This window comes from Cheilinus undulatus, linkage group 2 (genome assembly GCF_018320785.1).
Source record: "Cheilinus undulatus linkage group 2, ASM1832078v1, whole genome shotgun sequence".
NCBI classification, from domain to species: domain Eukaryota; kingdom Metazoa; phylum Chordata; class Actinopteri; order Labriformes; family Labridae; genus Cheilinus; species Cheilinus undulatus.
This window is the reverse complement of record NC_054866.1, coordinates 5,340,584-5,412,672: the sequence shown is the minus strand read 5'-3', so window position 1 is coordinate 5,412,672 and position 72,089 is coordinate 5,340,584. Positions and strand designations below refer to the sequence as shown.

General features: G+C 38.8%; 1 protein-coding gene across 1 annotated transcript; it reads right to left on the bottom strand.

Annotated features, from left to right (window-relative positions):
* Window positions 1–32,874: 32,874 nt before the first annotated feature.
* scn4ba (sodium channel, voltage-gated, type IV, beta a) lies at window positions 32,875–67,555 on the bottom strand. Its single transcript, XM_041806146.1, has 5 exons — window positions 67,417–67,555; window positions 39,225–39,388; window positions 38,902–39,115; window positions 38,596–38,725; window positions 32,875–34,803 (listed from the first exon to the last, which is right to left on the bottom strand). Exons 1-5 carry the CDS (start codon window positions 67,508–67,510, stop codon window positions 34,710–34,712), a joined length of 696 nt encoding a protein of 231 aa, XP_041662080.1. The 5' UTR covers window positions 67,511–67,555; the 3' UTR covers window positions 32,875–34,709.
* Between the last annotated feature and the right edge of the window lie 4,534 nt (window positions 67,556–72,089).

Genomic DNA, 72,089 nt, shown 5'->3' with positions numbered 1-72,089 from the left:
GTTTATGTAATTTCTTTGAATAAATTCTGTGTGATTCAAATATGTTGATGTACCCAAACCATGGGTGAGACTGTCAGTGCATCTGTTGGCACCAGCAGGCAACGTTTCTACATGACTCTACACGTGATGAAGCCAATGCTTTGACACACCGTGTCTTCCCCCACCAAGGAGGGAGTAATTCCGGACTTAGACTTAGCCGTTATCTGCCACTTTTTCTTATTGCAGCTAGCCAGCCATACCATTTCTGCCAGCCTGAATAAAAATGCAGTTTTTTTGTTGATTGTTTCTATACCTACAACAGTATTCTCAAACATTTTAAAGCCTTAATTCATATGCATTGTAGAAGCTCATTTAGAAGATTTAGTCTAACATTACAAGTTGGACAGACGCCATTAACGTTGCCCAGTACCACCTCCCAACAGACCACTCCATCATTACAACAGTTAAATATTTCACCTTATGTCAAAAGAATTTCTTTATTCAACTTTTCACAATGTTACGTAGTTGAGCAACTAATATAGACTACAATTCTTACCTCTCCAAGTATCGGCTTTGCTAGAGCAAAGCTTGCAGCAGCAGCAGCAGCCAACGGCTTTTTTCCCCCAGAACTTGACGCTCTATTATACTATTAGGGGCAGCGGTTGACACGTAACGTCACTGGTGACGATCTCAGTTCATGCATGCTTTGGCGGCGATTGACACATTCGTCTGCTCAGTGAGGCTAGGGTTGGCACAATCCACCCCCCATAGACGCTCATGTATCTTCCCGCGGGTGCAATGTTCGTATTCAGTTCGTATTCTTCTTCTTCTTGTTTTTCGACGGTTGGCATCCAGCAATAGGTGCATTATCGCCCCCCTAGCAGAAGGGGGCGATAATGCTTTTGTTTTGTTTTTGTTTTGTGAATTATCAGACTCTGTTAACACAGATGAGGCAGGATTCTTTCAACTACAGTAACGTCACTGTGTATTGAAACATAGAGATATAAATGCCTCATTCAACAGCGCGACCACCTAGCTATGATACCTAGCTACACCTAGCTAATACATGTATGTCTACTGAGGCAGAACGTATATTCCTTATTAAAATTATTGCAACTAGCTGTATATATCTGGTTATGAATCTCATAAACTTCAGACCCTTCAGAAAGGGCAAAACATACGGGTGTCTCAAAGAATAATTGTGAAATTGTTCAACACAAAACACACGTCTTTGTAACCACATTGAAACTCTGGTATTCATTCAGTGGTGATGAGTTAAAATCAAGCACCTAAGCCTAGCTGTATTTTTTCTCGATAATTTATATTTCATGCTTCTGCATAGTTAATTATTAGATTATGTAAATTATACATCATGATATTTTTATGAGTTAGTAATACAAACCAGCTAACATTACATTTACATTAAAGTGGTCAAACTGATCATCTACGATCAATACTTTTGCTACCTGAAGACTATAATGTTAATAATTATTTTGTAGTTTGACATAAGATTCGAAATTGTGGAACTTAACAGTGCAGTAGCCTAGTATTAATAAAACAGCTCTATACTATTTCTGATACCAGTCATTGCTATGATTGTTAAATGACCCTGGTCTCCCTGTTTCCCCCTCTTTAGCAAACAGAAAATGCATTTTCAGGTCAGGATATCAATTTTATCCAATTAAGAGAGAGAATTCATGCAGGATAAAGAATAATTAAGTGAAACTGGAAGTGATAAGAGAAACTTTATGTATCCCTTTGTTTGGTACAAAGGAATTCACTCTTCTGATGCTCTATAATGTTCATGTTTCATTGTGGGGTTGTAATGGTGCATGTTTTGTTTGTTGGTTCATGTTTTTGGGGGAGGGTGTTCTTTTAAAGTGTCACACCATAAGTGAGGGGGTTAATGGTGCAGACTACTCTGCCTGTATGTGTCTGTGAAGAAAAGTCATGAGTCCTGCTCATGCTCATAGTAAAAGGGCTTGTCAAACGCAATTAACATGTCACAATATCTCTTAAGAAAAAGTGTAAATTAATGTTAAAAAACTGCTAATCTTTTTAATGGTATTTACCTGTTAAGATTTAAAATAGCTTTTTGTTGAATTTATAAAGAACAGTAACTGTAAATTTCAGCTACAGCAGCATACCATTAATTTTACAGTAACTACCTGGCAACCCTACTGCCAGTTGTTTCCCGTTTTTTAATGGGGAAATTTTAAGAGTGTATGGGAATTTTTTGGGTTAAATGCCTGAAATAAGGCCTGTGGTGAACACAAGTTAAGGAGAGTTTAACGTTTTATCCTAAGACACAAAATACATCTGAAACGTGCCCCACCTTTGAATTGTGAATCTTTTCACGTCTTAGTAAAGGTGGTTGCTAAAAGATAGCTAACAAGGACTACACAGGTCATCAGCTGAAGCGGCAACTGAGCCGTTCAGTTTGTATCCGCGTGTGATGACGTAAATTCAGTCAACAGTGTTGAAGTTCAACAACATGACATTAGCTTTTTACTTTAGACAGTTAGATTAACGAACTGGATATGATGCTTATATAATCAATTTATGAAGATTATCTTTATGAACAAAACGTGTAAGTTATATAAACTTTCACTGGAAACAGAGCCAGGGCCGGTTCTAGGCATGCATACATGAGGGGGCAGGCAGAAATGTGAAGGGGGCAGCATGCGTACACATCATGCTCCAGCATATTTTTTGTTGTTTTTGTCTGTGAGGTACCAGCAGCATCACTGCTACTGGTTCAGGCAGGAGCAGCACTTTTAAAAGCTCTGAAAAATGGATGCATCGTGCAGAACTGAAGGAAACTTTAAGTCCAATGGCAAAATTGTGTTTCACGCTTCGCTGTCATGATCAGTTTGAGTTTGTAGAAAATGGATGCAGAAACGCACATGAAGCTCTTTATGAGCTGCTGAAAGCAGTGGGAATGGATGAGAGTAAAAGTTTTGTAAAAATTACTATTATTATTATTATTACTATTATTATTATTATCATCATCATCAAACCACCTCAAACCAGCATGCAGAACTAGAGACTGGGTGGGGCTTTCTGTAGCAGGCATGAAAACGGGTCAGGGGTGAAAAAGGTGAGAAGGATATGACCCCTATAGGGGGTCCGGGGGAATTCTCCCCCGTAAGAAAATTTTGAATATTTCATATTTAAAAGTGTCAATCTGGTGCATTTTGAGAGAAAAATCAAGTAGAATTACAAGACAGTATGAATGTATAATAAAGTATCTATCTATACTGTGGTGTTTTATGTTGTTTAGTTCATCTTATTTTGGTTAACTTCCGGTTTCCGGAGGCTGTGACTGGCTGCTAACTTTCTCTGCTCTTCCTGGGGCATCCACCCTGCCCCCCTGGTGCTGTGGAGAGTTCACACCTGCAGCGAATCACTCATTGAAGATCACTATTTAAGACCTGCTGCAGCTCTCTACAGCGCCTGAGTCTCGCCAACCTTACCTTACGGTAAACGTCAGCTCCAGGCTCCTTCTCTCGAGATCCTTCAGAGAAGTTTTTCAGTGCTCTTTTGATGACCATTTTGAGTAACCTCCAGTGCTTGTGTTTTTTGTACTCGTTGTTAACGTGCCTCTCCTTCTTCTTTCCAGTGCCTCCTGCCCTGATCACCGCAGCCAGCTCCAGCACACTCTCACTCTCCCTTGGACTCTTGAGATCCCCCCTCCCTGCTCCACTTACCTTCACAATAAAATCTGTTAAAACTGCTCCATCGTCTCCGCATCCTGGGTCCAACCATTACACATACACAACATATACATGGTCACATTAGGGTTAAACACACACTCCACTTTCAGAGAGATAAATACACTTATCACAGGTATTATAATTTACAGGAGACAGACATGACTGTATTATCTCACCTTTAGATGCTGGGGGTTGCTCCTTTAACACTGATGAAGAGCACAAACATCTGATCATAACATGTCTACATCAGCGTATGTGGCAGCTGGGTGTGCAGTTCAATAACATGAGGATAATTCATAACTCCTCTCACCAGAATGTTTTGCTAGCTATAATGTATAAAACTGCAGCGTTCGACTTTTTGTTTACTTTGTCAGGAGCCACTCAGCCTGTACAACAGGACGTTTTCCAGCTTTGTATAAGCTTTTGCTAATTCAGTGCAGGCTACTGTGGGCCGTAGCCAACAACAACAATATTTGCCGTCTTTATCGGTCTCCGAGAGTTTAGCTCTCTTGCAGACACGCACACACACACATGAAAACACGCACAGCACGACATGCGCAACCATCTCTCGTTTGCGCGCGCTCTCTCCCAATCACATCACTGCTCCCTCCATTGAACTCTACAGGACACTCAGAGTGACTGACAGGTTACAGAAGCGCTGGGTGTTTCCTGGGAGAAGGGTCTATGCTGACTGCAGACAGTAGATCCCATTCAGCCATCCGTGCCGGGCGGCTGTGTGCCACAGCATGGAGCGGAGTGAAGAGAGCGATGAGGAAGCTTGTGCCCTTTTTGGCGGATTTGGTTTGAGGGGGTAAGGCATTTGTTTGAGGGGGCGTTGCCCCCTCTTGCTCTTGCATATAGCCGGCCCTGCACAGAGCTTATTTTCAGCAATAATCCAGAAACCCATTGAAAAACCCCATACACTGTGTCAGATTTTGTCGTCCCCAGCATGGGTCATTCTTTCTCTGCGTGATTACAGGCAATTAGAGGCCATTGTAAACTATAAATGAACCTCAAGCACTCACCACTGTGTAATAGAGGCCCTAATGGCTCCTTTCTTACTTACTTCTCTCAACGGCTTGCTGGGCTTCCATTGTTTGTGTGTGTGAGAGAGAGAAAGAGAGGGAGAGGCTGGACTGTTTCATGAAGGAGGGGCTCAGAGATTAGAGGAGTGCAGGTAGACCTGCTCAAAATTTTCAGGGCTCAAGACTGCCCCCCTCCCCCTCACCGTGGCGCCCTGAGACGAACGCCTCTATCGCCCATGCCCAGAACCGACCCTGGAGGGAGCATCTAACATCCACACAGGTAGGACATCAATGACATCCTCACATAGATTTCACAGCCATCCCTGATCAATGAAGTGTCTGCTCCTCTCTCCTCATACTCGCTGCACACAAACTTTGATCACGTCTGTCCCGTAAATTCAGCCGTTATTCTGCGACCTCTCTGGTCAAAGGTCAGCTTCTGTCATTGTTTACTTTGTGAATTTATGATCAGACTGTGAAGTTGTTGATCAGGAATGAAGTGACGTCAAACCTCCTCGCGGAGATCAGCTGATTTAAAATCAGATCGCGGGTGAAAACAAATAAAAACAACGTTTATTTTCAGGTGATTTAAAAAAGATGAAAACACTGAAGCAGAAACAGAGAGAGGGAAGGGGAGATGTTCAGGGGTGAGAAGACCCCAATAAAACAGAGAGCTAATAAAGTGGGATAAATGTTCAGATGAAAATAATTCACCCATAGTCACCACTTTTTTAGACAGATGGAAATTAAAAATATGATTGCAACAAGGAACCTGATCATTAAAATCAATGATAGTTTTACTAAGAACTGTGTCTTTTATATGAGACTAACTCGGACTAAATTGCAGACTTATTATTATTTTAGTCATTTCCTTCAGTTATTCTCAGAGACTTTTGAGTACTGTTCAGGGAGGATGTTGGGGCGATAGTGGAGCCTCATATCAGAGTCTGCTCAGAGCCTCTCCTTGGCCAGGGCTGGTCCTGGATCAAACTGTCCTTCAGTGACCAGAGGATCTGAGAATCCCTGAATACACTAGAGTCCTGTTTGTTTCTGGTGCTGTGGAAATGGCCCCCCTATCTACAGGACATCTCTGCAAGGAGCAAATCCAGTTCAACAGTGGTCGGTATAGACGTTGTTTCAGCGTCTTACACGGACTTATTTTAGACATCATTTATGTCCACAATACAGCCTTATTTACAGCTTTATTACAAGGAGATCCTCACTGTATTTTTAAATTTTGCCTAGTATCATTAAACACAGACCATCTCAAACATTCAGTAAATGTAGTCCCACACAGCATCAAAATTCACTTTTATTACAAATAAAAACTTTCAAGCATTTTATACATGTTGCATGCAGTGTATGTAATATTCAGAGTTAGCAAAAAGACTAGTATAAATGTGCTGTCCTGGTCCAGATGTTAAAATAGGCTCCCTAAAACAGACAGGATTAAACAAGTAAAGACAGAAAAAGCAAACTAGAAAACAGTAACAATGAATCATTACTACAACAGGGTATGTAGAGGAAATCTGACATTAGATTTAATACTCTTAAGACCCTCTGCATACATTTTTATACCCATCGCATCTTTAACTTGTAATCAGTTACATTAAAGACCGTTACTTGTGTTTTGTGCTGATAGTAAGGTGAAAATGTAACAAAAAGAAAAGAAATGTCAGTACTTGTATTTTAGTTTGCAAATATATTTGTGGAGCTTTTGAGGTAAGACAGTAAGAAAAAAGAACCTCATACCACAGACAGCTGAATTGAAGGTCTTATTTTTTTACTGAGGTGGGCTAAAAGTAGTTCTATTACAATCTAAAAGTATCTATTTACAAGAACTGCATTTAAAACCAAAAAGATTAACAATCTACAAAAAGGTTTTAGGTAGTGCTGTGCAATTATGTGATGTGTGATTATAATTAAAGTGGGCTCTACTGCAATTTGTGATTACAGTATAAAACTAATGGTATCATGAATCTGCCTGATTGGTTATGAAGGAAAGTCACAGAATAATGATGGAGAAGGAGTGTGTATTTCTCAATTTTAAAAAATCTTATACTAAGAAGCATACAAAATACACAGAACAAGTTTACAGCCCTGATTTGAAAAGAACCTATTTTCCCTCAAATGGAGGTTCTTCCCTCAGTGAGAATAAAGGAACTTTCCTTTATGCTTATACTTATCCTTTATCTTTGACTATCACTCCCATTTTTGTTAAAAGAACAACATCACGGTTACTTGGTAGGGGAAGCACTGAAAATACAAAACTTGAATAAAAATAATATACCTCCATTATAATCTCTTCCATTAAAATAAAATGCAATGGTAATCTGTGGATTAACAAATCTCAGCTAAAATCTCTCTGTTCCTACTGCAGAGCAGGGGCTGAGAGTCCCAAACTACTGACCAAACATTATATTTCAGAGATAGCTGATGCTTTTTAAACCATTAATATTGTTCTGAAATAAATACAGACTGTAGGCTTTTTTTTTTTTTTTACAATTTTATATTCTTTAATAATAAATCTGTATTTTTTAACTTTATAGAAACTATGTTTGAAGGTTGAGCAAACCTAACCATTTTAAATTTTCCTAAACTAAACGTAAAGGTTTCATTTATCACCCAATATAAATATTTCACTCATTTGAACTTAAAATGGACACCTTGCACGCTCACACTCACACCTACGGCTAATTTAGAGTCACCGGTAACCTAATGCTCATGTTTTTGGAGGTGGGAGGAAGCCGGAGTACCTGGAGAGAACCCATGGGAGAATGTGCAAACTCCACACAGAAAGGTCCTGAACAGGAAGCAAACCAGTGACCTTCTTGGTGTGAGGCAACAGCGCTAACCCCTGTGCCACATTTTACGTTTTTTTCAGCTGAAGGAGACTGTTCATCTTTACAAATGTAAAACGATGTTAAGTCGTGGAACGAAAAAGATAAAACGTGTGTTTTATTTTTTTTTTGTTCCACGACTTAACATGTTGTGAACTTTTTTGGTGAATTTAGGAGAAATCTACAGATGCAAACAGGCAGAGGGCTGTCAAAATAAGCACCATCCAAATGTGCATTTGATACATTTTTTCCTTTAAGAGTGAAAGAATGAATGCAAAAACAACCAAAATCTCTAAACTGACCAGAGCATGAAAACACAGTGTTTTTACCTGTAGAAACAGCTACTGTATCATTTTAACTGTAGGCTCCTCGTCTAACAACTATTCATTCTACTAGATATTTAATATTTAACACCTGACTCACAGACAGCCCTCCTCCAGATGTGAAAGGTTCACTGAAACTAAGATCATGAGTGACTGTTTACCCATGTGGAGAGGGAACAAAAATAATGATAATAATAATAAGCCTTATCATTGCAACTTATCATTGGCCTAATTGTAGTTTGGATGGATAGTTGGTTTGCATTTTTTTGTTTAAAACAGTTGTTTTCACTTTAGTGTGAAGATTATGTATGCTTATTTGAAGTATTATTTATTTCAATTACATCCAAAAAAAAAAAAATCAAAGAATTTATTATGAGTTACTTTTGTTATTACTCATTTTATAAACCCAGTGAATACTAAAGAAGACATTGTCTTTGTGGGATCAGATTATTTTAGAGAAATCTGTTCAATATTCAACGGGAATGCAAGTAACTTTAATCTTTAAAAGCCTCCCATGGACAGGTGCTGAAAATTAGCACTTTGCCATAAAGACTTACAGCAGAGCATCTGGGACCTGTGTATGATTAAATGTCAGCATCAATGTGACTGTGTCCATGTCAAATAAATGCTAAATAATATAATGAGAGGGTATTAAAATAGATATGTTATTAAGTCTAGATTTATAGTAGATTTATAGACCAGTACTTTTACTTCTACTTAAGTTCATTTTAACCAGAGTAACTGTACTTTTACTTGGGTACAATAGTCTGGTACTTTTCCACCTCTGTAATGGGGCCACAGTCCTCTCTGGAGTCCCCTCTAGAACATATATGCTGGTCTATCTGGATGAGAGACAAAAAACATGGTGTACACATTATTAAAGTTATCAGCAAAACATAAAGATGGCAGTATTGATTCAGTGCACGAGTTAGTGCATATGGCTAAAAAAGCCAAACAAGCATCATGGTCATTAACCTCACCATAATCATACTGGTGCCTTGTAAGGGTTCCTGAGGCCGTTCTGCCAGTTGCCCTCCTGTTTTGCCCTGGGTGTCATCATCATTTCTGCTTTGAGGCCTCCTGCTATCCACCACGTCTGGATCATCTTCAGTCTAAGAGATTGGTGTTGTTAATCATGCTAGTTAATCAGAGCAACAACATGCAGTAAACATTAGGTTAGTTTAATATCAGTACGTACATGAGATGAGGTAAGGATATAACACTTTATTAAGGCTTGCACATACACACCAGGACAGCACAAACTATTTGTTTCTTTCTTTTTTATTTTTTATTTTGAAATATTTGTTCATCATCTTCATCCCAATATTAACTTGCCAAGACAGCCTGAACCAAGATAAATAAAGTTCATTGAAATGTGTTAACAAATTATATCTTGTTATGCCTTAATTACTTGAATTTTTAATGAAACAGGATTACTGCACATTGTAGTTTTTCCTCATTTCAGCCAGGCCTAAAACATGGTGGTTAATTTCAAACAGACAGTAACATTATCTACAGGCACATTGACAAATACAGGAAACACTGAATAGTGCTAATTTTGGACTCTGTAAAAGCTAATATTTGGCTGGCTAACACTTCCTCATTAAGGTCATTAAAAAGCAAACTACAGTTAGCCAAATGAGCATTTTCACGTAAAGCATCACCAAGTCCCGACCATAACTTACCATTACGTCGCTGGTTCTTTGACTCAGCTGTAGAAACCTCTTTGATACCTTCTCTGCCGTCTCAGACTCTGGGTCAGACTCATCATTGCTGGACTCAGGTGCGTGTCTGGAAGTTTCCAGCTGTTGAGGCTCACTGCTGCTAACGCTGCTGAAGCTGGCAAAAGCAACATCAGATCCTTGTCTGCTGGTATTGGCTGAGCCTGAACGACCACCAAACAAGTCGGTAATTTTTTCGCTAGTTGCTGCACCTTCCTCGAGCATTTTATTCTTACTCATTTTATTCCTTTCTCTCTCACGCTGTCTCGCTCATGTCACTGCTGTGTGAGTGACAAGTGACAGATGCAACAGCCTGAGGAAACTGGCGGGACACACCCACAGGGACCAAAGGTGATTGGTTATCATCATAGGCAGTGATAGGTGAAATTCCTAAACTTCCTTACAAAACACAGGTGTAGTGTATCACAATAGCTCAGCCCAGCACCCCTCCCCCCACAACAATTCCTTGAGAGGGCCTGTGTGCACAACACTGTGGGCCATACTAGCGCTTTCCTTTTTCCCCCTTTACTTTTTTTCCCTTCTATCTGGCCAACTGGCCCATCAGCCCCTCGGCCCGCCGGGGAAATCCCCGGCTTCCTTGTATGTCAGTCCGCCTCTGTTTTCTAGGGATGTGCTCATACTGCAGACATTTCATTCCTAACTTTTCCATGCTTGAACGTCCACCTCGTGACATCACTCATGCTAAAGGCCTCGCATCCTCCCACCATGTGGACCGCAGAGGCTGAAGAATCATTCCTCAACTTGAGAAAGGCTTTACAAAGTCCTTCTGTTTTGGGTGTGCCTGATCCAAACAGACCTTTTGTTCAGTGTGTTGATGAAAAAGATGGCTGCATGACCAGTGTTTCACTACAAAAACATGGTACTGATTTGAGATCAGTAGTTCATGCACTTTGGATCCTGTTGCTGGGGCTCTTCCTCACTGCTTAGGGCACAGGTGTCAAACTCAAGGCCCGGGGGCCAAATCCAGTCTGTGGAACGATTATATTCGGCCCGCAAGATCATATCATATTTGTATTATAACTGTCCCACCAGTATGAGGTCTGCAGATTTCTTCTAGTATAAAAATGTAAACTTCAACTTGATTATTTAGAATATCCTTTTTAAGCCACAAAAATCTGAAAAAGTAAAGAGTAAGAAAGATTTCATAAAAAGTCAAGAATGTGGGGAAAGAAATTGTTTTTGTTTCATATTTTCGATTTTGCATCTCAAGATTACAACTCAAACTTATGATTCTGACTTTTCATTTCATGCTTTGACCTTTTCAACTCAAAATTTGGACTTTATGTCACATTTTAATCTTTTAGATTCCCAATTTTATATTTTAAGTAATATCTTGACATTTTTAACTCCTTACTTTGGCTTTTTAATCCCAAATTTTGACTTTTAAAAACACGGTTTAAATTTTTTTTCTTATATTTTGACATTTAAATGCATAATTTTTACTTTTTACATCATATGTTGACCTTTAACACTCCCAATTTTGAATTTTAAGTCATATTTTTACCTTTTTAAGTCATCATATTGAATTCTAGCTCATATTTTGACATTTTCAACTCCTAATTTTTGGCTTTTTAATACCATATTTTGAACTATCAGACTCACAATTTAAAATTTAAAGTCATATTTTTACTCTTAAACTCATGATTTAAAATTTGATCTCATATTTTCACCTTTCAAACTTGTGAGTTAATTTTTCTCCTCATATATTTGACCTTTACAATTTTTTTTTTTTTGTTATTTTTAATACAGTGTTCTGATCTTTTGAACTAATAAACTGGAATTTATTGAGTTTTAATGACTTTGACTTTTTTGAATTTCCAAATGATTTATCATCAGTGCTGTGAAAATGAGGTTGACAGTTTTGGTTAAGTATTGACCCTTTTAGGCCCTCAGGTTTAACCTGAATCCCTAATCCGGCCCCTGCTGTGATTGAGTTTGACACCCCTGGCTTAGGGGCTGTCGCTGCAGCAGAAAAAGCAGTGCTCGCTTCAAGGGACTTTGTTGGTTTTAGTGATCTCACTCTTTTAGTCATAACAGAGGTCACAGCAGCTGACAGGCCATCGGTAATAATTAGATCTAAAATGTGACCTGTGTTATGAGTGGGCTGTGTTACATGTTGGATAAAATTCATACTGTTAAGAAGATTTAAAAATTTGCACTAAAAGAGTCTGATTGATTGTCTACATGCAGATTAAAATCACCTGAAATAACAACTCTGTCATATTTTGAATGGATAAAAGAGAGAAATTCTGAAAATTCAGTAACAAAACAGGCGCAATGTTTAGGTGGTCTGTATACAGTTAAAAATAGTATAGGAGGACTGCTAAAAACAGGAATGATATTCAAAAGATGTGTAATCGTCAAACAAAATTTCTTTAAAACCATGCTGTGCTAAAAGAGTTGTGGCTGTCCCCCCTCCTCTTTTTCCTTGCCTAAAAGAATAAGAAAATTGGTAATTAGGAGGAGAGGCTTCAGTAAGGGTTGCAGGTGCATCACTGCTGAGCCAAGTTTTAGTTAAAAACACAAAATCAATATTTTTGTCTAAAATCAGGTTGTAAATAAGAAAGTCTTGTTAAAAAGGGATCTAACATTTAAAAGAACCATGTTTAGTGTAGTCTGTGATGGGGGATCAGATGGGGATGTGTATGAGATTATGGGTTTGAGATTATGTAGATTATGTAATAATATTATTATTATTATCTTTTTAAAACAGTAATGTGTTTAACAAGCAGCAGAGATAATGCAGATAAACACCAGGCAGCAAAGTGAGTACAAGTTGAAGAAAAAATAAGATCAAAAGATGTTAAGTTCAAATAAAACAGTTGAAACTCAAATAAAATCAGAAAAGGATTAATAAAGAATGTCTCGAGAAGAGACTTTAAAGAAGTCACTGGCTTGGCCAATCAGATTTCTTCATACAGGATGTCCAGAGCCTTGGGGCCTGAACTAAAAATACCCTGTCCCCTTTAGTTTTCAGCTGGGCCCTTAGGATGGTTAAGAGACCCCTGCCTGAAGACCTCATAAGGGGTTAAAAGGTCAAATATGTGGGTGGGAGTCAGGCCATTGAGAGCTTTTAAAGTTATCAGTAAAATCTTATAGTCAGTGCTTAAACACTCTGGGAGCGAGTGTTGAGCAGATAAGTTAGTGACAAGCCTGGCCGCTGAGTTCTGAACCGACTGCAGGCGGTAAATATTTTTTTTGGCTCAGGCAAATAAAAAGGTTGTTACAGTAATCTAGGCAGGAGATTCTGATGGCATATTTAAGTGTTTCTGTGTCTTTGAAATTTAAAACTGATCGTATTTTTGAGATATTACTTGTATGATTAGAAACAAGATTATCCAAGTTTAGTAATATGTTGTTCAAAAGTTAAATTACAATCAACCACATTTCTAGATTTTTGCAGCAGGCCTTGTGCTATTAAAAAGGGAACCAGCAGATGGCAGCACTTCTGTCTGTGATGAGCTGGGACCCGATGACAAGTTTGTACATTTTGTCATAATCTAGTTGGAGAAAGTTACTCAACGTCCACCTCTTCTCATCGTCCAAACACATTTTCTAAGTGCTCAGCTGACCCAGGTCTGATGGATTTACTGGTATGTATAGCTGAGTATCATCAGCATAGAAGTGAAAAAAATACCATGCCTTTCAATAATGTTTCCCAGGGGCAGCATATACAATATTGGTGCCAAAACTAAACCCTGAGGCTCATCGTACCTGAAAGTGGAAAATGGCGAGGTTTGGTTGTTTGAAGAGGCGTAGAACCTCCTGTCAGATAAATAAGAATTAAACCACTTTAAAAAGGTGCCAGGTAACCCTGTTGTTGTGTCTGCCACTTGGTGGCATAGTGACAACAGAAACAGACTCTTGAGGGACAGGTGAAGAAGAAGAGATAGGGAGAGAGAATTACACTGAGACCTGTGAAAGAGGAACTACTAATGTTGATGGCTAACAATAAAGCCGGTGGAACTAAGTTACTGCCTCCGTCACTTCTTCTAGACAACTACAAGAAATACAAAACCCATCAATTCCTCAGTCTACCTAGAAAAGTGGGGGGCCACATGTGGCCCTCCACCTCACTCAATGCGGCCCTCAAGTTGATTTCAAATACCAGTAAATAATAAACTTTAGGGAACATAACAACATCTGCCATAGAGCATGAAAACAGTGAAATTTATTATCTAAGCTTTCACCTCTGGTACATGGTTTGTTTTTTAAATTTTATTTAAACAATTTCAAAATCATTTTCAATGTCTTTTATTACTTTCGTTTTATTATATACTTTTATTTTATTAATTTTTATTTATTTATTTTAAATATGATCATTTTTAGTTTTGTCATTATTAAAACAATCTGAAACTCATTTTCAATGTTGTTTTATGTGCATGTTTTTTGAAATTTTATATCTATTGATTTTTATTTCTTATTTATTTTTAATATAAGAATTCTAAGTTTTTTGACTTAATTAAAAAATATTAAATTACTTATTTCATTTATATCACATAAATGTTTACATTTTTTTCATTGAAATGTTATTTTTAATCCATTTAATTTAACTATTGTAGCTTTTTTATTTGATTGATAAATATAAATTAATTTCATGACTGCTTTATTTTTTAATTTTTTTATTCCATTTTAATTTTTATTTGAATTTTAATTAACTTTACATTAACTATTTTTGATTTTACTCTTTATTTTCAAAATTATTTCTAGGATATTTTGATGCCTTTTTTGTCTTTTTATATTTAATTAGCTTGGAGTGTTTCTGTAAAACGTCTAAATTACTAAATGTATTTGTAAAAATAAAGTAAAATACCAAGTAACTATCACTACATTGAAAAAGCAGCTTGAAATTGATTTAAATTTGTTTTTCTCACCCCTGACAAGAATACCATATTGCTGGAAAAATTTGACTGATCAAATTGAATGACAATGAAGCTTTTGTAAAATGAAGCTTTTGAAAAAACTAAACTGACAAACCAGCAGAAAAAACCTAATAACAATAAAATCTAAAACAAAAGGTAAAAACTGCATAAGAATAAAACAAATTAAACATCCAAAACTATTTTAATCTTGGAACTTACTTCACTTTTTTGTCTCTTCCAACATTCTTTTTAAATAAAACACTGATTTGCCCTTAAAATCATCATCTACTGTACAATTTCTTTTTATGATAGCAACTAAAAAATAGATGTATTTTGTAAACAGGCTGCTTATAAATTTGAAATCCATCTTTTTTCTGAATTCTGACTTTAATCTCACATCCCCTCTGTACATTTCAACACGTCAAGACACAAAGCAAACCCATCATTTGATTAAAAAGAAACAGTTCTTTCCTGTAGGCTGAGGATAGATGTTAGGGATGATAAAATGTGATGCATGAATCAGAATGAATTACATCTTTATCTACTTTGATCACAGTTGAAATTGGTTGATTTGTTAAACTTAAAGCCTTGCAGGAAGCATGAGAACTAGGGCAGAACAATTATGAAAATATATCTGTGATTAGTCGGACTCATATTGAAGATGCAATGTCAACTGTTGTATTGAAGGGAATGATCTTTGTGTCATTTTGCAGGAGGACATACTGCTAGTTAACCTAAATTTTGATTGATTGCCCAGCCTTAGCAGTGTCTGAGGAGCTGTGCAGTAAAATACCATCTTTCCTTATTGGAAAGAAAATCAGTTCTGGTCATTTGCAGCCAACAGCTGTGTTGTATGAACGGAAATAAAGCAACAAAGAGAAAAACCTTCATGGTGCACGTCCCAAAAATCTCCACAAGAGGGCAGTATGAAGCAGGATAACATTTTTCCACTGGCAGGAATGCTGCATATGAAGACATTGATGTTTCTGGATCGACATCACTGGTTTTATAGGTATTTTTCAGCGGTGGGTAGAGTACACAGTTACAGTACTCAGAAGCACTGTTACTTAACAATAATAATTACTCAAGTAGAAGTAAAAGTACTCATAAAATAAGTACTTGAGTAAGAGTAAATAAGTACTTTATTAAAAGACTACTCAAGAAGTGAGTAACTTCATTTTGTGCAGTTGCATTATGACATTATTTAGGGGTAGTAATGTAAACTGCACACTGTCATAAATAAAGTAGCATAACTTGCCAAAAGTAAAACAAATAAAAAAACTAAACTTAATACATATAATTATGAGATAACATTTTAATTTAATGAGAAAAAAACAGACTCTTTCTCTCATAATACTTATCTTATTTCTACATGATGGTTTTAATCTCACATACATGAATTTGTACCTTGCAGTTCTTACTTTTATTAATCACATGTTTATTTTATCATGTGTTAATTATTTTTGGCTCAGATTTATGAAATTAATCTTATGAACTCGCCTCATTTCTTACTTACGCCTGTTTTTATATTATTTTTACTTTTTAGTTCCAATTTATGAATTTTTATCCTGATTTTCACTCAACAGATTTGGCTAAACTGAAACTTACTAAAACCAAAGACAACTTTGGTCCACTAGCCCCACGTTATAACCATGTTAGGTATGATCACTGAAATAAGAGATATACCACACGCACATGATAATAGTATCATCTACGGTGTAACGTTAAATAATGGCGTGTAAAATCACATTTGTGGCAGAGTTTCAGAGGTGGTTGGACACGTGACGTCATTTATCACTGACACAACTGTGTCTTTGCAGTCTGCAGGTTAAAACACAGATTTGAACTTATACGTTAGCTAACTAGCAGTGCAGTCGTTAGCTTATTTAGCTGTCTTAGATTTGATATGCTATTTTTGAAGCTTGAGATTTCCACTGTTTTAGGTAGACACAGTAGGCAGCTCATTATGTGGCTGTTGTTCCTCGTGGTTTGGAAAGCAAAGAGTCTTCATGTTGGACCAGGGATGAACATGATCCTCTGAAGGAGATGCAGGTATTACATCTTCAGCCATTATCTCCAACTGTTGATAGTTAAGGGGGAGGGGTCACTCCTCCATTTACTCTGTGGTGCTGAGGATTTCACCACAAACTGCTGTGAGAGCTCAGCTGAATGTAAAACCATAATTAATGAAAATAAATTATAGACAAGTAAAAGTAGTGACCAGTGTAATTCCCAATGTAACAGAGTAGAAGTAAAAAGTACTCTACTCAATAACTACTCTCAGAAGTAGGATTAAAAAAAAAAAATATTCAAGAACACGTAACGGAGTAAATGATACGCGTTACTAGCCACCTCTGGTATTTTTTCACCGTCTTGCATCTTAAGTTCCTGACATGTTTAAAGCCTCTGGTCCACCTTGCATTATTTCTAAAAATGTCAGTGAAAAATAGAAAATAACACAAATGTAACACGTTTTCAAAATGTCTTTATTGATATTTATTAACGTTAAACAATCTGATTGAATCATGTCAACACGTCTAGGTTGTACTAATATGCAGCAGCAGAGAACGTACCTTTAGGGGCAAGGAGTAATTTCTGCATAGAGAAACTCTACCACAAAGGCTAAGTTTTGAGCTGTTTGTGACAATGCCAAACATTTAAAGTGTGATAAAAAACATTATAATTCTTAAACTGATTCTAAGGCCTTGGGTGTCACACAATCCTCATGTTTGGTCCATTTCCAAAAAGTGGTCCAGTTTAGTTCGGTCCAGTTTTGTCATGGTTTAGCCCGATAAACTCTGATCTTACCTGTGTTTCCTCAGCTGATGTCAGTCCAGTCTCTCTCGTTGTGATGGGAAATCTGTCACTTTAGGAGATCAAGATCAGGTGGGTCTAGCATTTGGCTCAGCATTTGGTACCATTTTGGCTTTTTGAATATGGACTGAATAACAACAAATGATGGAGGAAAGGAAACTGGCACTCAAACAGGAGCTAGCTACTTAAGTGCTGACTTTTCTTTAGTTCCCATTTATTCCTAATGACTTTCCATGACTTCTTGACCCCATTAGACATTCTGGATCAAGCCTGCTGGAGCTCAGTCAGAGTGACCATCAGTTTCTTGGTCACCTCTCTTACTAAGGCCCTTCTTCCCCAGATGCTAAGTTTGGCTGGGCGACCAGATCTTGGAAGAGTCCTGGTTGCGCCAGACTTCTTCCACTTGAGAATAATGGAGGCCACTGTGCTCTTGGGAACCTTCGGTGCAGCAGAAACTTTAGTAGTCTTCTCCAGATTTGAGTCTGTCAACAATCCTGTCTCTGAGCTCTACAGGAAGTTCCTTTGACCTCATGGCTTGGCTTTTGCACTGACAGGCATTGTCAGCAGTGAGGCCTTCTATAGAGGTACCAGTCAAGGTGTAGAAAGATCTCAGCAAAGATCCAGAGAAATGGGAGGAACCGGAGCCACCAGGGAAGACCACCTCAGCTTTAAAACTGCTGTTAAACACTTTTAAAGGATTTGAGGTTCTACTCATACACCCTACAGGAGCCTTGTCTTTATTCTACCACTAAGGACAAGTCTATTAGAAGATCTAATCAATAACACAGGTCTTTTAGGTTCTTTTAAATATGAAGGGGTCCAGAAACAAGAGATTAGTCTAAACTGGCGTTCCCCAAAGTCTGGGCTAAAGCCTGCGGTCCCACAGGAGAGCCATGAGAGGTCAATAATAATCAATAAAAACAATAAACATTGTTTAAGATATCCCAATCATGTTTAAAATGATCATAGCATACTATATTTGCTCAGCCAACAGAGACACATCATGAAAAAAGAAATCACAGAGAGTTGAGAGGGTGTTTTCAATCAACATTTTATTTCTGGTACGTTTTTTTTAACAAGTCAAAAGTTTGAGGTGCATAGTCATGAAGGGAGCATGAGCAACATGTTCACAAACACAGACAAACAGCTGAACATTCAGTAGACGCTTGGTTGAGGAATCCTGCGTGGTGTTTGTGTTGACCTGACAGTGAGGATGGAGATTTTAGCAGACTATAAAATGCTGTAGTGACTTTAATGTCTGTGGAGACCATAGGATAAAACCTGTTATTTTGACTAATATAGAATTACATCTACAGCCAGGATACCTTTACAATAATAAAAAAACTCTAAAATGCAGCGAGAGCGAGGAGAGGTCGGTGTCAGTCTGTGCTTGTACTGGAATTAAATCTCTCCCCTGCCATTAAAACCCCACATATCCAGACATACCAGCCCCATTAGATCAACAATTATGTCTTTTAGAAGGTGTGGTACAAAGAAAGGCATCAAAAAGTGGATTCACATATGCTTCCAATGTTGTGCAGTGAACTCTGGGTAATGAAGTCGTCCTTCCTCCTTAGGAGTGTCATTTTGAAAGACATCATCCAAGGTCACCGTGACCCAAGGATGAACTGATTCAACTTTGGAGGTCAAGGTCAAAGTGTAATTTTAACTCTATCCTGAGGGACATGACCGTGTTAGAGTTATTAGATGGTGTTGATCCAACTCTGTAAAAAGTTGATTCATCTAAGCTCCGCCCACTGAAATATCAACTGTGGGGGGCCAGAGGTTCCCATCATGCCCTTGGGCAGTGTGTTTAGATGTATGAAGATGCTGCCTGTTGCACAGTGGTCACAGCTGGAATTGTTTCCGGTGGATTGTTGTTTTTTATGTTAAACACTTATGCACCATGAGTGAAGTTACCCAGTGAGCTGGTCACTCTCTGCCTACGGTAGGGGATGGTTACACCAAATGGGTGTAACTTAGAGTATCCTCTAGCCCTGCTAAGATAACTAAATTTGCTAAAGTTCAATGCGAGGTGAAGTATGAGAAGTGCTTTGATCAGTGTAAATCAAGGATGGGTAACTTTGGTTACAGAGAGAGACAAATTGCTTTTGTTCTCACTACCAGTGGACCAAATTGTTAAAAATTGTGAAAAATTATCAATAAATCAATTACTTTAAATTAAAAAAGGAACAAATACATAGCTTTCATTATGTAAATAGTAATGCTTAATTTATTAAGCTTGACACAGAATTTTAACCAGTATAAAGTGTTTTCATAGTGCGGTAAACAGAAATGTTGATTATTCTAGTATTTTCACTTGCATATCTAAGTTATTCTAAGAATGGATTTGATGGTACATACCATTTTTAAAGACAGTTAAGGCCAATTAAAAATCTAATTTTACTAACATTTTTCAGTACTAGAAGACTATTAAAGAAAGGTGTAAATTTTTCATGTTTTCATGGCATATTGTATCGTGTTTTCCTGACTTTTACAATTTCCAGACATGTGAAATTTAACTTGAGGGCCACCCTGAGTAGGGGGAGGGCTGCATGTGGCCACCAGTTGACCTGTCACTGATGTAAATATTTAAAATTAGAAATACTTCAAATTTATTTATTTAGAATGATATAAACTTGGAGAAAGTGTCAAATTGAATCCTATAAAAGTTGTATAACACTGATGATTTTTCTGTGTGCAATAAGTCTGTTTCATTATCAAAAATGAACACTTTGAAAAGTGTCAAATAAACACTCAAAAGAGTAGACACTTTTTTAAAGAGTGTTAGATTTCATACTCTGTGTTAATAAAACACTAGTGATTTTGCTGTTTATGTGTGAAGTGGGAAAACATTTTAATGTTGATAATATGAGATGTTCTGATCACGATCAGGAGCTGTAACATGACTGAAGAGTAAACTAACTAATGTTGTATTAATGAGAGCAAAGCTCTCCAGTGACCACGCTTCCATTTTGGTGAAAACAAGCCATAAGACTGAAAGGTCGATTAGAAAACAATGGTAGCAACATGATAAACTGCTATTCCATTGTACGTCAAATAATTAAAAAGCCATCATTTACAACATATTTTTTGGGAAAAGCAGAGCTTTGCATCTTTGGGACAAAACTAGAGAGAACTTTAGTGGTAAAAAACTGGGGTATTAAATGCTGTAAACTAGCGTGTGTTTTTTTAACAGATTGTCCACACATTCACTAATGTACAAGTGATGTTTTAACAGGATATAATCATCACATTTAACATGGTTTAAAAACACATGTTCAGAATGTAATGTTGGTTTATAACATCTCTGGTCACATGGTGAGGCTGTTTTGTCTTTGTATTTTATGGCCGATGGATTTTTAATTTAAAGTAGGAAATCTAAAATCAACAAACAAGCTGTTTCTCAATTACTTTAAACATAGGGGTGGGTGGGAGTGGCCTAGGCAGTTTATGTTTAATTTAAAACAAACAAACAAAAAAAAACATTTTCTGTTTCTCATTGTTTCTCTCTTTTTGGTTTTCTAAAACTAAATGAACAAATGGTTCATTTCTTATTTTTCTCATTTTTGCTCTGATCAAAGAAGAAAGATCAGAATCTGCCCACCAAAGGGCTCAGCTTTTAGGCCTGTCTGGTAGAAGCACGAAAGCTAGAGCTATTGAGGTAATTCATGAAATCCATCTGTCAAACTTTAGTCAACCTTGCATTTTTCAGACATTTAGGCCAACTTTCTTTGGTTTTGAGCATATTTAGGAAAAAATAAATACTTAGAACAAGTATGACCTCTTGCCCAATTTTGGCTAATTTATTCAAAAAGGCAAACTTCCTGTTTGACATTAAAAATTGTTTTTGTAGTGTTGAATTTGGACGCCCAAAAAGTTCAGGAAACCGAAAATGCAAAACAAGATTTAAGTGGAAACATTTTAAAAATGTGTGCCTCAAATTTTAACAAATATGCAGGCATAACAAAATTAGGGAACAATCACTCATTTTCTCTCAGGATATTGCAAACTCTGTTTTTGCACAAGTGTGGTAGAATTGCCCGTATTGTGTTTTCCAGTGGTGTCTTTGTTAACGATTTTTTGTTGAGGTACACTGTTTAGTAATTATACTCACCAGGTCTGGCTAATCTCAAATAAGTAGGAGATATCAAAATGCATAACTAATGAAAGCATGGGTCTCAGGAGGTTTTCATCTACTTTATCTTTGTCTTCATTCTTTCACTGAGGACCAGAGAATTCATCAGAGAATATGATCAATTAAATATCAGGATATTTTCTTCAATTGGAAAGAGGAGAGCAGGCTTTGCAAAGGGGCTCTTCCTCTTGAGAAAGAGCCGATGGAAGGATGTGGGAAGAACAACAATGCAATCATTTGCCATTATTGCCAAGAGTGCACTGGACAACTGCAGCCTCATGTGGATCCATGATCTCAGTATGTTTTGACCCCGTGTATTTCTTTGCACAATGATCGTATAAAGGACATCAGTGTTGATCTAATAGGGCCAATATGTATTGATATGTGAAGTTCCCTGTAAGGTTACCTCTCTAGAAAGAGGACGTGGAGGCAGTTTGCTAAATGTGATAAAATACTGATCTGTAAACTGCTAAAATAGGACCTATACTGAGACAGTTCAATCTCTTTTTTAACTGATCCTCCCCGTTGATCAGGTTTGTACTGTTGGCTGTTGTGCTGAACTACTCTGACGTTGATCAGTAGTCTGAGCTGTTGATCTCGGTGGAATGTGGAAAGCAGACGTCAGACTCCTGGCTTGGCAGTGTGAGTTTCAGCTGCTAGAAATACAGAAGTAGTACACAGCAATATCCTCCAATATTTAGTACTGACATGCCTTTTTAAACGTGCTTTAATAAGTGTGTGTGTACTAAGTGAGTAGTTTTGTTGTAAGAACAGCAGACGTGAGACTCTTGGATTGGCAGTATGAGCTTCAGCTGCTCTGGCAGTAAGAGCAATACTAACTCTAAGGAATCATGGTGGTCACTCCGTGCTACCAATACTCTCTTACTTTAGTGAGGAACGTGACCTAAGACTGTTCTTATTCAGTGATCACTATAAGAAGACTGTAAAGGATTTTTGTGTATTTCCTTATGTAAACGTACACTCACAAATCACCCCTTTTAAATGCAGCTAATATGCCCAAGGAGTTTGGCATTTTACAATCTAAAGAGTAGCATTAATCAAAGCAATTAGTGTAGCAACAATGCCAATCTACACACGCTAATCACTTTGTTAGGTACACCTACTCAACTGCTCATTAACACTAGTAGCTAATTAGCCAATCACAATGGCAGCATTTAGGCATATAGACATGGTCACGACGAAATGCTGAAGGAAAGAAAAAGATTGATTAAAGGTGCCATGGTTGACCAGGACGTTTCTGCTGCACATTATTTGAATAAAAAAGGTACTTTGACACACATTTCACCTTGAAGGGACACTGCAACTCCTGTGATCTGAAAATTGCAGAAGGTCATATTACAATTCCAGGGAAATTTTGATAAATTGTTCCACCCTTACTTAAATTACTCTGAATCAAAGACAACTTTTGCCAAAAAAGGAGGGAAAAGCTTCCTTTGATGATGATATCATCCTTTGAAGTCTAAAAAAACATTCCATCCTCTGCCTTTGATGATGATGTCATCCTTTAGTCTATAAAAAAAATTCTTCCTCTGCCTTTGATGATGTTGTCATCCTTAAAAGTCTATAAAACATTCCATCCTCTGCCTTTGATGATGATGTCATCCCTAAAAGCCTATAAAACATTCCGTCCTCTGCCTTTGATTGTGATGTCATCCTCTAAAGTCTAAAAAAAAATGTCTTCTTCTGCCTTTGAACATGACATCATCCTTAAAAGCCTATAAAACATTTCGACCTCTGCCTTTGATGATGATGACATCCTGTAAAGCCTACAAAACATTTCGGCATCTGCCTTGATGATGACGCCATCCTTAAAGCCTATAAAGCATTTCATCCTCTGCCTTGATGATGACGCCATCCTTAAAAGCCTATAAAACATTTCGACCTCTGCCTTTGATGATGATGACATCCTGTAAAGCCTACAAAACATTTCGGCATCTGCCTTGATGATGACGCCATCCTTAAAGCCTATAAAGCATTTCATCCTCTGCCTTGATGATGACGCCATCCTTAAAAGCCTATAAGACAATTCATCCTCTGCCTTGATGATGACGCCATCCTTAAAAGCCTATAAGACAATTCATCCTCTGCCTTTGATGATGAAGTCATCCTTTAAAGTATATAAACATAGGAAAAACCTGGTCTGATGAGTCCTGAGTTCTGCTACAACATTAAAATGAAGGGTCAGAGTAGAGCCTGAAAACCTGCCAAACCACCAATAACCATAGAATGTTTAATAAATAACCTTTTATCCCCAGTATGATGTACACTTTGACCTTCAGATCATCGCCTCCACCATGCCTACATGCCTAAATGCATCAGTTGCTGCCACCAGATTAGTTGATTTGGTATTTGCATGTATGAGCACTTGAATGGGTATACCTAATAAAGTGACTGGTGAGTTATCGCTCTTTGTATAATGTCTTTAGCCATGGAGTGATATATTAATAGTTTTTTTTTTTTACTCTGTTACACAAATGAATAGTCGCTCTAAGCCGTGTAGACAGTGTTTCTTCATGGAGCTGTTACTGAGCTTAAATTGCATGTTGTGTGTCCACTAGGGGGCAGATCACTACAAGTGTTGTCATGTACCACTGTATTTACTCTGCTCTACTGCATCAAGGCTGGGGCTCACTGCAAGCAAGCTACTGACCTCAAGATTCATGGAAGATTCAAGAAAGATATTTCTCTCCAGGTCATCCTGGCAGTTGAAAAGGGAAACTCTTAGAATAAACTTTAAGATGATCGAACTAAATGTTCTTTTGCTGATTTATCACCTGCTATGATGCTGGAAACTGTTTTTTTTCCACAGCTATTCTGACAGATTGATATGCACCTGTACCTCCTTACTGCATTGCTGTCTCACATATTTTCATTAAAACAGACCTTCCATCAGTTTGTATGCCCTCCCTCACGTGTTTGTGTCCAATATATTTCCTGCAAATGGTTTCTTTTTTTAACATTTGGACTCCAGGGAAATAAATTCATTCTAGTCAGAGCTAATCTCTTAAATCGGTGAGGTAGGGCTGATGGGCTTCTCTTTAGTAAACATGAAGAATCAAGCTTGGGATCACAGGAAGAATGAGAATAAAACCATGGAAAACTAGTCACAAATATACAAGCAATGCATCACAATCCCCACATGAAACCACCTACAGTATTATATATGTTATAAGGGACGTTAACAGACAAATCCACTCCACAGTATTGCTTTTCCCTGTAGGAAGACTTTGGATGTATGTGTGATTCCTCTTTACAGAGGGAGCTTTCCATGTGTATGTTTGTGTGTGTGGTGTTTTCCTAATATCCAGAACATTCACATTTGTTCGACACAGCAGGTATACAGTGCTGCAGTAATGAGCCCTAAAACCCCAAAGTGGGTTAGAGTTTTAACACTTCCTGTTCCATCGTCTCAAAGTCAGTGGGATTTGTGGTTGAAATAAGGTCTGTGGTAAACATCAGCTGAACAGATTTTTTTCTACAACATGAAGTACATCTGGAAGTCCCTCACTTGTGAACAAAGGCAGTTGCAGGAGCGGTTTGGTCCTGCCGTACAAACACCAGTCTGCAGAGCTCAGTGGCTGCTGTCATCAAAATCATTTTCTACTCTCTTTCTGGTTTCTTACACTATCCCCTGTCCTTTTTGAATAAAGACATAAAAATAAATCTTTAAGAAAAAAAGCATGTTAAGGCCCAACATTTAGGCCTTGTCAACAAGCAGGCAGGTATTTTTGAAAACAAAGGCTTTTCTGTGCTTCTGACCTTCCATCCGCACACAAATAGCATTTTAGATCACTGAAAAAGCATCTTTTTGAAAACTCCTTCCTGGTCGAAGATATTTAGAAACTTTATGTGTAGATAGGGAAAAGTGAGATTCTAGCTCTGTCCGTCAGTTACACCCCTCTGTGTATAACTCATATCCTAATTCAAACCAAAACAGATGAGTTATACAACGCCCTCTGCCTTTGAAGATGACGTAATTCCTTTTAAAGTCTATAAAACATTAAATCCTCTGCTTTTAATGATGTCATCCTTTTAAGGTCTATAAACGTTCCGATTTCTGCCTTTGAAGATGATGTCATCCTTTAAAATATATAAAACATTCCGTCCTCTGCCTTTGAAGATTACGTCATCCTTTAAAGTCTATAAAACATATCATCCTTTGTTTTTGAAGATGATAGCATTCATCTAAGTATTAATGATTCCATCCTTGAAAGATGATGATAGAGGTCTTTGCAACTTCATACACCACTTTGAAAACAAAACTCCGACCCCAATGTTGGCAGTTAGGACTCAAGACCCATTTTTGGTTGTTGGGACAACTTTTTAAATGAACTGGTCTTTACTGGGAATGATGAGAGAATCTTTGTACCATAAGGACATTGTTAGGGCCATCTACTTTTGACATGGTGTGACATGGCCTTGGGGCGCAGCTTTGTTGATGTTGAGCTCACCAGTGTGCTTCTTGTTATCTTGATGAGCAAAATGAGTCATGATTATTTTCACCACAAAGCTTATTTTCAGCAATAATCCAAATACTCGGGGGAAAAAACACAGGCTTTCTGGTGATGGAATCAGGAAGATGCTAACACCCAGGTCAACGTCATCCCTGCAGCACGCCCTGCTGTATCATGTCTAACACTGCACAGTTACAATGTTATTACAGTCCAAAGCAGATAAATGCAGATATATGAATCTCATGTTAATACATTAGTACACTGTAGATACATATATCAGTACATGAAACAGTGTCTTGGACAAACACAGTTGCCATCACAGCCAGTCCAGACACATCGATAAAGTGCCTTAGAACAGGTTATTGCATAATCGGATGTCTGTCTTATTGCTTCCACTGAAAGCAAGAAGGGAAATGCACTCCAGTATGAGAGAGCAGCAGGCTGACTAAAGAGAAACACTTAGAAAAATAAGATTCAATCTTTCCATAGAGCTCTGTTCCTGTGAGACATCATGAAGTAAGACGATACTAAAACAATTTTGACACATTTCTCTTTTTTGGGCGTTTTCACATTAGGCACGATTGTTTCGAACCATGCCCGAGCATGACCACCCCTTCCTTCCCTCTAACCCAGTGATTTGCTTTCACATTAGTAACAATGCTCCATGTCCGAGTACACTTGAGTATAGCAAAACTCTAAACTGAAGGAGGTGATATATGTGTGCTTAGTTTGCATGTCCACATTAAAGAAAAGGCAGCAATTGCAGCAGTCATTTGTTCATACTTCAAGCGGACCATGGAGTCCATACCATGGATGTTTTTATTGTTTTGAGAGGCCAACAAGGACCCTCTTTTTTAGTTTAGAGGATGCAATTGGCCAAGATATGACGTTATTTGTGGAAAAAAGTTTTAATTGCCTTCACAGCTATGCATACTCGAGTATGGTTACTGTCACATGTCCAATTGGTCTGGCTCGAGTTTGCATTGATCATGGCACTTCTTTCATTGGACTGGCTTGAGCCTGGTACACTTGGGTCAGGGATACCCTGATCTGGGACCGGGTTCTTTATGTGAGGGGTGGTTCCCCATTAGATTCTGTGACATGCACGAGCATGATTGCCCCCCTTCCCTTTCTTTTTCTGGTCTACTTTCACATCAGTAACGTCATTCCTTGCTGTTGCATGCTTGGTGTTGTGCACTGACTAATACAGTAGGTGGCGGTATGCACATAGATTTTTGCAAAAACACTAAGAAGGGAAAAGAACAGGCAACCATTGCAATCACATGTGTCGGCATTTGTTTGCACTCCAAGTGGAGTCCATCCTACTGCTGCGGATGTTTTTTTTTTCCATTACTTTAAAACACCAACAACAATCTTCTTCCTACTTAAACATCTACCTACAGCTCAAAGGCCGGTGTTGGTTGGAGACTGTTGGAATTTACTTTACAGCTCTACTCACTAGCTAATTCGCCATACTCGAGCATGGTTCATATCTCCCACATTACCATGCTTGAGTACAGTCTGCGTGTGTTTACACTGATCAAACGTATCAGACTTCAAGTGCACTCGGATATGAGCCCCAGTCCCTAATGTGAAACTACCCTTAAGCACTTAAACTTGAAAAAAAAACCCACAAAACTAAGTTTTATGTTTTCTCTGAAAGTGTTTTAAAGAACAAATTAAAATATATTACTGTTAAGTTTATGACTCTAAACCGTGGTAAAGTGCTGTATTTTTGTATGTAAGGCAAGTGCACTACTCGCCAGAGGCTCTTGGTATGTGAGTACACTTGTAGTTGTGAGTCTGTTTCAGCTGTCGGAGCTATTTGAGCTATGTGTGAGGGTGCAGCGGGTCATGTTCGGGAGCTTTACAGCGGTGACCTCTCGTATTGAGAGTCAAATACTGCGTCAGCTCTAGTTTCCAACAGGCATCCTCACACAAAGTCAGCCCATGTTGAAGTGATTTGTTAATAACTTGTGAGCTCCCTCTATCTTTGACACTAAAGCACCAGCACGAAAACAAACTACTACCCTTCATCTTCTATATATATTTACTTCCTGTCACAGCAAGTAGTTATTTATTTATTTTTTTTGCTAACTGAACTTTGAACTGAGCAAACACTGAACGTATTCGCCAGTACAGTCACACAGAACAGGACAAATGGAAACAGAAACTGAACCACTGGCCTACTGGGATATTAACACATTCATTTTATAGTAACATTAACTATATTTTTTATTCATATGATTTAAAAATATTTTTGGACAATATTTATTCCCTGACAGCGTCCCTTACATTCTTTTGCAGTGTTCTTGTCCCAATGATGTGTTTCCTGTGTTTTTATGAAGAGGTATTGACCCAGTTGGAGGTGTTTATATCATGCATCAACATCCGTGGTGGGCATCTGGACACCAAGTGGTAGTCCTTAAAGCTTTCTGGGAATGTCACTGAGATGTATACAATAGCTCAAGACTGCATACAGATGGGATGCCTTAATCATCACTGGATTGGTAGTGTAGACCCATTAACTGATTCTATGTGGGGTAAATAGCCAGCAAGCAAAAAGCATGGCTTTTCCATCAAGCTTTCCTCAAAGTGATGTGATTTATGCCTTTTTTTGGAGATCTGAATAATTTGGCTCAGGTCAGTAATAAGAGCCTTATCTTGAACTGAGTCATCATTTCTAGCTAACGCCACTAGATATACTGTATTTGCTAAACATGTCCTTTAAAAGAATGTTTAAAACAACATGAGGGAGAATAACTGTTAAAGAGGTACTGCAAGCCTCTGAGGTCAAAGCTATAAAGTTACAAAAATTCTGCAACTATGGCCAACTATTTGGCATAAATGGAGGGAAAAAGGCCCCAAACATCCCAGCTTCACCAACATTCCGTTCTCTGCCTTTACTCGATGTAATCCTTTAAAGTCTTAAATAGGCTGTAGAAAGATGATGTCATCAAATCTTATATAAAATTCTATCATTGTGTAGGCCAGACTAGTCTACAACTTGGCAACTCGGTGGAACTGGCAACTAGGGAAACCCCCGTCTTCGCCAGTTCCAAGCATTTTTCCAAAAGTTGCCAACTATGGCTCACTATTTGGCAAAAATGGAAGGAAAAAGCCCCAGGCTTCATGAACCTTCTGTCTTCTGTCTTTGATGATGTCATCCTTAAAAGTCTTTAAAAGGTATAAGAAAGACGATATCATCAAAGATTTTAAAAACATTCCATCCATGCCTTTGGCATGGTGTCCAGTCCAGGCACCCAGTTTGAATTTCAATCCAACCAGTGCCCTACAAGATTTATTTACTAAATTTTATTTACTAAAAAATGTTTTTAAATGATTTCAAAATGTATATTTTACCAATTTTAGCCTCATAGCATAATGTCATTTTGAGGCCAGATTATGATATCTGCCCAACTCTACTCTCCTAACACTACTGTTTAATTGTGCCTTATTGCCTATATCCTGGGCCAATCAGAGTGCTTGTTACAGTCCATAATCACTATCTATTACATCACTTTCATATGTAGTCCTTGTTGTGGCTTTTCTTTTATTAAGAAACTTGCTCACACATCTGGTAGAACTGTTACAGTGTGAATGAAAAAATTCTGTGTTTGCCAAAAATTTTTTTTTTTTTTTCCTTTTTAAAACATGATTTAGGTAATTATGTTGTTTGGCTAACGATAAGATTTGTTCAATTTAAAATATAAGGAGTAATTTGGAGAGATTTACGCTGAAAGTAGTGTTAAAAAAAAATGAAAATGTACGTACACATGACTGTTCTTGAATGTGCAAGGCCGTGTTTAGCTATGGTTCAACCACCTTCAGGTACATTAGGGGTCTAATGGAGCTGGGGTTTTGGGGTTGCCGGCAGAAAAGTTTGGTAACTACAGTAGTGTATCATCCTGTCCTTTAAAGGCATGTTTATGACAACTGGAGGAAGAAAAGCGGTTAAAAAGGTGCAACTAGCCTTTTAAATGGTGGCTAATTGGTCCCTGTTCATTTGCATTTCCAGCAGCTTCACAGCACATTTATACAGGGGTAGTTAGCCATCAACTAAGTGGATGGATATTGTGTGCTGGAAAGTGAGTTCTAGTATCAGGTTCTTACTGAAGATGTTTTGTTAATTCCTAGTATGGACACATGTACTAGAGTGCAGTCTGAATGCTCAAAATGGATGTTAATACACAGCATAAACAACCTCTTAGTATTGTGAACAACTGCAGAATTATGTGTGTGAATTTCATATTTTGTTCTCCATACTTGCGGTAAATGTCTGACTGTTGTGCCATGGAGCAAAAGGCCGACTCCTGTTCAATTGTTTGTTTCACATTCAGAAAGAGACTTTCATTTTCTTTGATAAGTGCATGTCTGTCACCCCTTCAACGAGCAAAAGACGAGTCATCTTTAGGTGACCCTGACCTGGTTAAAGGGGTGAGGAAATATGGAGCAGTGTAGCGAAGTCAATGTGAAGGTAAAATGGGACCATACAGTGGCACGCAGACATGTTTTGGTACTGTGGTGCTAGACAATACTCTAAACTATAGAGTATACTATATTTATATGAAGTTATATAAAATGCGCACATGCTAAAAATGCATTGGTTATTTGTCAGAAGCAGCATGATTAAGTTCATTCCTTTCTATAGGGAGCTGGGTAGTCTGGGGATTGTCTTTGATGAGGGTTAGGGTTAGTTGTTTTTATACATTTTCTGTTTTTATCCTCCCACCAGCAGAGGGAGCAGAAGCAAAACAGGCACCTGTGTTTCATCTAAAGCAAAATAATAAAACCTGTGCAGAACTGGATCCCTGAGTCACCTTAGGCCAAGGTCAGACATCACAATTTCAGTACGGTTATAGCCCAACGATCAAGGGCAAGTCTTCCGTGCCTTACAACCTCCTGATGGAAAGTCTAGCATTTTTGTATGTGCAAAAAGTCATGAGTGTAAACAAACCAAGTGGCAAATTGCAAGTGGAATTATGAAGTTGCAAGATGAACTATGAGACAGAGGGAAAAAATGTTGAGCTCCAACAAGGGTGATCTATGGAAAAAGAAAAGTGCTGACAAGAAATAGCAGCCAACTTTATGCATGCTTGTGAGTTGACATGGCCTACCATTCTTCCATCCAGTATCATCACTTCATGCGTCATGATTGGCCAAAAACAATCCTGTAGTCTGAAATGTCCATAGATTATGTCACAGTGGGATTTTATGGCTCTGAGATTGCCCAATTCGACAAAAAGATTGTGGCGTCTGACCTCGGCATTAGAAAGCCCAGTTGTGAGTTGTAGCAAAGTGGCAGGAAATCAAATTCTGCTTTCAGCATTAATCAACCAAACACTCCTACAGTATGTCAGACCTGGACCTGGCAGTAAACATGTGAGTTGAAGTTCAGGCCGGCATGGCAGTAGTTCAGTTGACAGTTATCAACAAAAAATTGAATAAGAAAAAATAAAATAAATTCAACCAATCAAAAGTAATTGGTTTATTTTCTGGTTAGAATTAGAACAAGTTCAAATAAATTATGGCATAAAATGTTTTAAAAACCCTCATTGGAGGTGGATTAGCTAGAGGAGTTTTGCCGTTTTGTGCTGTTCTTCAGCTGACATCATGGCAGTTTTTGAATGGCATTAAAGTGTGTTCCCATTGGTCGGTTTTGCTCAGGTCCAAGTGTGACATAAACTTGTAAATCAGTGACTTGGGGTTTCAAACTGAGAATTGTAGCAGGTCTTAAGAGACTGTTTATGGCTGTAACAAGATTTGCATTGAACCCTTTCCTGTAAAATCCACATAGTCCGTGCCCACAGTGGCTCACGCCGTGTTTGTTCTCCAACTGACAGAGGGCTGCCGTGAGCAGCTGGAGAAGAGAGATTACAATATCACAGAAGAGCTGTGAGTTTACGTGGGAATTTCAAGATCATACAATGAAATTAAACACATAAACAGAAGACTACCTTTCAGAGGTTGGTTTGCCGTTCACGCTGATATTTTGTTTTTACTTCTGACACGGGTGAGTACATTAGGAAATGTAAAGGTTAATATTTTCTTCAATGTGGTTTTTCAACTTTAAGATTTACTTCTCTCTTAATGGTGTTGTGACTTGTGGCTAGTGCCACCAATTGTGACGTAATGTTGATGATTGACAATCTGGGGTCCGTTCATCCGGACCAGAGACAGTGGACGCACTTTCTTGGACCGTCACCTGTGCCGGGTTTTGACTGCATGCCTCACCTTCCATCGTAGGTAGCTAGCCTATTATAATTAAATTCGCTTAATGAGTTTACTGTAATTTGTTTGATAATGTGATTTAGATAAATAACCTATACTTGTTGTCCCTCTGACATGTTTACTCTGGGCTCGGCTAAGTCCCAGTAAGATTTTTTGTAGATGACGTGCTGTGAAATACGATCTGGCATTTGGTCTGGCATCCATTTTATTCTGAAATTTAACTGAATATTGGAATTTGGCTCTGACGAAACTTCTTGTCTCACTCAGTGTTCTCCATGTTAGACTGATGTGCATCTAGCAATCCTGTGGTGGACGCAATGTCATGGACTAAGGGTGATTTCATATCTACGTCATTTGTTCCAGACTTTTGGACTTTTCAGTTTGAACTTAACCTAAATGACCGGTATGAAACCTTCACAGGTTCATGGTCCGGACCAAAAAGCCAGACCTTAGTCCGACCAAAAGAGGTGGTTAAGTTCATGCCCAGTGTAAAAGCATTATTTTAAAAGGTTTGGACCTCCGTATCAATGACAAGAAATAGAAAGGTGCAGGAATGAGTCCTAAAAAAGTGAGCTAGCATTTTACCAAAACCTTTTTTTAAGTTTATTGTATGACAGTTTTTATGAACCACTAGGCCACATTTCAGTCATAAAAAACAGCTCAGAGTTGATAAAATTAAGCTATAAAATCATGAAAAATGAGGCAGCAAACTCTGCTGGTGTTGGCGTGTCCATTTAATGAGCTTAAGCCACATCCACTCACGAGAAATATGGGCCTTTCAACTTTAAGAAAACCATACTGATCAGGGAGTAACCACCTGACTGAGTCAAAGCAGAGAGACACAGGTTAGGGATTAAATTTACTATTTTCTGGCACAAACGTCTCTGTTAAGACACTTTTAGTGACAAGTTCCATGAACCTTTATTGGATACAGATCTTGTTTTCAGCAATGATCCAAAAAAACTGCAGAAAAACAACATAGCCTTATTGAGTTTAGACTTTCCAGTTTGAACTGAACCTAAATGGCAGGTATGAAACCTCCCCTGTAACATGGTCTGGACCGAAAAGCTAGACCCTGGTCTGACCTAAAGAAGTAGTTTTGGTTGTGACCAAACTGATCCACAGTCCAGTTCAGTGCCTTGTGAGGCTATCGTTCAGTTTTTGCCTACAAAATTGCAACATCACTGCACCACTCTATTATGGCATGAGAGCCACAAAAAGGAAATCCAATACCAAAACAAATGAGCATGTGGAGGCCTACAGGGAGAAGAGAAGACCAGATGTCTTAAAAAACAGAAAATGTTCAGAACTTTACCGCATGTATGTTGAGCAGAGCATAGTGGTTCTTCAGGCACATGCCAAGGTTTAGTGCACCTTTAATCTAATCGCAATTGCAAACGCAATGTCAGGCTGTGCATAAAAAAGGCTGCAATTGTTTTTGCAGTAAGTAGTACTTTAGGTTTGCACTCATGCCACTATTGCACTTTGTAGAAGGTTTTTTTTCCTTTTTAAGTAAATACAAATGTATTTTAAAGCAGTGCTGTAAAAACTAAAGGTTTTGTTATTTTTGCCACCTAATATTTGTATGTTTTGAGTTGAGAAATACAAACTGCAAAGTTATCATTATTCTGTAAAGACAGACCTGAAAGGGAGCGACTTGCACCAGAGTGCGCGGCACGTACAGATCACTGTGCAGACGGAGTATGTGGAATTAGAAGTCATGGTTTCAGTTCATGTAGTCAGACAAGCTACAAGACAAGTCATAGATGGCAGTAACAAAACTCCCAGTCCAGTTGGTAGTGATGCGCGTAACTTTCAGCTAAAAAATGTTAGAGAACTAATAATAAAGTAGACACAACAAAACAAGGAGAGTAATGTAAACAGGTCCAAATGACACGGCAGCACAAGTAGATCCACTTGAGTCCATAGACCAGTTTTACAGAGAAACCTGTAGCCTGGTTTTTCATCAGAAACATGTAAAACCTGCTGAATAATACTAGACATCATCCCTTATTTTGTCTTATAGCTAGTGGTCGTGGACTGGCATACGCAACTTTGTGTCAAAGTGTGACTTCCATAAACCCTTTCACCCCTTACACAACTACATTATGGAGTTTGGCCTATAAATGAAGCTGAAAGCATGTTTAGTCTCTCCAAAATTACGTATTTGTTATAATGAGTCGGAGCACATAGTAAAAAGGCTCCAAAATAAGCAATAAAAAGTCAGAGACTTTCTAAGAATACTCCAAAGAAGAACAAAAATAAACCCGGATAGTTAACCCCAGACTCTGTATGGAGTGTTTGGTTCCACTAGCAGAAGAAGCAGATTTTGATAACAGAGGCTTTGCACGCTGTAACAAAAGGGCCGCCATGTTCGGTGAGAGTGATCCAGGCCAGTGCACGTTTCACACCTCTCACATCTCAAGCATGATTTAAAATAGACATTTACATGTTGTATTACTTAGCCACTAGTAAGATAAAACAGTCCACTGATAACAGCATCTTCTCTGAGCGTGTAGTTGTCTAACATATATACAAACGTACAGACATACTCTGCATTTGGCTCATGCCTTTGGTGTCCCTTTGTTGTCGGCTTTGGCTCCTGTTAGTCCGTTTTCTGTGTTGTCGTTCCCTGAGGAGCTCACCAGGCACTCTTTACTGTGGGGGCAAAGAAACCAGAGGTTATTACGGAGCAAGGAAAGAACATAAGTACATAACAATGAAAATATACCGTTGCAAGGGAAGTATTTGAACCCTTTGGGATTTCTTGGATTTCTGCATAAATTGGTCATAAAATGTGTTCTGATCTTTATCTAAGTCTCAGCAACTGACAAACACAGTCTGCTTAAACTAATACTGCCCAACAAATGATATGCTTTCATGTTTTTATTGAACAAACCATGTAAACACTGCAGGGTTGAAAAAGTATGTGAACCCCTAGGCTAATGACTTCTCCATAAGCTAATTGGAGCCAGGAGTCAGCCAACCTGGAGTCCAATCAATGTGATGAGATTGCATGTGTTGGTTAAAGCTGCCCTGCCCTATAAAAAACACACGCCAGTTTTGGGTTTGCTGTTCCCAAGACGCATTGCCTGATGTGAACCATGCCTGGCACAAAAGAGCTCTCAGAAGACCTACGATCAAGAATTGTTGACATGCATGAAGCTGGAAAGGGTTACAAAAGTATCTCTAAAAGTCTTGATGTTCATGTGTCCACGGTAAGACAGACTGTCTACAAATGGAGAAAGTTCAGCACTGTTGCTACTCTCCCTAGGCGTGGTTGTCCTGTAAAGATGACTGCAAGAACACAGCGCAGAATGCTCAATGAGGTGAAGAAGAATCCTAGAGTGTCAGCTAAAGACTTACAGAAATCTCTGGCACATGCTGACATTTGTGTTGACAAATCTACAATAAGTAAAACATTAAACAAGAATGGAGTTCATGGGAGGACACCACGGAGGAAGCCACTGCTGTCCAAAAAAAAAACATTGCTGCATGTTTGAAGTTTGCAAAAGAGCACCTGGATGTTCCACAGCACTACTGGCAAAATATTCTGTGGACAGATGAAACCAAAATTGAGTTGTTTGGAAGGAACACACAACACTATGTGTGGAGAAAAAAAGGCACAGCACACCAACATCAAAACCTCATCCCAACTGTGAAATATGGTGGAGGGGCCATCATGGTTTGGGGCTGCTTTGCTGCCTCAGGGCCTGGACGGATTGCTGTCATTGACAGAAAAATGAATTCCCAATTTTATCAAGACATTTTGCAGGAAAACTTAAGACCATCTGTCCATCAGCTGAAGCTCAACAGAGGATGGGTGATGCAACAGGACAACGACCCAAAGCATAGAAGTAAATCAACAACAGAATGGCTTCAACAGAAGAAAATACGCCTTCTGGAGTGGCCCAGTCAGAGTCCTGACCTGAACTCGATTGAGATGCTGTGGCATGACCTCAAGAGAGCGATGCACACCAGACATTAGAATAATATTGCTGAACTGAAACAGTTTTGTAAAGAGGAATGGTCCAAAATTCCTCCTGACCGTTGTGCAGGTCTGATCTGCAACTACAGGAAACGTTTGGTTGAGGTTATTGCTGCCAAAGGAGGGTCAACCAGTTTTTAGCCTACGGGTTCACATACTTTTTCCACCCTGCACTGAGAATGTTTACATGTTTTGTTCAATAAAAACATGAAAACATATCATTTTTGTGCAGTATTAGTTTAAGCAGACTGTGTTTGTCTATTGTTGTGACTTAGATGAAGATCAGAACACATTTGATGACCAATTTATGCAGAAATCCAAGAAATCCCAAAGGGTTCACATACTTTTTCTTGCAACTGTATATATTCACCATCCAATGTGTTAGGTATGAATATCTACAGTGCTTAACAAATTTATTAGACCACCACCCAAAGTAAGGTTTATGCCACAGCTGCATCATGAAGCACTTTAATGTGGACTCTCTCAGTGAGCTCTCCACCTTTTACCATTTTGAACAGGAATGAGGAATTTCAAACTGAATTCACCTTTTTATACCCAAATCTGAGCCGGCTCACTGGGCTTCTCTGAGAAGTCAGAAATTAATCAAGCATAACATTCAAGCACTGAAACTTCTTTTTCTGTTCAGGAATGTAGGTAAATAACTAATTTGACATATTAATCAAGAAATATTAATGTGCTTTACTATTTTACAGTTTTTTGTAAATCAGTAAATTTGAAAATTCATGGATAACAATAATAATTATATTTTAGCATTAAAAATATCATTTGGGTTAAAGAGCTTCTATATATTGGTGTATTAATCATTGCAGAAACATAAAAATTGATTTTGGTAATTACCAATGCTGTTAATTTAGGGCAGCTGTGGCATAAACCTTACTTTGGTGGTGGTCTAATAAATTTGTCAAGCACTGTTTATATATATATATATATATATATATATATATATATATATATATATATATATATTTTTATATATACATACACAAGTGTTGTATTCAAGGCTGCACTATCTGAGACAAAGACTTGCCCAAGGGTGGTCGAGACCATTATAATCAATAAAAAAACATGACAAGGTTGAACAGTTGAAGAGCATTCTCTTTTTAATTTTAGTTTTCTTTTTTAAAAAAATTGACAGATAAAAACAAGGCGTCTGCAACTCTTTCAAAGCACAACATGCAAAAATCTTAAATCTTAACAAATTTGTTCAACTAACTTCTTGTAGAAAATAAAACATTGTATGTATTTAAAAGCCAGTGAAAAGTCTGGATTTATTTAAATATCTGAAAATGAGATGTTTATCTAGATTTTTCAGGTGAATGAGGCCTAGTCTAAGTGTTCAGAGGTATTTCTGGCTAGGAATAAGATGGACTGATATCTGAGTTTTTGTAGGTGTAGCTATTTGTTGCTTTAGTAAGTGCTTCTCCTTATTATGACATTAATGAAGTCAAAGAATAGCAGATCAGTGCTGGTCTCGACCGGTCTTGATGGAAAATCCCAAATACTGTCAGTCCGGGACCAAGAAAAGATTGAGTAAAAATGCTCTCAAGTCTGAGACAAGACCAAGACACTGTGAATACTGGATTCCTTGCTTCAAATGTGTACTTTTTTCCTGTTCATCACCAAATATCAGCCTTTTTTAAAAATATTTGGCATTAAAAGAAATTGTATGCCCCCCCCCCCCCGATTTCCTGTATGGGCACTCACATCAATTCCATAAATTTTAATACAAAATTTCGGTAAAAGAAAAAATCAAAGTGTTGGCCATTTTCAAGGCTTTAATAATAAGCCTCAAGGAAATTAAATTTGCACCTGGAAAATATTTTTTTTTTATTTTTTTTTACATTACAAACAGCATTTAAAAAAAAAAAACTAAACTAGGATTTATAGGGTAAAAAAAAACTAACATTTGATATCTATGATCTTGATTTACAAATTCAAGCACTAGAAAGGAATTCCTTTTTAATGTATATTATTTTTTATTGCAATGTATGTATTAGTCCATTATTGGTCATGAACACGCTGAGTGTAACAATTTATTAAATCTAACAATTAAATAAAAAAAAAAAAAAAGCAACAATGTTTCTCATTAAAGACTTATAGTTCCTTTCACGGAAGTGTGCATGTCTTTCAGTGAACTGTGCATCTATTATATAAAAAATATTCCCTTATTTGTGTTTTTTACATTTCAAACATCAGAGTTATAAACTCACACTGGCATTCAAAGGTTTAAATTTTCCCAAAATAAAAAATATTACATACTTATGATCAGGTCTGATCTAGAATAAAAAATGCAAAGAAAAAAAAATAAATAAATAAATAAAAAAAAAATTTTTGTGTGTGTTATTTTATTGTTATTTATGTAAGCTACATTTTGGTCATGAACACCCTCAGTGTGACTGTAGTTTTTTGTGTTCTGTTTCGTACCCGTGACTTCTACTCACTTTTTCTCGTCATCCTTCAACAGGAAGTGAACAACCAGGGCCTTAATCACCATGACAAGGATGACTAAGCCAATGACGCCTCCCAGAACTGAAACAATGATGACTGTTAAGGTGTTGTCGACTTCCTTCACTAAAGGAAGGGAGAGAGGGACAGAGAAGGTAAAACAGGAAGTCAAAGAAAACACGTCATGAATCATGAATCCCCTGTAGGTTTCTCTCAGAGACTTTCCTGAGAACACATTTCAGAAAATTCTTATTTTGGTGAATGAAGCCCCGTGACGACCATAAATGCCACCCGTTACATACTTTGGTCCACCACTATGAGAGTGAAGATGGCGCTGTGGTTGCGGTTTTTCTCCTTTGGATTCCTGGCGAAACAGATGTACTCTCCCTCGTCTTCAAAGGTGATGTTATAAAGCAGGATGGAGATGTTGTTTGAGGAGCCCACAAACTCAACACGCCTGTGGTAGACACTGACCCTGGGCTCCACACCCTCAATGGGAATCACAGCTTCACACAACTACACACAACACAAACAAGTTAGTGGTTAGATACTGAGAAAGGAAGTTGGATGAAGCAATTCTAACCACCAGGTCAGTGTCTGCAGCGGCAGTTAACATGCGCTGTACCTTCTGCATGGTTCCGTTGTCGTTATAGTGCCAGTTGAAGTAGAGGTTTTTGATGCCAATGCAGGAGGAGTAGGTGCAGGGCAGCAGGACTGTGGATCCGTTCATCGCCTCAATCGAGGACACTTTACCTGTCGAAACCTCCAGTCCACCAACGCTCCAAACACCTGGAGTGAGTAGAGAAGGGAAATGGACTTGAGCTTGTATAGCACTTTTACACCACTGATCACAGCTACTCATTCACACCCTTTTACTCCACAGTCTACAGTATATTCATACACTGATGGTAGAGGTTGCTAGGGAGAATTTGCCATCAGTATTAGCTGTACATATCCACACACCACCAACAAAGTGGTGGGAGTAAACTGGTGCCTTCGTCACATCGACATGTGACTGCAGGAGCTGGAGATTGAACCCACAACCTTCCAGTTGTGAGATGAAGTGGCCTCATAAGAAGAGACTGGCTGGACTGATGGGTAGAAAGAAAACTACTGTCCTGCTTGGATCACTTCCATGTTGGGCATGTAGTGAAATCCATTCAGTTCAGCAGGATTTCTAAAGGGGGAGGTCTCCCCCGTGTCTACCAACTACCCATCCTTGTTTACCAACTTTCCCCGCCTAAAGGAGCAGACTGGGAGGAGCCTAAAGTGACACCATCTTATTAAATACAGATCTCAGGAGAGATCACACCTTAAAGTTGGAAATATCTGATCGGCTGTTTCTGGATAAGAGCCATCACACTGGCTACGTGGGTGTCAGAACCCAAGACTGAGTTCTTGTTTTAGTTCTCCTCTGTTTGCCTTTTGTCTTTGTCTTAGAGTCTTCTCTTTGCTTTTCCTTATGTCTTCTTCTTAAGTTATCTAAATAACTTTTCTTAAGACTTCTCTGTGAAACACATGTTTTCTTTTCCCTTTGTTTCTTACAAGTTTTGAGCCCAGTCCATGCTGGACTCATTAACATACAATTTTTTTTTTATACTTTCACGCAATTTTGACAATCATAGCGGACTGAAATAGTTTTGATATCTTTTTATCAAGTCTTGCACGCCCAGACTTCATCGCTGTAATCCTTCCAATAACTCAAAATGATGTCGGCTGTCCTGAGATTTTCTTTTTTTTTTTTATAGTTAATTGGACGATTAAGAACTGTTTTTTTTTTTTTGTTGTTGTTGTTTGTTTGTTTTTTGGAACGAGATGAGTCCATCAGAATTTGTGGAAAGGCTAACCTGACCCGCCAGATGAAATTTGTTTCACACATCCACCTTGAAAACCTCTGATAGATGGTGTTTGGAAAAGGACAGAGCCTTTGAAAAAAAAAAAACAAACAAACTTGGAGGTGTGATTGGACAATATTTCTGTCTCACATTTTTTATGGGCCAATCGGAACATGTGACGTCGTAGTTGCTACCGAAGAATAAACTCCACAGAGAACAGCATAACGTGAACCATGGCAACTATACTTGTGTCAGTGCCCAACTTTTGTCATTTTTGAAAGAAAAAAAAAACAACGCTGTTCTCTGTTTTCTTTTAATGAAGAAATGTCATCAATTCTGATAAAACTGGTGCTTTAGCAGCATCCATGCTAATATCTTCAGCCATAGATGCGCCTCCTGTTACTGCTTGCTTACATCACGACTCTGCTGTGCTGAAAAGTACTGCCCCTTGTTGTTGATTGTTCCTCTACCTAGGCCCAAATGGTTCAGATGGGAGCTTTGCAAGATGGATTCGCCAGTGAGAAACACGGAAACGGGCGTATCCATCTGCTTTGCAAGGTTATGGAAAGGCCACATCTTGCCGTGTTCATCAGACTGTCTTTGTCATCATAGAGACCCACTTTGGCGCCGTTGCAGAACCCACCAGCTCAGCCGATCAAAGTCTGACCCAGCTGTTACCAGCGGTAGCTGCAGGCTTTCAGCACCTCACCTAGACAGTTCATCTCCTCATCCTCCTTCTACAGCAAACAGTACAATTTTGATCAAACATATCCCAGGTTGACAATGTCTCCTTTAGTTCCATGAAAACAATTAATTCAGATCTATTTTTTCAAATTAACATTCCTAATTCTATACTGTTTACCTCATTATCTTTTCTTTCTTTTATTTAGGCTTACTTTTATCAAATCATCCACTCTCCATCAAACAAGATCAGCATCATCTCTTATTATCACATTGGGTCATTTCCTGTTTCATTCACTCACATTTTATTCATATTAGCTACGTGATATACTAGTATACATCTTAATGTAATTTGTAATAAATCTTCAGAACATCAGTCGTTGGCCAGAAATCATTTTTAAGTCAGGAAGTGAAGTCGCTGTCACGAGGATTCACGACTTAAGACATGAGATTGAGTCATAATTAGTTTTATAAATTAAATAAAATTGTAATTAATTTATCTTTACATTATTCAAATTGAACCTGATCAATTTGAAATTCCGGTGCCCCTGTTACTATTACCACTTATTCAATGTTTATTTAAATATTTATTTTATATTGCTTTGTATTATTACAGGCAGCTTTTGTAATTCTATGATAAACAACATTAAATGTTTTACTACAATCAGCGTATAAAAAGAGACACAAAACTGCAGACATTTCCCTCCCAGTTTATCTGCCGAGCCTGTATCAGACACCACTACTGCAGCCATAGGTAGACCACAAGAGGAGATCTTTAAAACCATTGTTATTGGCAAAAGTTGGAAAGCCCGTCGTGGTGTGCTCAAAACAGGATGGATCGTTACACCTCTTTACTACCCAGTACAACACTTTTTAACTGATGAGTACCCAGAAGGCCCGGTTGTAACTGCTCGAGTACACATGAATGCCAGACCAATTAAAGCAGAGGAGGGAACAAATACGGTACATTTGTGTTCACAGGGACCAAATATAATCAGATTTTAGGGTCAAGTGTACTAAGACCGGTTCTGTAAAATGAAACAAATTTTAAAAGAAGATAAAGCCCAGAAAGTAAAAATTTACTGTGCTGTACAGAACAAAAGCCACATATTACAGATATAATAACAGGTCAGTTAGTCAAGCCTGCACTGCATTGATACATTTTTTTAGTTTAACAATGAGGGATCATTAAATAACAGTTCTGAGCAGGCATGCTGGGTTGGTGGAGGATTATTGTTAAAGATGAGTAATGGCATTACAAACTTAAGGAGCTTACCAACTGTGAGCATAGCTCATGAAACGACAGCTTCCTGCCCTCCACATACTCCATACTTATAATCAAAGGTGATTTACTGCAGCAGAAGACTTCTTCACCATGGCACACCATGTTCATATCAATATAAAATAAATGGTTAAAAAGACTTGGGCTCAGATAGTGCTCAAAAAACAGTGGGTTACACTTACATTACAGCTGGACTGCATCAGAACAACAAAACACAATCAAGCATGCAAATAAAAAAATAAATGCACCAGTTATGGACCTTAATTAACTGTTATCAATGCATTAACTCTGACAGCCCCTGTAAATACACATTTTCAGTGTATTTTTAACAGGCTCCTAAATTTCATAAAAACAAGTTAGAAAATGAGTAGGTGGACCTCAGGAGTCTTAATGTGGAGTATTCACTCCACATTAGTGTTAATTTAGGCAGTTATTTAAGATTTAGTCTTAGTATTTACATTTACAAATATATCGTTTGTTTAAGTGACATGAACCATTATTAACCTTTAAACTGTTAGTCTTGTTTGAGTCAACAAAAACTCGAAAACCTGTTAGTCCAGTTCTAGACACTTAAAAATAGTACTTTTAGATTTTTGAAATTATTTTAACTTTGCTATTTTAACCAGGTGTGTTGTGAAATTAATATAAATGTGAATCCCATGCACTATCAATACTTTAGCTACTTTAAAATATACTTAAGAAAATACTGATATACCTGGAACCCCCTTGGCCAGTCTCTAAGTGTGTACAACTACAGAGGAGGAAATTAGCCACTGGAATTTTCTTTTTTTTTCCCGACTTTTGATATCCAACTTTTTTCCAGTTCTGGAAAAAGTCAGAATTTTGATCTTAAAAAATGAGGCAATTTTTAAAACCCAGAATAAATGGATCAAGAATCTGATTTTAATCTTGGTATTCTGACTTTTCAGTTAAGTCAAAATTCCTTATTTCTCAGAATTCTAGCTTCAATTCACAATTTTTCCGCTGAATTCGGGCTTTTACGTTGAATCAAAATTCCCTTTTATCCTCAGAGGTGAAACTTTTAAGTTAAGTCAAAATTCTATTTTTTTTTCTCAGAATACTGATTTTTTAGTGAGTCTAAATTCTTTTTCCTTTTTTGAATTCTGACTCCAAAGTTAAGTCAAAATTCACTTTTTTCTCTTTGAATTCTGAATTTAAGTTAAGTCAAAATTCACTATTTTTCCCTGTTAATTGTGACTTAAGTCAGGGGTTTGGTGACTTTAAGTGAGGTTTTGGTGCAAGAGAGGGAGAGAGAGACAGAGAGGGGAGGGGGTTGGGAGAGTGAGCGAGAAGGAAGGAAGCAGCAGGCACTGTTTTGAATCATCGATCACCCATCTACATGACTTAGATTGATGTGAAAATGTGCAGAAAATCACATTGAAAAATATTGCATAAAAGAAGTTGCTCACCTGCCTTTACTTGCATATGAACTTAAGTGACATCCCATTCTTAATCCATAGAGTTTAATATGACGTGGGTCCACCCTTTGCAGCTACAACAGCTTCAACTCTTCTGGGAAGGCTTTCCACAAGCTTCAGGAGTGTGTTTATGGGAATTTTTGACCATTCTTTCAGAAGCACATTTGTGAGGTCACACACTGATGTTGGACGAGAAGGCCTGGCTCTCAGTCTCCACTCTAATTCATCCCAAAGGTGTCCTGGGTTGAGGTAAGGACTCTGTGCAGGCCAGTCAAATTGATCCACACCAAACTCTCTCATCCGTGTCTTTATGGACCTTGTTTTGTGCTCTGGTGCACAGTCATGTTGGAACAGGAAGGGGCCATCCCTAAACTGTTCCCACAAAGTTGGGAGCATGGAATTGTCCACAATCTCTTGGTATGCTGAAGCATTCAGAGTTCCTTTCACTGGAACTAAGGGGCCAAGCCCAGCTCCTGAAAAACAAGCCCACACCATAATCCCCCCTCCACCAAACTTTACACTTGGCACAATGCAGTCAGACAAGTACTGTTCTCCTGGCAACTGCCAAACCCAGACTCATGCATCAGATTGCCAGATGGAGAAGCACAGTTTGTCACTCCATAGAACACGTCTCCACTGCTCTAGAGTCCAGTGGCAGCGTGCTTTACACCACTGTATCTGACGCTTTGCATTGCCCTTGGTGATGTATGGCTTGGATGCAGCTGCTCGGCCATGAAAACCTATTCCATGAAGCTCTCTATACACTGTTCTTGAGCTAATCTGAAGGCCACATGAAGTTTGGAGGTCTGTAGCGACTGACTCTGCAGAAAGTTTCGACATCTGCACAGTATACGCCTCAGCATCTGCTGACCCTGCTCCGTCATTTTACATGTCCTACTACTTCGTGGCTGAGTTGCTGTCGTTCCCAATCGCTTCTACTATGTTATAATACCACTGACAGTTGACCGTGGAATATTTAGGAGCCAGGAAATTTCATGACTGGACTTGTTGCACAGGTGGCATCCTATCACAGTACCACGCTGGAATTCACTGAGCTCCTGAGAGCGAGCCAGTCTTTCACAAATGTTTGTACAAACAGTCTGCATGCCTAGCTGCTTGATTTTATACACCTGTGATTGGAACACCTGATTTTAATTACTCGGATGGGTGAGTGAATACTTTTGGCAATATAGTGTAACAGTTTCTCACTCAGATAGCTTGTAGTAAGTCTGCCATAAATAGTTCTGACATTATGGCTAATAATCAAATCTAAAAAGCAGCACAGACTGTTGTGGCTGGTAAGGGACAGTAGGAAGGAGGGAGTGGGCATGTCTTACCTCCCCTCCCTCCTAGCCTTTATGAACTCTGGGCTTTAGTTACTCTTTATTGAACAGAGTCGTCAACAGAGCTCAACAGTGGCCACCCACTTTTTTGTCAGCAGTGATTCCATGTGTGAAATTTACTATACATGTGCTTTCAAAAATATAGGTAAATGGAGAAAAAGTTAGCTAGTTTGGCCAGTTACCTTAAAAATGATAAGATTTTGATTGTGATCCAGCAAAAAAGACAAAAAAACAAACAAACAAACAAACAAAAAAAATCACATCGCCCACCCTTACCAAACACTAAGTTGTGTGTCGTACGCACATTTGATAAATGCTGTTTTCACCTGCTCTGGTCCTGCTGCTGCTTCAACAAGTTAAGTTTAATTTCCCTTCAGGTTCAAGGTCAGTATCAAGCCTTCATGAAAAGCCATTATACAAGTTCTGTGGAAAGACACTGACCTCATCTTTTATTCTGTTTCCTGTAAATCTGTCCCCTCTTTCAGAGCCAAACACGGTCCCATTAGATCCGTCTCTCCCCCACATCCTCATCTCGCTCTGTATGGTCCTGTTGTTAATAATGACTGTGGTTATTGAGATCTTTGGGGGTTTGTGGAAAACATGTTAATAAGCACAAAATGTCTGTAGAGTTCTGAGAAGTTTAAGGGGGTGTAACACCAAAGCCTGAGTATTTGACCACTGGTGGTGAAAGTACGTGTAAAGCATGTGAACTGTGATGCAGTTCTCCAGGGGCAATGATGTGCATTATCTATGGTTTGATGACTTTTAGTCGTATGGTCACGATTTGTTTTTAATCTGCAGTTTGACTTATTTTCATCCATTACTTAGAAAAGAACTGTATTTCAAATTTAAGTCTATGCATGCTGTTTAGGAGTATTTTTATGCCCCAAGCCAAGCAATATGTCATCTGTAAGTCTGTGCATGTGTTCATCCACCCCCACTGTCCTTGTAAACACAATAGCTAAAGGCAGCTTTGAGGGATTTCCTTTAAACCTGCTGGCACAAGGATGAACTCATTTGATTTTGGAAGGCAAGGGTCATTGGGCCTTATGTTTATCTCTACTTTTAAGATTTATAAGAATCACACTACCACAGAAACCACCCAGCTCTTTCTTGATCCACCTCCACTGTCTGGTGATGTCCCAAAACACATCTTCAAGCCTGAGTACAGTGTGCTTAAATCCGCATTCATCTACAGAAGACGATTAGGGCCAATCACAAACTTTTTTAGGTTCATGTTTTTTCTAACCTGACTCTAGACACATCCATCTGGTGAACCGCACATAGACAGTGTTTGGGAAAGGGCAGAGCCTTTGAAACAAGACTCAGAGGGTGATTGGATGAATGTTCTGTCTGTCAAATCTTTATGGTCCAATCAGAGCAACAAAACACGTGACATAGCTGCTACCGAGCTGAGCCCCTACCACTGAGGAGTACATAAACTCCATAACAAAACTGCATAACATGAACCATGGTGACTGTAGACATGTTAGTACAGGACTCTTGTTGTTTTTGAAAAGAAAACAACTCACTGCTGTTCTTTGTTCTTCTTTAAACAAAGAAATGTCATCAAGGTCTGATAAAACTGGCGCTTTAGCAGCATCCACGCTAATGTCTTCTGCCATAATTGCACCGGCCTCTTGTTGCTGCTTGCTTACGCCATGACTCTGCCTCATCGCTGATTGGTCCTGACACTTTTAACTGGGCCCAAACGGTTCAGATGAGAGCTTTGCAAGATGGATTCACCAGTGAGAAACAGGTGAACAGGCGGATCAATCTGCTTTGCAAGGTTAATAAATCTGAGGTTAAAGCAAAAACCTGAGACCTGAATCCTGAGATTAAATTCAGATTTCTGAAATTGAAAAAAAAACAAAAAACCCTGTTTACTCTCACAGTGTCTTTAATTTCCCATAAGTCATTGGGCCTGGTCGGCGGGTTGTGTTGTTTTTTTTGCACTGACAGCTGCTGTGATTCTCAGATTGTACCTCCGATGTCTCTCACACTCTTCAGGCCTATTTTTAAACCCTCTTCTCTGCGCTGACCTGCTCAGGATCACATTGCACTTGGACATGATGCAAGCAATGTGAGACTACATACTTATCTGAGTGTTATTCAAGGACTACATCGACAGAGGAATTTCCCACCGACTGCTTTGCAGATTTGTAATAGCAAAACAATAAAGCCCTTGAATCCCTGGGGCCCATTCAGGAAGTTAGCACAGGGGGTTGGACCCTCAGTAATCAGCTGAGATGGCTCTCTTTAAAGCTTGGATGAATCACTTTCTGTCTTCAAATTTGGCACTCTAATTCTACAGTGGACCATTTTAAGGTAGTGTGCTTAATTGTTCTGGAAGTGCGACAAGAACAAAATAAATATCAGTTAATAAAACCCATTTAAGAGCATTGGTTTTCAAATGGTGGGCCAGGACCCAAAAGTGGGCCACGAAGCCATTATTGGTGGGTCATGGATGTGTGCCAGGAAGAAATCTATGATGTGCTTTTATTTTTAAGGTCATGTATTAATCACTTTGTTACATCATGTTTTATTCCACCTAAGTGGTGCTGGGTCATCGTGTTCTTAGGCCAAAACACTTTTAATTTGAAACGATAAAATCCAACATTAAAAAAACAAACTGTTCCCCAAATATTGTTCAAAAGTAGGAAAGAAAATCATGGAATAACAGTCCTTTGGCCCAGGCAATTCAAATTAAACTAAGGAATCAGAAAAACAGGAAAGCATTAAATTTACTGTTTAACATTTTTGATGTTTTCCAAAAGCAATCAATCAGTGTAAAACATTTTTTAAATATTTCTGTCAACTTCTTTTTGTATTCTGATCAAAGTACAAAACACTGGGGCTCTAGCATTATTTTTCCCCTATATGTGTCACCAGCTGTAGACAGAGGGGTCTAGCTGCAGACGTTACGACGTATTTCCAGTTATAGATTTTATTTTCAAAAAATTAAACTTTATTGAACAAAGTCTGGCAGTTACATACGTAGAATAACCACACAGCAGACAGCTCACGGACCTATGTAAGCTACATTGACTATAGAGCTTGTGCAGCTAACAGGGATACGTAAGCTATGTTGATTATGTAGCTTATGCAGCTAACGGAGATACGCAAGCTATATTGACATCATAGTTTACACAGCCAACGGAGATAGATCAGCTTCATTGACTATACAGCTTGCAGCACAAATGGAGTTATGCAAGCTATGTTTACTACGTAGCTTATGCAGCTAATGGAGATATGCAAGTTATTTTGAGCACAGGTGTTCTGATAAAAAGAATGTTACATCACCAGTGTTCTGTTCTTTGAACTCCTGAACTCCTGAACACAAAATCAAAAAAAGTGAAAGTGGAATTTTTCTTCTTCTTTTTTTTTTTTTTCTTACTTTTGATATCCAACTTTTTTCCAGTTCTGGAAAAAGTCAGATTTTTGATCTGAAAAATAAGGCAATTTTTAAAAGCCAGAATAAAAAGATCAAGAATCTGATTTTAATCTTGGTATTCTGACTTTTCAGTTAAGTCAAAATTCCTTATTTCTCAGAATTCTGGCTTCAAAGTCACAATTTTTCCTCTGAATTTCAACTTTTACGTTGAATCAAAATTCCCTTTTATCCTCAGAGGTGAAACTTTTAAGTTAAGTCAAAATTCTATTTTTTTTTCTCAGAATACTGATTTTTTAGTGAGTCTAAATTCTTTTTCCTTTTTTGAATTCTGACTCCAAAGTTAAGTCAAAATTCACTTTTTTCTCTTTGAATTCTGAATTTAAGTTAAGTCAAAATTCACTATTTTTCCCTGTTAATTGTGACTTAAGTCAGGGGTTTGATGACTTTAAGTGAGGTTTTGGTGCAAGAGAGGGAGAGAGAGACAGAGAGGGGAGGGGGTTGAGCGAGAAGGAAGGAAGGAAGCAGCAGGCACTGTTTTGAATCATTGATCACCCATCTACATGACTTAGATTGATGTGAAAATGTGCAGAAAATCACATTGAAAAATATTGCATAAAAGAAGTTGCTCACCTGCCTTTACTTGCATATATGCTTTACTTGCATGTATGCTGAAGCATTCAGAGTTCCTTTCACTGGAACTAAGAGGCCAAGCCCAGCTCCTGAAAAACAAGCCCACACCATAATCCCCCCTCCACCAAACTTTACACTTGACACAATGCTGTCAGACAAGTACCGTTCTCCTGGCAACTGCCAAACCCAGACTCATGCATCAGATTGCCAGATGGAGAAGCGTGATTGGTCACTCCATAGAACGCGTCTCCACTGCTCTAGAGTCCAGTGGCGGCGTGCTTTACACCACTGCATCCAATGCTTTGCGTTGCCCTTGGTGATGTATGGCTTGGATGCAGCTGCTTGGCCATAGAAACCTATTCCATGAAGCTCTCTACGCACTGTTCTTGAGCTAATCTAAAGGCCACATGAAGTTTGGAGGTCTGTAGCGACTGACTCTGCAGAAAGTTTCGACATCTGCACAGTATACGCCTCAGCATCTGCTGACCCTGCTCCGTCATTTTACATGTCCTACTACTTCGTGGCTGAGTTGCTGTCGTTCCCAATCACTTCCACTTTGTTATAATACCACTGACAGTTGACCGTGGAATATTTAGGAGGCAGGAAATTTCACAACTGGACTTGTTGCACAGGTGGCATCCTATCACAGTACCACGCTGGAATTCACTGAGCTCCTGAGAGCGAGCCAGTCTTTCACAAATGTTTGTACAAACAGTCTGCATGCCTAGCTGCTTGATTTTATACACCTGTGATTGGAACACCTGATTTTAATTACTCGGATGGGTGAGTGAATACTTTTGGCAATATAGTGTAACAGTTTCTCACTCAGATAGCTTGTAGTAAGTCTGCCATAAATAGTTCTGACATTATGGCTAATAATCAAATCTAAAAAGCAGCACAGACTGTTGTGGCTGGTAAGGGACAGTAGGAAGGAGGGAGTGGGCATGTCTTACCTCCCCTCCCTCCTAGCCTTTATGAACTCTGGGCTTTAGTTACTCTTTATTGAACAGAGTCCTCAATAGAGCTCAACAGTGTCCACCCACTTTTTTGTCAGCAGTGATTCCATGTGTGAAATTTACTATACATGTGCTTTCAAAAATATAGGTAAATGGAGAAAAAGTTAGCTAGTTTGGCAAGTTACCTTAAAAATGATAAGATTTTGATTGTGATCCAGCAAAAAGACATCAAAACAAAACAAAACAAAGAAAAGAAAAGAAAAGAAAACAAACAAACAAACAAAAAAAACCCACATCGCCCACCCTTACCAAACACTGAGTTGTGTGTCGTACGCACATTTGATAAACGTCGTTTTCACCTGCTCTGGTCCTGCTGCGGCTTCAACATATAAATATCAACAGAGTTATGGAAGCTATGTTGACTACATAGCTTACGCAGCTAACAGAGATACATAAACTACATTGACTATACAGCTTGCAGAGCTAACAGGGATACACAAGCTATGGTGACTATGTAGCTTATGCAGCTAACGGAGTGACATAAGCTACATTGACTTTACAGCTTGTGGAGCTAACGGAGATACGCAAGCTTTGTTGACTATGTAGTTCCCGCAGGTAAGAGCTAGGTAAGCTACGCTTGCTGCATTAGAATGTTTTCATGGGGGACTAGTTTTTTTCCTGTTATCAGACTGTTTACATGGATTTATTTTACGTTTTGTAGTCAGGTCAGATTTTTAAGTTATAACCTTTGATATCTTGCTTGTTACTTTAACCCTTACATTAACCCTAAACAGAAGTTAAATCTACTTTTATTTCCAAAGTTTCAGCATGTATTTCTATTCTGAAAGTGACGGCGTCTCAGTGGGAGTAGCCATCAGAGATGTGCGGTCTGCAGCCAGACTGTCTTGTCTGCAGGTGTTCTGATAAAAAGAATGTTACATCACCAGTGTTCTGTTCTTTGAACTCCTGAACACAAAATCAAAAAAAGTGAAAAAAAGCAAACTATTCAAGCAAACAAAACAGAAACCCCAAACAAAAAATACTTAATATGAAGAAAGGATAAAATGTATCCCTCCATCCAAAGGGGGGCGCCAAAATCAAAACAAGTTCCTTGGCAGAGCTTCATTCATAACAGTGTCAAAAATATATTCACCTTGTTAAAATGTATAACTAATAAATTGTGCTGCATTGTCAGACTCTAGATCTTGTAGAAATCAGTTTTGCTCTGAATTGATATAAAGATCCTGATCATACTCCTTTTTTTTATTTTTACCAAGCCCTTATTTATTTTCTTCTTTTTGTTCAGTTTTCAAAGAGTACTCTTCAGTCTCCACAGTCCCAGGCCTTTCATCCTGCCATCTAACATTCGTTATTTTTACCTCTCCTCTGCAGTCAGAGCTCGTCTCCTCCACTTTCAGCAACGACACGGGCTATTTGGCTCTGCCTTGTTTTTTTCCTGTTTCTGATTTAGCTCTCTTTTAACAGGCTAGTGCTATTTTTATTTGCACAAACTGGCAGTTTACGTCTCACTTTTTTAATTTCGTTGCTCTGTCTTTCTTTCTTTTCTCTACGCTTCTTTCTTAGGGATGTGAAAACTATGGAGAAAAAGAAAGAATCTGAGGACTGGTCTGTGCAGGTTTGTCTGAGATACTACTAAAAGAAACAACAATAATGATATTTTATTTTTTGTACCTACAGCAGCAGGAGTGTAGTATTTTGAATCGTATTCTTTGATGAGTACAAGAAGAGACATTCAGCATTTTTGAAAGTGATCCAGAGGGAGAAATAATGCAAAGAAAACACAACAGGATACAAGACCATCAGTCTGTGTATTTTTAGACCAACTGAATTTTTAATTGGTAAGGAGAAATACGAAATCAAGGAGCAAGCTGTTCCCAATTACCATTTAAAAGTAGGAAAACAAAACATGGAAACCTGCCCTTTGGTGCTTTCAGGAAGTCCATAATGAAATGGGATGGGGAAAAAAAATCTATTTTGTCTCTTTTATTTTTTCGAAGGAATAAAAAACACTGTTTTCTTTTTTATCTTTCTGGTGTGCTCTGATCAAAAAAGGAAGATCAAAGAACGGAACTCTAGTGATGTAACATTCTTTTCCTTCACAACACCTGCAGCAAGTAATGCATATAGGGGTAAAAGAATGTTACAGTCAGCACCTTTGAAAGTGGTCACTGAGGGAGACACAATGCAAATGAAAACACAACAGGATACAAGATGATCAATTTGTATTTGGACTGTTAATCTGAAATGAGACCCTTTCAGGCAGTTCATATTAAATTGGTAATCCACAAAACGGGGGGAAAAAAGTTTGGGGATATGTTTCTTTTTGGGTTTTTGTTTTCTGAAAAACGAAAAAGTAAAACTTTTTCTTTTGCATCATATTGTTGTTGTGCTTAGATCAGAGACAGGACCTCTACTGATGTAACATTCTTTCTTTTCACAGCACTGGCAGCAAGTGGCACATACAGGAAAAAAAAAATGTCTCTACCTCACTATGGTAATGATGGGGATTATCATGATGATCGATTAAAAAAAGGTAAAAGTAATCATTTCCAAAATTAATAGCATGACTTTATCTAAGGAAACTGGCACTGATAAACGAGAATAAGGCGCCCCCTTTTCTAAATCCAGCTGTCTGTGACATGACAAGCAGTAAACTACTTAAGTTTACTTCTCGGCTTGAGTTGCCATCCTTGGGCTGGTTTCAGAGTGCCGCGACACTCGTGCTTGACAGCTGATTGCAGCCGTAGTGCGCATGTGCATTTTCAGAAAGTGTTGTTTACACGGAAACGGGGGCATTTTGAAAAACTTCCACCCTGGAGCCCGTTTACAAATTGTTCTGTTTTCAGGCACCAAAACGGCGTTCTCGTGTAATCAGACAGCCAAAATGCTACAAAACTTTTGCGTTTTCACCTGAAAATGTTGTTGTGTAAACAGGGCATAAAGGTCTAAGGCCAAGGATGGACTGAATGTCTACAGCTGGGCATACACTGTACGATTTCAAGCCGACCATACGACAGTTGTGGCAGAAAGTCATCTCATACTGTGCGAGTGGATCGCTTATGACGCACAACCATCATGCACAAGCTGTGTGCTCACACTGTACAGCTGAAGTCAGGACAGACTGTGACAGAGACCATTTCCTTTTAAAAAGTCTCACACACTGAGGGTGAAGTGTTTACAGTCATATGTGACCAAAGCTGGTAAAAACTCCTGCAAGTCGTCCGCGGTCATTTTTGAGTTTTTTACACATTATGAAAGCGCAGATTCCAAGCTTTCTACTTGTGTATCACACACCTTAATCTGAGGATATTTCACAAAGCTATGCTCATTTGAATGTTAACTTCTAGTTCCTGTTTGTTCAGAGAAAACCAGGCTCAAAGTTTCAGGACTTCTCCTACCTTCAGTCAGGCCGGGTGATGGGCGTGAACAATAGGGCCACATTTACATAAAGTCCACCCAAACCAAGCTTCTGAATCAACTGGTGACGCTCATCAAAATATTCCCATAGGAAATCCGCCTTCATCAAACTTTCACTGTCGAGTAATCCTGAAGTTTTCCCAAGTCTGTTGATAATTCTTGCTGCTTCTTCATCATCTCTGCTACTTTTCTTCGCTGCAGGTTGCATCTTGAGGCTTGTTGATAAAGGTGATAACTAGGAACAGCTGTAGTTACGTGCCGACGGGGGTTGGAGTTTGAGCCATGTGGTGTTTGTTATTGTCCATCTCAATGGGCAAAACTGGGGACAATGGCAGGCTGAGTGGCAAATTATCACCCAACAGTTTCGCTTTCCCCTCCCCCCAATCTCCCCGCAGAAACTACAAAAAAAAGGCATTTTTTAACGCTTTTAAATATCACATTTGTGTTACTTTTTTCATCAAATGGGTGGTTTAAATGTCGGATTTGCATAAAATGGAAAAAAAAAAGGAAAATGATCATTTTGAAGAAAACAACTTTTATCCATTTTTCTCAACCACCATTATGCCGACTTGCAGGAACTTTATCTGGCTTCGGTCACATATTCTTCCTCTCTGGCTCTCTCTCTCTATCCCACACATATGGCAAGCGGTTTTAACATTTAAAAGTTAAGTTCAACTATCCAGAATTAACATTGTAGATATCTGTAATTCAATTTCGCCTAGTCAAAAAGAACATTTCAGATATCCGCAAATACATTCTGCCTATCCACAATTGTCATTTGTGATATCTACAACGTCATTTTGACTAGGCAAAATTACATCACTTTTGCCATTCATGTGTAAGGGGTTTCTCAGTACAACAGATATGTACAATGTCATATCCACAATGTGGATTACGGATATCTGCAAATGAATTGTAGATATCTGTAATGCCAGTTCAAGATATCTCTAATTACATATTGACTAGGCAGAATTAGAATTACAGATATCTTTAATTTACCTCAATTCTATACAATTCAAGATATCTACATGTCCCTTTTCGGATATCTTAAATTAAGTTTTGACTAGGCGAAATGAAATTGTAGATATCTGTAAATGGAATTATGACTAGTCAAAATGTCAGAATGTATTTGCGGATATCTGAAATGTTCTTCTTGACTAGGCGAAATTGAATTACAGATATCCTGAATTTAAATTCCTCCTATTCAAAATGTAATTACAACTAGTCAGAAAGACTTTTTTGTTATCTCAATGTTAATTCCGGAGAGTCAAACTTAGCATTTAAATGTTAAAACCGCTTGCCATAGATTTTTGTAAATGGAATTTTGACTAGGCGAAATCAAATTGTAGATATCTACAATTGAATTATAGATATCTTGAAATGAATTTCGATTACAGATAATCAAAATTGGAGATATCTGTAAATATAATTCTGCCTAGTCAAAATGTAATTAGAGATATCTTGAATTAGAATTTTGAGTAGGCAAAATGACGTTGCAGATATCTGTAATTATGACAAATTTTGCCCGCCTCCCACTTTCGGTGGGAGCAGAGAGGGTTGTTGTTCAAACAATCAAATCTATAGAAATCCGCTCGCCATACATGTCACATTGTAGGCCTATCTGTGTGAGCCAACGCCATGACTGCTTCTTTCTTCCTCGATTCATAGAAATAAGGAATTAAACCCACTTCTTGTTTGATTATGGCGGTGAGGGGAAATGACGTATTTCTGGATATCCAAAATAGAGCACTGTCATTGATGACGTCATTAATGATGTTTGAGATAATTACATTAATTCACATTCTGCCTAGGCGAAATTTAATTACAGATATCTTGAATTAAAATTCTGACTATTCAAAATGTAATTACGACTAGTCAGAAAAACTAGTAGATATCTACAATTTTAATTCCGGATAGTCAAACTTAACTTTGAAATGTTAAAACTGCTTGCCATACACACACACCCACACACACACACAAAGATCGTCACCTCCGTGCCAGCTGCAGGTCCATAGGCAAGAATATTTCCTGCTCATTCATTTCCTTTATCAAAGTGGGGATTCACATCAGATTTTGCTGTAAAAGCCACAATAAGCTCAGTAGCGTCTGCAGCATGAACACAACCCTGTAATCAGCCATTATTGTCTTGGTCCAACCCTCGCAGGTGTCTTAAGAGAGCTACACAATGTGTGACGTAATCATTTTAAGAAAGATGCAGATAGCCGTCCATACAAAGACAAAACGGCAGTCATTTACGGATTCATGCACTCTGGGACCCGTTTTCAAAAAGTGTCGTATACAGTCACCCAAAACGCTGTTTCCATGTGAATGAAATGCTGATACGACAAAAAAACTTTTAACCTGACACATCAGATGGATGTGTTTCACACATCCATCTGGGAAAGCTTTGATGAAAGGCAGAGGCTTTGAAAAAAAAAAAACTCAGAGTGTGACTGGGTTAATGTTCTGTCACATCCCTAAACCGCTATCGAGCTGCGTGTGCACAGCTACTGAGGAATAACACGAAACATGGCAACTATAGACATGTTAGTACTCGACTTTTGTCGTTTTTGAACAGGAAACAACTCACTACTGTTCTTTGTTCTTCTTTTAATGAAGAATTGTTGTCAAGTTCTGATAAAACTGGCACTTCAGCAGCATCCACGCTAGCTCTTCCGCCATAACTGCACCGGCCTCTTGTTGCTGCTTGTTTATATCATGACTCCGGTGTGCCTGAAAGTACTGCCCCTTGTCGCTGATTGGTCCTGTCACGTTCTAACCGGGCCCAAACGGTTCAGATGGGAGCTTTGTAAGATGGATTCGCCAGTGAAAACAAGGAAGCGGATGAATCCATCTGCTCTGCAAGGTTCAAAAACATACGCGTAAACCCCTGAATTTGTCTCCATGTGGACGGGGGCCTGAATGCAGAGGCTATCTAGAGCAGGGGTTCTCAAACTTTTCAAGACTAGGGACTCCTTACTGGGCAGAAAATTTTCCAAGGACCCCCACATAACCCTCACGCTGATGAATGATATGCCAACTGCCATTTGTGCTCCTAGAGGCTGTATTTTAAGCTCTTCAACCTAACTACAAGCTCTTGGCAAATTGAGTGTGGCTTCTTACTTTTTGTGATCCTTGGAGCAGCCAAATGAGAATCTCTCTGTGCTTTTCCTGAGGTTGTGGTCAGGTTCACCACATGTTTGTATTTCTCACCCTTTCGTCACAAAAAAATCTTTTGTTTTGTCCTTAAACTCTGCATTTGCATCACATGAAGACACACAACACATTTTGGACTTCTGTTGCTGTTCTCAATAAAACCAAACTTGAGATAGCTGTCATCATATTTTCTCAGTTTAGCTGGTTTGGGCCTTGCATCACTTGATGAAGTGGACGTGCTTAAATATTTATCCATTGTTGCTAGCTGGACCTGTACTCTAAATGTGTTCTGAGCAGTGACTGATGTGTGACCAGTGATAGATTTACGTGATATATCACAATCATATCTAAGTTTTTATTGGCCCAAAGCTGACTTAAGTGGGAGTCATTGGCTTGTTATGGTTGTTTTATGGCACAGTGGTCCCTATACTGTTTTTATTTCATTTTGAAAGACATGACATGGCATTACTTCAATAATTTATTTTAAATTATTTTACAGACTACCAAGCTGTGGCTCGCGGACCCCCTTTTGAGAACTACTGATCTAGAGTCTTGGTTGTCAATCTTACATTACCAACCTTACCCACCAAGGAGGTTATGTGATTGGCAGGGTTTGTCAGTCAGTTTGTTAGCAACATAACTCAAAAAGTTATGGATGAATTTTCATGAAATTTTCAGGAAATGTCAGAAATCACATAGGGAAGAACTGATTAGATTTTGGGAGTGATCTGGATCACCATCTGGATCCAGTAATTTTTTAGAGGAGTCTGTCCTATTGGGAGATAGGGCTAATGGTGGAGGTCTGCGCTCTCCGAGTGCTTTTCTTTTGTTTTTTTTACTGAAAAAATATGTAGAACATGGCAAAATGTTTGCCACTCCTCTAAAATCCCACTGGATCCATCCTGCCAGAGCTCTTCATATGGCACCCCACTTATGCGTCATAGTGCCTGTAACGGTTAAATTTTCATGGTTGAGCCCCACATGATACACAGACTAATCAGGATGTATAAAGTGAGGGTTCAGTGCAAGACAGGGAGAGTGAAGGGGAGGGAGCAAGCAAGCGAGAGGGGAGCAGCAGCACTGATCTTTATATAACCCATCTAAATCAGTGGTTCTCAACTAGTGGGTTGGGACCCAAAAGTGGGTCACGGAGCAGTTTTCAGTGGGTCACGAATATGTGTCTGAAAAAACAATGGTGGCAAAAGTGTATGAAGAACATGCAACCATACCTTTTATTTTGCTTGGGATAATGGGTACATTTAAATGTTATATAAATATTTCAACTTATTGATCTCCTTTTCTTGTAAGATCAAAGATCTTTGATGCAACATTTTTATTTATTAAACATGGAACTTTGGGTCAGGACTTGTCATCAAAGGTATTGGTGGGTCTTGAGGCTAGACCAGTTGAGAACCACTGGTCTAAATGACTTGGATTGATGAGAAAATTTGCATAAAATTAAACCTTGTCCAATAAATAAATAAATAAATAAATAAAGAGCGACAAAAATCTCAACAACATGAGCCTGATTTTCTTATTTAACATGCCCAAAATTCTAGGTAAAAAACAGACTTGGTGTGCAGAGGCCTTAAGATCTGCACATTTTACCTGAAGTCATGAATACACACAAATGACTAGTTTATACAAAGGTTTTTGGGTAAGAATGTTACTCTTTAGGGCTATTTGGGTTTAAACAATGAGAAGAATTTAAATTTAGGTTATGCTATTTCACTTCTTTCTTTTTATGTGGTGGTCCTGGGGAGACTCAAATTTTCTTAGTCACAAGTATCACAATGTTGATAAGTAGCAGAATTAAAGTTCTGTTTGTGAAACTGGCGCTAACTGATTTTTCTCTGTGGCGTACAAAACTTTTCTGCTCACTCAAAAAATATATTGTTCTTGCTCTTGAATTTTTTTGATGAGCCAATAAGAAACAGACAAAGGATGGACCAGTCAGGTTTGTTCTGCCTGTTGTTGCTGTTCTTCAAGAGACATTTGCTCTGATATCACTTAGAGAGTCCCAACATTCTGTCACATACACACACATTGTAAAAGTCTGACACAAAAAAAATCATCAAACTTTAACAGTATTTATATAAAATCTGTAAAAGTAAATAATTCAATTCAACATAAATAATGGAATAATAATTCTACTTTTTAAAGACAAAGGGATATACGGGATAATTAATGGATGGATGGATGGATGGATAAAGCAGCACCTTTACTGCAAAGTGTGAAAAAATTTCTGCAACAACTGTAAGTCTGTTATACCGTGCCCCCTTCCTGATTTTTCTTTTTGTTTTTTGTATTTATCTTTGCACTTCAATGTCTCAGATTCCCAAACAAATTGTAATATTAGATAAAGATAGCCCCCCCCCCCTTAAAACCATGAATTAACTGCTATTAGCTACATTTTTCAGAAAGCTGATTACTCCCAGACCTCTTCAATCCAGAAATTACTTAAATAGAACCTGTCTGACAAAGTGAAGTAGACTAAAAAAAATCACAAAAAGCGACATATCATGGCGCCATCTTAGAAAATACAAGAAACTAAAAGAGAAATAAAGTCACTGACATTAATCAGTCTGGAAAGGGTTGCAAAGACATTGCCAAGGCTTTGGGACTCTTGCCAACTATGGTGAGAGCCATTATCCACAAATGGAAAAAACTTTGAACCGTGGTGAACATTCCCAGGAGTGGCTTGTCTACTTAAAAGATTCAAAGAGTGCACTAGGGACTCATCAAGGAGGTCACAAAAGCACAAAGAACAACATCTTAAGACCTGCAGAGCTCACTTGACTCAGTTAAGGTCAGTGTTCATGACTCAACAATAAGGAAGAGACTGGGCAAAAATGGAAGAGCTCCAAGACCACCGCTGACCAAAAAGAACACAAAGGTTTGACTTAAATTTGACCTAAAACATCCTGATGACACCAAATATTTTGGTAAAATATTCTGTGGAGTGATGAGAAAAGAAAAAGATTTTTTTAGAAGGTTTTGTTACATCTGGAACAAAACCGACACAGCATTTCATCAAAAGGACATCATACCAACAGTCGAGCATGGTGGCAGTGTGATGGTCTGGGGCTGCGTTGCCGCTGAAGGTCCTGGACCACTTGCTGTGATTGATGGAACCATGAATTCTGCTGTTTACCAGAAAATCCTGAAGGCGAATGTCCGACCATCAGTTCAAACTGTCAGGCTCAAGCACACGGTTATGCAGCAGGACAATAATCCGAAACACACCAGAAAGTCCACCTCTGAATGGATTTTAAAAAAAGAAGAAGAAGAAGAAGAAGAAGGTTTTGGAGGGGCTTAATCAAAGTCTGGACTTAGATCTGTTTGAGATGCTGTGGCATGACCTTGAAAAGGCCAGTTTATGAAGGTAAAACTGTGAAAAAAAAAAAAAAAAAAAACCCAGCCCAATCCTGCTCAGTTACCATCATGTTGGTCCTTATGGCTCTGTGATCAGTGCCCCCTCCCCCCATGATTACAAATAAACTTCACTCTTCCCTCATTTCACGCCCCAGCCCTCTACAAAGCCCTCTGTATCTCTGCCATCCCTCTTCTCTGTTCTTCTAACATTACATTCTGACTCACATACTTTAGTTATGTACTATGCTATGTTGTGAGTGTGCATGAGTAATAGGCTGGAATGCCTGGTATTTTTAGCTCCACTATCAAATATCACTTTGTTCCAGTTGGGAAACGTCAATATCTGAATCACTGATGGTAGGAAAAGAAACTAAACGTGCATGTCCTTGGCTGACAGTCAAGGTGATATGGTTTTTTTATTATTTTAAGTAGGCCAGAGACGGGAGGGTTAATGTATTTCCGAGCGAGCCCATAGAGAACTGGCCGAGGACACCATTACCTCGGTTAAAGAGAGAGACTCTGAGAGAGATGACTGGAAGGGTGAGGGAGATGGGAGGGAATGGACCATCAGGAGGAGAGTGAAGGAGCAGAGATTAAATGGGGGAGCAGGGGTAATGAAGGAGGTAGGAAGTGATGGAAAGCATCACGAGGGACAGATATGGCGAGGGACAGGGAGTGAGATGTCCTCTCTCCAAGGTGAGTGAGTGACAGCAGAGGGGAGAATTGCAGTGGCGAAGTAACTCAAGGTTGGCTAACATGAACGGATTCACGCAGCTGTAACAAGATAGTTGCAAAAACAAGTAACACGTGGAGTAATTATCACGTTTACATGGCTGACACCAAGTACTTATGGGTACGTACAACCCTGGCTTCTCTGAATCTCTGTCATGGAAAGTTTTTACCTCCACAGTCTGCTGGTTTTATCAGGGATCCTGCTGATCCTTAAAAAGTCTTGCAGTCTGTCCACCAGAGGTAATTTAGTCGACTAACAATATGACTAAAATTAGGAGTCAACTTCCTTGACTAGAACTAACTAAAAACAGATTTTTTGTTGATATGAACTTCGATGAAAACTAAGATTTGTTTTGAAATGTTAGTGCTGGACTGATCAAAATTCAAAACCCATCAGTGTATTTCACAGAAGATGGGTTTTTAATTCGAAATTAATAATCTAACATCAAGAAATAGGCAGTTTCCTTATCACTGTTTAAAGATAGGGAAAAAAACATTGAAAAACCTGCCATTGGCCCTTCAGGCAGTTTACATTGAATTGAGGATATATATATATATATATATACAGTGCTTAACAAATTTATTAGACCACCACCCAAAGTAAGGTTTATGCCACAGCTGCCCTAAATTAACAGCATTGGTAATTACCAAAATCATTTTTTATGTTTCTGCAATGGTTAAAACACCAATATGTAGAAGCTCTTTAACCCAAATGATATTTTTAATGCTAAAATATAATTATTATTATTATCCATAAGTTTTCAAATTTACTGATTTACAAAAAACTAAAAAAATAGTAAAGTACATTATTTTTTCTTGATTAATATGTCAAATTATAGTTATTTACTTGCATTCCTGATCAGAAAAATGAGTTTTAGTGGTTGAATGTTATGCTTGATTCATTTCTGACTTCTCAGAGAAGCCCAGTGAGCCGGCTCAAATTTGGGTATAAAAAGGTGAATTCAGTTTGAAATTCCTCATTCCTGTTCAAAATAGTAAAACGTCGAAAGCTCACTGGAAATGAAAGAGTCAGCATTAAAGTCAAAGTAAAAGAATATTTATGTTTTCTTGTTTTTATGACAGATGGTCTAATAAATTTGTTAAGCACTGTATATACCAAAAAATAATATGTACGGTGATTGATTTTTGTAAATGGGATAATCCTCTGCTGAATTATTATGGCAAAAAGGCAGAATCTGTTAATATCTTTATAACTTTACTGAAGTTCGAAACTGGCCTAAAATTTAAAGAAATTCAATCCATGCTTAGTCTCAGGCATGCTTTTCGTCTGAAAGAAAGGCATTTGAAGGCATTTTGGGTGAAAGGGGACTCTCGTTGTAACACTCGGATCTGGTGGACCTGGTCGAATTCATCAGCAACCAGTTGTAATCCTCCAAACAGCTGCACGGGTACAGATGAGTGTGTGCCAAATGTTGTGTAGAAATTAAGCCATTTGACCTTCCTTAAAAAGCCAACAATGCCCCCATTGATATATATTCCATATGGCTTCAGTCTATCACATGAATCCAAGTGCCAGATGAAGTGAGCTCCTTTTGCAAAGCAGTTCTACTTAGTCTAAAGATGACAAGGTGAATGTTCTGGAGTGGCGAGGTCATGGCCCAGACCTCAGTCTAATAGAGATTCTGTGGTTGGACTTGAAAAGGGCTGTTCACGCCTGATCCCCATGCAACCTGACACAGCTTGAGGAGTTTTGCAGAGAAGAATTGAGTAAAATTACAGTGTCCATTATTCATTTATAAAACCAGTAAAAGGGTAGAACATCCAAGATTGTTGCAGATCTTCAGATTCACTTGAACAACCAAATCAACTTTCAGAACAGTAAGAAATTGTATGTTTTAATTTGACATTCAAGGGTCTGCGTGACCCCTGAGCAGTGCTTTCTACATGTATCGAGTAATGTAGACAAACTAAATACCATGGGGCACTTTACAATACAGTTTTAGTCTCTGATTGGGACACACTTGACAGTAAGTTCCTATCAAATCTCTTGTACTTTGTGTTTAACAAATGACAATACAGAGTTAACGCTTGTTCATGTTAAATAGTAAGGCAGCCCCTGGTTTGTCTTCTGCCAGACATGGTTTTGAATGAGGCTTTGTTCCATTTGTTATTTCCCTGGCTTCATTTCCTGGAACTGAAGGGTCTACTGAGAGAGACTGCTGGAATGTTTCAGCAAAGATAGCTCCAATCTAGGAGGAGACGGGAGCAAGAGACACAGCTGTCCGTGTCTATTAAGTATTGACATTCTAAAGGATTAACAGCAAACTGTGCAAAAAAAGGAGAGATACCGTAAGCATGTGCTTAGTAATATAAACAATGCAGAATATCATAGGCGTGATGCATGGAGGGATTAGGATGTTTATTAGCGAGGACATGTGATGCCTTAGAACGTACAAGATCTTTTACCATTAAAGAAAATATACAACCCCAATTCAAAAAAAAACAAAAAACAGGGCACCATGTAAAATGTAAATAAAAATGGAATGCAATAACTTTCAAGTCTCATAAACCCATATTTTATTCACAAAAGAACTAAAAAAAACCTATCTGATGTTGAAACTGAGACATTTGACCATTTCATGAAAATAAGCTCATGTTGAATTTTGTGGCAGCAACACATTTCAAAAAAGTAGGGACAGGGCCATGTTTACAGTTGTGTAGCATCCCCCCTTCTTCAAACAACAGTCCGTTAATGTCTGGGGAGTGAGGAGATCAGTTACTGGAGTTTTGGGAGAGGAATTTTGTCCCATTCTTGTCTGATGCTCAACAGTTCTAGGTCTTCTTTGCTAGTGGTTTCCTTTTATGATGCTCCAAATGTTTTCTATTGGTGAAAGGTCTGGACAGCACCTGGACTCTTCTACTGTGAATCCATGCTGTTGTGATGGATGTTGTATGTGGTTTAGCATCCTCTTGCTGATATAGTCAAGGTCTTTCCTGAAATAGACCTTATGTCTCATAAAAACCTTTGGATTGACAGTGCCTTTCCAGGTGTGAAAGCTGTCCACGCTATAGGCAGTAATGTAACCCTATACCGTCAGAGATGCAGGCTTTACAGCTGTGCCAGGATAAAAAGTTGGATAGTCCCTTTCTTCTTTAGTCCACAGGGCATGGTGTCCATGATTTCCAAAAGAGTTCAAAATTTTGATCCATGTGACCACAGAACAGTTTTCCATTTTGATTTGGTCCATTTTAATCAGCTTTTGCCCAGAGAAGATGTTTGCATGTCTGCGTACACATATTGGTACGGCCAACGGTGTTGACAAAGATTTCTGTGAGTGTTCCTGAGCCCATGCAGTGATTTCAGTGCTGAATCATGCCTGTTTTTAACGCACTGCTGCCTCAGAGCCCGAAGAGCATGAGCATCCAATATTGACCTTTTTTCCTTTTGCACAGAGACTTCTCCAGATTCTCTTAATATTTTGATGATATGATGAACTTTAGATGGCTGGATATTCAGTTTTTCAGAGAAACCTCTGCCTATCTTCTTAGTGACTCTCCTCTGTTCCTTTTATATCCAGTCTGTTTCTGACCTGCTGCCAGTTAACCTCATTAATAGCAAATACTCCCCCAGCTTTCTTTCATCAGTACCACTTACTATTCAGCCTTTTGTTGCCCCGTCCTAACTTTTTTAGAGATGTGTTGTGCTGCCATCAAATTAAAAATGACCACCTTTTCAACCAAACCTGGGCCCCGAAGTCATGTAGATTATTCCTCTGGGCCTGTGTTTGCTAAAGACAGGGGCATAATCCTTGGGTTGTCTTTACACCTGTTTGAACATCAATGACCTCTCTGTGTTGTTTCAGTGATGTCAGCTTAAAGGAACATTACGTAAAACTAGGAATATTAGGAACATCTGTAATGTGAGGGTTTGATATATGGTGAAGGGATCACTCTAAGTATGAAGAACAGCAGGATAGAGTCGGATAACTTTCTTGGCATTAGTTTTTAATGGCAGCTACTTTTCCTCTGCCCCACAAGAATTCCCACTTCCTGGTTACTTACCACATGTCACGCATTTGACAAATCAGAGATCAGAAGGACTAAACTCTAAGTAAACATGATGAAAACTCCAGAGGCAGATTCAACATACCCTAATAACTCTTGGGAGATGCTGCAGAAAATATTTATACTCTACATGTAAACCTAGGAATGACGACTCTGTAACATAAAATATGTAGATAGTTCACCGTGTAGATGTTACTTCCTTTTATATTCTTTTTTTTAACCAATTTTGCTCCTCTAAATGCTCCTAAATATCGCACACTGTACCTTTTAAGTTTGTGTCCACCCATCAGCAGTCAAAGCTTAATGGGAGAGTAGCAAAGAGAGCGCAGCTGTTGAAAAAACTCAGATTAAATCAGGACTAGAGTTCACCAAAAAGTCATGTGGGAGACTCCATGGTCAAGTGGAAGAAAGTGTTTTGGTGAAATGAGACCAAAATTCTGCTTCTTGGCCATCTGACAAGCTTCTTTGCTTGGGGGACACCAAACGCTGCATATCACCACAAACAAACCATCTCCACTGTAAAGCAAGGCGGTGGCAGCATCATGCTGTGGGGATGCTTCTCGGCAGCCAGGCCCTGGAACCTGCACTCTTCCAGATACAACCGTGTGCCGTGCTCTGCAGCGCCACAGATTTGCTCTGACTGGAGGCGAGCAACCTCGTATAATGGAAGCGAGTCTAGAGCTCTGCGCAACAAAGCAGGGCCCTGACCAGAGGGCAGAGATCATGGGAGAACTGGGAGTTCATGCAGAAATAGTGTATCAACAGCAGATTAAATTACCGTTTTGGTTCCATGGTCAAGTGGAAGAAAATTCTTTGGTCTGATGAAACCAGAATGGAGCTTATTTGCCATCAGAAAAAGAGGCTTTGTTTGGCTGACACCAAACGCTGCACATCACCACAAATGCAAACCTGACACGCCAGATGGATTTGTTTCACACATCCATCTGGAAAACCTCTCAAAGACAGCATTTGGGAAAGGGCAGAGCCTTTGAAAAAAACTCGGGAGGTGATTGGATGAACGCTCTGTCACATCTTTACGGGCCCATCAGAGTAACAAAACACATGACGTCACCTGCTACCAAGGACTAAACATAGAGAACTGCATAACGCGAACCATGGCGACTGTAGACATGTCAGTACACGAATTTTGTGGTTTCTGAAAAGGAAACAACTTACTGCTGTTCTTTGTTCTTCTTTTAACGAATAAATGTCGTCAAGTTCTGAAAAAACTTATGCTTTAGCAGCATCCATGCTAATGTCTTCCGCCATAATTGCACCAGCCTCTTGTCCCTGCTTGCTTACGTCACGACTCCGCTGCACCGCAAAGTAGTGCCCCTTGAAGCTGACTGGTCCTGTCACTTTCTAGCTGGGCCAAAACTGTTCGAACGGGAGCTTTGCAAGGTGGATTCGCCAGTGAGAAACATGGAAATGGGCGAATCCATCTGCTTTGTAAGGTTACACAAATGCACCATCCCCAGCATCATGCTGTGGGGATGCTTCTCAGCAGCTAGCCCTGGAAGGCTTGTAAAGGTAGAGGGTAAAATGGATGGAGGAAAAAACAGATAGGCAAGCCTGATTGAGACCTATCAACACATGTTAAGTGTTTTGATTGCAGCCAAAAGTGCATTAAAGAGGGTTTTTGTGGTCAAAATGCCACATTATATCTACCTTTCATAATTTATTAAATCAGCAAAAGGGTAAAACATTCAAGGGGGTGAAAACCTTTTATAGGCACTGTATCTGACTCAATGACAATCTGACTATAGATGTAGAATGAGCTTAAAATTCAGTAAAATAAGAAAAATCATCATTTGATTGCACTTATTTTATGGCGCACCAGCATTTAGCTCTCTTTGTGGCTTTTGTTTTTTGTGGGGTGAGGAGCCCCCATGTGCTGAGATTACAAAGAGCTGGGATAAATGTTGGGATGTGGGGGGCACTATTCGACGCAGCAACAAAACCAAAGGAGTGTTTGAGCGAAAGCACAGATCACCACTGCACCACTACGTCAGTACCAGAATACAACTCTCTCAAAGATGTGACAAATAGTGATGACGAGGGACTTTGTGTGTACTTTAGGACACATGCATTGGGTTTTCTGTTTTCCTTTGCTTTGCTTGAATTTTCCCTTACAATCAGCACCCTAAAACCGCCCATGAAGACTGCTTGAGCTGTCAGATATCATCATGAAGAAGTTCGGATCATTCAGGGGCTGAAGGTGGTTGACCTTGATGCCCTCAGCAATGCAACAAGTAAACATGAGTTTAAATTTCACCCAGATCTGCAGGTTTGATGACACAGGATAGGAAGGATAGGATATGTTGACATGGAGTCAAAAACCAAATAATGTGTGTATTTATGGTGCCAGACAAGCAACCAGACTTCAAAGTACTCAAACAAGAGAAGCCAGAGAAGGCGAAGCAGCTGAGGAAGCAAGTTTAAGATGTAATGACAATCAGAGGGATTCCTGCAGCACATGCTGGCAGCACAGAAGTATGTGTCAGTGTTACATCAGGATAATTCAACTCACCAAGCAGCAGAGCAACTGCCAGACCAGCATGAAGTAGATCCCCTGATCTGAGCCGACTGGAGACACTCGAACCGGTGCTGTCCACCGACGCCATGACACCAAGTCTGTCTGTCTGTGTTGCTGTCTGTCTGTGTGGCGGTTGGTTAACTGTCAATCTCCTCTGGTCCGGTCAGCCTGAGTCCAATCTATGCAAATATGTAAGTGTGGGTTTGTCTTCTGTGTCTGCGGAGCAAGGCGGGACACTGAGCTGTCCTGGTCTCAGTCCCTCCCTCTTCTCTCCTCCTCTGCACTCCGTCCCGGCAATGAACAGGAGGAGGAAATGCAAAAAGAGGAGTATAAATCTCTTCTCTTGCTCCCTGTGCTGCACCGCAGCAGCCTGAGGAAGCAGAAGGAGAGACAAAGTGAAGAAATGCAGCAGCTAAATGAAGACCCCCCGTCTCTCTCCCTCCCTCCCTTGCTGTCCTCTGTCACAGACTCAGTGTTGATTATCCAGCGAAGGAGAGGCAGGAGGCAGAGAGGAGAAGCCAGGCAGAGCAGTAGCAGCGTAGCGGTGCAGCGACAGAAAGCTCCACTGCTCCAGCAGCAGCAGCAGCAACAGCCAGGGAAGCAGGCTGGCCAACAAACCCCACAGGGGGAGACATAGGCTGGAGGAGGAGGGGGAGCAGGGCACACGAGAGGCACGGAGGGATGCTGGAGCAGAGCCAGCAGCCAAGGCAGAAAAAAGCACGTCTCCCTAGCCGGCACAGGGAGGAATGAGCCAGAGAGGTACTGCAGAGGTAGAGGTGAAGAGAGAGAGAGAGAGAGAGAGAGAGAGAGAGAGAGGAGGGAGGGGAGAGAATGAAACGGGGAGGGGGGTGAGTGATAGCTGCTGCCACATGCACGCACCCTGCACAGTACGGCTGAGTCAGCCTTACTCAAGAGGGTCTCCGAGTCGGAGCCGGGCTGGGTGCTTCACCCACACCACATACCCCAGACTTTACTGCATCCTTTCTCCACTTTCACGGGTCTCCCGTTTCACGCTAATACCCACGCCAAGCTCCGTCTCTTTGGCAGGAGAAAGATTTGGCAAGATTTGATGTTGTTCACCGACAAGTTCTCTATCAAATGATTCATGCTTTATCTCTCTCCCCGGTCGTTTCTGTGGCAGGACTTCACGTTGGGACGGGCTTGTGTTGAATTAAAGCTCTTTAAATGTCTAGATCAGGGATGGTCGCTGTATTTTAAGGCCAACAGATTTTTGATTTAAATGGAATCATTTAATGTTCTTCTGTTTGCTTCTGCACATGTCAAAGCATTTTGTAAACCCATGTTTTTAAAAGTGCTATACAAATAAAGTTATTATTATTACTATTATTATTATAAAAATCAAGAAACGAGCTGTTCCCAATCACTCTTTAAAATAGGGGAAGAGGAGGAAAACACCCCTGCCCTTGGCACCCTCAGGCTGTTCATATTATATTTGGAATAGAAAACAAAAATGTTTTTCATTTCTCAGTTTTTGTTCTTTCTCTCTTTATTTTCCAAAAAGAATTGAGAAATGCTTCATCTTTCATCTTATTTGTTGAGGTCTTGTCAAAAAAGAAAGATTGACGAAAGGAATACTAGTGATGTAACATTCCTTTCTCCAACACCTGCAGTGGGTCACACACAGTAAAAAGAATGTGACATCATCAGTGTTAAAACTCTTTGATCGTTCTTTTTTATCAATCCACTAAAACAGTAAGGTCAAAAATTAACCATATTTACCTCCACCAAGGAGGTTATGTGATCTGCACAGTTTGTTAGTTTGTTAGCAACATGACTCAAAAAGTTATGGACAGATTTTGATGAAACTTTCAGGAAATGTCAGATAAGACATAAGGAAAAACTGATTTGATTTTGGGAGTGATCTGGTTCACCGTCTGGATCCAGGAATTTTTTAAAGGATTCTTTACTATTGGGAGATAGGGCTAATGGCAGAAGTCTGCGCTGTTACCACTTTATACCAGGAGATGGCAGACATGAGTAACTTCAATCCCAGCAGCATTTTTGGGTGTGTTTCTATTCAAAGTTTTGGAGTTTATAGCGTTTGAAAAGTGCATGCCAGGTCAAGGAGAGGAGTTGGAGCGTAACAGAGATAAAGACAGCGAATTGTAGTGAGAATACTCACAATGCTGGGAGGAACAGAGGAATATTCACCCTCTGCCATGCCTTAGTCGTCTGGCGAGACCATGGGTGAGACTGTCAGTGGCACCAGCAGGCAATGCTTCCACTATGACAGTCTACCTGTAGCGAGGCCAATGCTTTGCCTCACCGTGTTTCCACCCCACTGGGGAGGGAGTAATCAGAGGATGCCGTGGTGGGGGGCACATGGGGTCGGATCCAGGAATTTTTTCAAGAATTAAAAAATTAAAAAAATTAAAAAAAAGATCTTCATCTAAAAATACGTTTATCTTTTTTCATTTTTGTATTCTAATCAATAAAGAAAGATCAAAGAAAAGAACACAAGTGATGTAACCGTCTTTTTTTCACAACACCTGCAGCAGATCACATATACAGAAATAAAGAAGGTTATAACACTGACATTCTGCTCTTGATCTTCCTTTATTTGATCAGTCGCAAAAATAATAAGATTAAAAAATAACCATATTTAATACATTCATTTCTTTTGGAAAATGTAAACAGCTGTTTTTTTTTTGTTTGTTTTTTTTAATTCCAAAATTTAATATGAACTACCTGAAAGCACCGAGGGCTTGTTTTTCTCACGTTTTCTTTCTGTTTCCAAACAGTAAATGGGGAGTAAAAAGCTTATTTCTTGGTTTTCTTACTGATTTTACTTGGTTTTTTGTTTTCTTATTTCATAAAAAGAAAAGAAACAGTTGGCCATAAACTAAGCTGATCTTTCTTCTTATTTTTGTGTTCTGTTCAAAAAGTAAGATTAAAGAACAGAACAATGGGATTGTAACATTGTTTTTTTCACACCTGCTGCAGGTCAAATAGTGGGGAAAAAGAATGTTACATCACCAGTGTTCTGTTCTTTAATCTTACTTTTATGATGAAAAAAAAAACATTTTGTCAATTATTGATTTGTCCTGATAACAAAAATATGAAAAATGAAAAACAAAAATCAAAGAGACAGAAAATGAATGAAGGTTGTTTTTTGTGTTTGATTTTGATTGGCAGTTTTATCCATACTGCTTTGGCCAAGATCATTTTTTCCCCCATTTTTTAATTGCTAAACAGTGTGTTTCTTGATTTTGGATTCCTTATTTCAAATAAAAAATCCATTGACTAACAACAATCAGGCATGACACTGACTAGGGACGGGCAATTTTCTGTACCAGGAGGGCCACATTAGTTTTAAACTCTGTACTAAGGGGACAAATTGTTATGATTTGTTTGATATTCACAATTTAACCACTGTGATTAATTTAAAAAAAAAAAAAAAAAAAAAAAGGAAAGAAAGAATATGTTGGCTTAATTATAATCCATTAAACCGTTTGTGTTTTAAAGCGCAAAAAAACATTGTTAATTTGTTGAGCCAAACACAGAATTACAAAAAATTAGAATTTTAAGCAATTTTTCAATGCAGTAAACCTATTTTACTTGCTTAATAAACAAATCCAGTTGGCTTGTTAATATGAGGCATTTTTATTCTGATCAGGCTTTTTTTCTTGTGTCCATTAAAAAGTAAACAGCCCTCCTCTCATCAATCTTACCTCAGCCTTCAGCACTTCTCTGTGTCAGTGAAGGATAGCTGAGGTCCACTTCTTGAATGTCCGGTTTGACCTTAATCACAAGATTCATGGCTCTCTCAGCCATCACCCGACGCATCAACAACACACCAGAGCACCACAGGGCCACATTAGAGGCCAGTGGCTCCGTATCTACTTCAAATAAGCTTTAACACAGACAGGGGAGGGACTGCATCCACCTCATGTTTAGGTCTTACCACTTGATCTTTCTCTGTGAAGTTTTATAGCAGATTTAAAAATGTGGAAGGGTTCAAGGCTCTCTTTTATCATCCTTCATGTGGCACAAACAGGGTTGGAAACTGGCGAATGCCATTTTCTGTCAGGTTAGTCCATCCTCTAGCTGTTTCTTGTTTGTTTCTCCATTAAAAAATCTGAACAGAATAAAACTCAGCAAATGTAATAAAGTCAACATATCTTAACATGCAGGGTCTCTTTGAAGAGGTTGTGCATGTCTTTATAAATCCTAATTGTTTTACAACATTTTTGACTTTTGCATACTTTAACCATGGATTTTGTGCACTGATTTATGATTTCAAGCTTTTGACTTTTGATAAAAAATTGTGCACAGACATACCAAAGGGGGTAGTTCTTTCTCTGCTAGCCGATAGCTTCCTTCCACTGTGGAGCATAACTGGACCCAACATCTCAGTCCAGCTACATTTCACAGAAAATGATTCATGCATCAGAGTAGTCACACAGGAAGTGCCTTAGCACTCCCACCACACCGCCACTTTGTCAGGTTTGTCTGGCCGTAGGCGTAGATGGAGAAGATGCCAGTGCTTGGGTTAAGAAATATTTTTTAATTTACTGAATAAGCACAACAGAGATGATTTTATCAGCACGTTATTAGCCATCAAACATATTCGGTAAAATGTAAATATCTTAGTGTTATGAACATGTTTCTGTTATTGCTGGTCTGATGGCTATAGAAGATAATCA

Coding starts and splice junctions, on each gene's coding strand:
- scn4ba (XM_041806146.1), bottom strand. CDS start 67,510: ATGGCGTCGGTGGACAGCACCGGTTCGAGTGTCTCCAGTCGGCTCAGA. Junction 39,389..67,416: donor GGCAGTTGCTCTGCTGCTTG/GTGAGTTGAATT, acceptor TACTCACTCCAG/GTGTTTGGAGCGTTGGTGGA. Junction 34,804..38,595: donor TTGAAGGATGACGAGAAAAA/GTGAGTAGAAGT, acceptor TTGCCCCCACAG/TAAAGAGTGCCTGGTGAGCT.